The 72,089-nt window shown below is 39.0% G+C and overlaps 1 pseudogene across 1 annotated transcript; it reads left to right on the forward strand.

The window, feature by feature from the left end:
- Positions 1–2,661: 2,661 nt before the first annotated feature.
- Positions 2,662–32,796, forward strand: LOC149243748 (lipase-like PAD4; annotated as a pseudogene). The gene is made up of 7 exons (XR_016246034.1): positions 2,662–2,835; positions 18,026–18,122; positions 18,334–18,571; positions 18,705–18,737; positions 29,959–30,229; positions 30,378–31,097; positions 31,621–32,796. The product of XR_016246034.1 is annotated as a lipase-like PAD4 (transcript).
- Positions 32,797–72,089: the final 39,293 nt, after the last annotated feature.

A 72,089-nucleotide genomic window follows, 5' to 3' on the forward strand; every position in this document is an offset into this window, starting at 1 on the left:
AATCATACATTCCCTCAAGCACTCCAAACAGGTAGGTATGATTCTCAAGCTTGACCTCTCAAAAGATTTTGATAAGCTAAGTTGGACATATATACAAAAAATGTTAACAGCTTTTGGATTCGCTCCAATGTGGGTTCGATGGATACTGAGTCTTATATATACAATTTTTTTATCCATCCTTGTAAATGGCATCCCATCCAGTCCCTTCAGTCCCTCTAGAGGAATTAGGCATGGAGACCCTCTCTCCTCATTCCTTTTCGTGCTAATGGCGGAAGGATTGGGCCGCCACATTAAACAAGCCCTCCTCTCCCAGCAGCTTAAAGGTTTATCCATTCACAACTCCTCAGCAATAACTCATCAGCAGTTTGTTGATGATAATATGCTTTTTGGTTACCCGTTGGTTCAGGAAGCCTCTCTATTCAAATCCCTACTGAATGACTTCTCTGAGTCTTCAGGATCTAGCATCAACAAGGCTAAATCGTAGATTTTCTTCTTCCACACTCCTCCTGTTACTCAGCACGCCATAGCTCGCATCCTAGGTTTCTCCATAGACTCACTCCCTTCTAAATACCTTGGAGCCCCCCTTATTGATTCTGCCATCAAGCATGCCTCCTAGCATATGCTCCTCGAGAAGCTTGAATCACGTCTCAATATGTGGACGCACAGAACTCTGAATATAGCTAGTAGATTGGTGCTAATAAAAGTTGTTCTTCAGGCAATGCCGCTTTATCTATTCTCAATCCTTGCAGCGCCTAAATGGGTCATTAAAAGAATAAGGAATCTACAACGCAACTTTCTTTGGGGGGCTATAGGTACAAATCGCAAATGGGCCTTGGTTAAATGGACCACAGCTTGCAAGCCTAAAGAAAAAGGGGGTATTGGTCTAAGGGATCCAAGTCACAGCAATGCTATCATGTGCGCAAAAATCTGGCGGCAATGGCTCTCCACACCCAACAAGCCATGGGCAGCCATTTGGACTGCCAAATACACCAATCATAGGCCATAGGAGGAGCTCATAAGATTCACTCCCACGGAAAAAATTTCACTCATATGGAACGCTGCTAGACAACACTTCTTGTTGATCCAGCAACACAGTTTTTGGGAAGTAAGAAATGGCAGAACAACTCGGTTTTGGATGGACGCTTGGAACCAATTGCCAAAGCTCAACGACATTCATAGCCAGCCTCCAGGCCACTTTGGGGAGGAGCAGCAATAGGAAGAGGTCTGGCAATATTGGACTCAGGAGATAGAACAAGGGTACAGACAATGGAAGCAAAGGGACAGGATAATCAGGAACGCGGATCACCAAACTATGAGGGACCTGGAAAGGGAGCTCCAAAATCGACGAATCAGATACTCTGAAGGCAGGGACATTCTACGCTGGGGCTACACGCCTAGAGGAACCTTCTCCACCACAGAGGCTTATAAAATAATTTGCACAGATTCTTCGCCCCTAGATCCCATCTAGGGTAGAATATGGTCACCAGGCACCTGGCCCAAAGTCTCACTCTTCCTATAGCTAGTTGGGCATCGGAAAATACTCACTTGGGATAAAATCAGGCAAAGAAACTATCATGGATCCTCAATCTGTGTCAATTGTAACTCTCAGAAGGAAACACTCCAGCGCCTTCTAGACTCTTGCACCATTGCCAACCAACTGTGGGAGAAGGCTAGCTTCCGATGTCAAAGAAAATGCAGAGTCTCTGACGATATCACCAACTCCATACGCCATTGGCAACAAAACCCCTACAAAAGTGAAGTTCTCAACCAATTATGGAGAATGATTCCTGGGCTCCTCCTTTGGTGCATCTGGAAAGAAAGGAACAAGCGCATATTCAAAGATCAAAGTACTCCGTTAGAGATCATCTGGAGCAATTTCTGTCTGAATCTCAAAGAGACTTTGGCGCTTCGCACTTGGCTTCCGGACGACTTTCCCACACTTGCAAATGAGAAAGCCATTTGGGCTAACTGGAACATGCAACTCCCACAGGGAACTCATAATCAAGCCCCCTTAGAGAGCATCAACATAAAAAAGGACTCATGGACTTCCCCTCCAAAGCACACTTTCAAGCTCAATTTTGATGGTGCTTCAAAGGGCAACCCTGGAAAAGTAGGATTCGGTGGAATATTTAGAAATCATGAAGGCTCGCCTCTCCTTATTTACTTTGGAAACATAGGTTGGGACACCAACAACTCGGCTGAATTGGAGGGTCTTTGGCAAGGACTTCTCCTTTCCTGGAAACACAACTTCCATCCCCTGGAAATCGAAGGTGATTCCCTAATCCTAATCAACATGGCCAAACAACTCCTAAATGGGACTCATGCGAGGAAAATTGCCAATAGTTGGAGACTCGAAGCAAGATTGGATGCCATAGAACAATCACTTCACAACAATCGAGCCATCATCTTCAATCATGTTAAGAGGGAAGGCAACAAGGTCGCTGACCTTCTGGCCAATTTGGGTGTGGAAACTGAGCACACTCTAATTACAGGGACTCTAGACATAATTCTGAAACATGATCAAAAACAGGAATGCCAACTTCTGGTCCAAAAGGATGCTGCCCTCCCGGATGCGGGTGTTTGAGGTGGCCATAAATTCGACGGGACAAGGGTGGGGCGAGGCAGATCGCCACCTGCCCACCCAGTACAAAGTGTTAAAGAATGGTAAGGCAGTTGGCACATGGCATGCGTGCAAAGCTTGGTTTATCGGCTCTCATTACAGAGGAAACAGTTCTCACATCATGTCCAAAGCTATGGTTCCTCCCTCCGCACACTTCGACCTACATCAGAAGACGAGGTTCATCAATGCGCAAGTTATGGAAGGAGCCTCCCGAGGTGTGCCAAAGAAGGATAAGGCCAGGAGATGTCTCGGGGAAGTGGCAAATTCGACATTGCTGTCTCATTTGATCTACCCTCCTGCCTCTAGTCTCATTTCTTATTTCCGGGCGCCTGAGGGGAACCTGGTCATTCCTAAGGTCTCCCGGAACTTGTGGGGGAAGGCTCCTCTGTCGCCTGGTGTTACAGGGAAAAGTGTCTATGCAGAACTGCTAATCCCACTAAGGGTGGTAGCTACCTTAGAAACAAACAAAGTAAAACTACTTTCGTTATCCTTTATGAAAGATAGATGAGAGAAGAATAAAGGAGACCAACCTCTGTCTTGCGCTTGGTTCCTTGCTCGATTCCTATCTCTTCTGATAGTCCTTTGCTACTTGCTTTCTTGTATACCCAGCTTCACAGAGTACCTGTAGAATCAAAGCAACATAACACCATACGAGAACATGGATCTATTATCATAAACAATCTAGGATCAGATGTAAATTGACCATACAAGTGCATAAAACATAAATCACACAAGAGTATGGAGGAAAACTTGAATAGCTTTATTGATAATCAAGAAAGAGCCAAGAGAGTTACAACCAATTGTTCTGACCCAGCATCATCCTCTCAACAAGTGAGCCCCTCTTCACCTCATGAAAATCTTAGATCACCCAACACTATGATGTTGCCTCAAGAAACCAACAGCAATTCCTTACAAGATGCAAAATTCCAGCCTCTGGATCTCTGGGATGAGGGATCCATATATAGATGTCTGTAAGGGAGATGAGTCAGCTTGTGATTTTATTAGTGTCTTCCCTCTGATAATTCTTTCTTCCACTTGGAGATTGATGATCTCTTACTCATCCCTAGTCGAATTCAGAGAGGCAAGTGTCACAGGAGAAGTTTCTGGAAGATTCCATGCTTCTCCACCTCGCGGATTGACACTGCCATTTGTCCCTTCTCACCCATCGCACCCCATAGAAGGGCTTTTTGAAATGCAATGCACATACTGTGTGTATTCCGGTGAGATTCAACGCACTTTGCCTATGGAGCAGGTGAAATGGTCTAGTTTTGACCAGTTTTGAGTAGCTTTTCATGGAGAACTTCTGGGAGAAGTTGTAATCAGTTGACCTTGTTCTTTTAGGGGTTGGTACAACACTTTTAGGGAATTAGGAGCCCTTGGTTTATGGACATTTTATGCTTGGGGTTGCAGTGCCCAAAAATGTCTATAACAGTTTCCCCCTAAAGCATGAGGTCGTTAATCTTTTTTTTTTTGATGTCGGGTGAAATGCTTTATCATGAGGATCCGAAGTTCTTTCAAGCTGGAAGGAGACCTGTAATAAGATACAATACAATACATTATCTTCATAATATTTTCATGATCTAGCTAAGTCGGGCATTCCCATGCTCATCTTTATAAATTCACTTTCATGTACATGAGACAGACAATCGTCTGAGTGTAGACTGATGATTCTGGTAGAGCCGTCATCCCATAGATTGGATGATTATCTGTGCAACAATGATGTGCATTTGATGTCTTTATTTTCCTGAATATATATCGTAGCCCGGATGGATGAAACTAGATCTGGGGTCTTCAATCTCGTTCGATCTTCACTCAAAGTACAAGTTGATCCATGTGAGAGATGTTTTAGAGTCGAACATGGAAAGACATCGCCTGATTACCAGCCAATGATGTAAGCTGTTAACAGGCGCGAGAGGAATCACCGATAATGATAATGATCCTCAAGGTACTGCAGTACAATTCACGTGGTGTGAATAAAGGAATTGGCGTCGAACACCAAGCAAAATCTTTCAGTCGAAGATCATTGATGTAAACCTGTCGCCGGAAGTGAGAAACTTGCCATTGAGGCATGCAAGCTTCAAAGTACTGAAAGGGGTGTTCCTAGATCGACTTCTTGGATAATGAACTGATGTTGACAAGAAGCGATCCGTCATAGGAGGGCCTTAATGAATCCCACATCAATGACATGGAACGGAGCAAATGATTTTAATGGAGGTGAAAACTATCTGGTGATATAAGGTTCAGGGTGGCGGTCATGAAAGAATGGAGCGTAAATGTATTGCAACAGGTGAGACACAGGTGAATTCTCTGAGTGACTTCTCTTGAACATATTGGCGACATTGACATGATGGATTGGTAGCATTAACCCCAAATATGGATGGTGTGATGTGACCATGGTGATGTGACCGGTGAATGAAACAACCCAACCCGACTTGGATGTGGAGTGAAAGTGTCATGTTCAAGAGCAACTTGCTACCAACAAAGTTTTTCAAGTTTTCTTCCCAATTTTTCCCCGATCATTGCTGACCAATACCTCTTAGTTTTTGTCAAGCTTGAGGAGGATAACATATGCTTTTTCTATAATTTGCCCTTCGGGCAAACCCATCGCTATGTTTTAACGAGCCTAGCGATAGTGAAACTCGTTCTTGTCTGTTATGGACAAGTTTGTCGCTATTAGGTTTTAACGAGTTTAACGAAAAAGATAACTCGATCCTTTTCAATTTTAGAGAGTCTGAAAAGGGACGTAAAGGAAACTCCAAAAATCATTTTTCGTCATCTAGTCCCTTAAGTCCGAAAAAGTATAAAACAATACAGAAGGGATGAATTTTCGGTACTTTTAACGAGCCGAACAAAACAAGCGCTCGATCTTTTTGTGTAATAATCCCTCTGGTCCAAAAAGATTAAAATCTAAAGGAGTGATAGCACTTCCGGTCACTTTAACGAGCTGGAGAGGCCAATGGCTCGGAAATCTTTTCATATTTTACGAGTCAGTTGAAAAGAGCTTAAAGGAGACTCGTCTTTGAGGAACGAGTGATAAATTTGGGTAGCAGCTGATTCCAGGTAAGGTTTGGAATTTCCCAATCACGGCAATGTTACAAGGATGGCTAACAGGATCACTCTTCGCAGCTGTTCCTCAAAAGGGGTAAACAATCAAATGGAGGTGAATGATCGGCCAATACAGAGTGAAGGTGATAATGAGAACACGACCAAGGCTTCAAAGGCTGAAGTACTACATTCACGACAGTCATTTACCGGAAATTGGTTCATTTTTTATTGAGCTTAAACGCTGGGGGAAACATTTTCTCATTGCTTATGTTTATTTTTTAACGAGCATGAAGTCCGCGTTAAAACTGCTCGATATAATGGTCATTTCTTGACTTTACCATTAATAGCTTTGTTCTTTCAAAGATTGTACTGCATGCTCAATTGCTTCATCAAACTAGTTAGAAATGAACAATATATGTTTGAAAAATGAGTTAGGACACTAATATTTTACTCGAATTACGTAAAAGTAATTTAAAAGTGCTTTTACCTCTCATTTTACCATTTCATTTGAACTTTGGCTTGTTGGAGCTTTGGAGGTGCTTTCCCCCTTTGATTTTTCACCAGCTGATTCCGAGAGATTCTGTGGACGATTTTCAGCGCCGTCTGGACCAGGTAGGAGCTAAACCTGAGCTCTTTCATTTCATCCTTTCCATTTTGCATTCTAAGCCTGATTTCTGGTTTTTCTGAGCCTCTAGGGTTTGAAAAACTCGCCCTGGCTCCATCGCACCCTTTATGCATCGAAAGGTGCGTTGTATGTTAGCCTGTCCATTGGCCAATTGACATGCAACGCACCCAGAACACTACTGAAGGTGCGATGAGTGCAAGGAAGGAAATTTATGCACAGTTTTCAATGGAAATTTTTGCTTGTTTCTCACCAAATTAGGATCTAACTCTTCTCTTGTTTGTTTTCAGGGATTTATTCGAGCAAAATGACCATTACATGGCGAGAACGTGAGCATGAAGAAGATGACATGCTTGCTTTACATGATTCAGTTACAGTAAATGCATTACGGAATTGTGGCCTGTTGAAGTTTTTCCGCATTTCTAGCATGGGACAACAAATCAACTTGCTGCAGTATTTGCTTGATGCTTGGGATCCTACCAGCCAGGTGTTCCAGATTAGGGGCAAATCCATCCCCTTGACTGTAGTGGACATCTATTTTTTTACCAGCATATCGAGGCGGGGTGCCCCTATCTCTTTATCAGGTTCGGCTCGTGGAGGTGAATCTGTGAGAGATTATGTTCGCAGGTATTGCAGAGAGGGATCTCAGTTGAGTAAAGACGGCAAGATCATCATCCGAGATGTCACTGACAGGTCTTTGAGGACCATTCTGTTCACTTTTGGTAGGATGGCTGGTGGTGCGGCTCTTCATGTGGCCAACCGATCTTATATGTAGTACGCCTTGGAATGTCTCGAACCGAAGGTGTTCAACTGGTGTGACGCAATACTCCTTGTGATGAAAGAACAGTTGACCAAGGTGAAAAGCGCGAGATTGAAGAACTTTGGATACAGTTCTATTTTCACCACCTTCGCCTTGGAAAAGATACCACTGATGTAGCCGCAGTATATTGCACTTGGTTTACCTCCACCGACTAAACCACGTATGCAGAGATGGGTTAACCATATGTCTAGGCATGCTGGTCAGTCTCAGATTTCTTTTTCTGATACCTTCTTCGGGTGGTTTGATCGTCAGGAGATGGTTTATTCCGAGTATCCACATGCTGGTATGGACTTTCGGGGTGACCCAGATTTGGTACTGCCGGCTGGTGAACAGTGGGGTGCCATTGGTAAATTCTTGACCATATTTCTGTTTATCGTTTTTCTTTTTATAATGTCCTTGTGCTTTATTCTGTCAAAACTAATTAGAACTCATGTGCTCATGTAGATGTTGGTCCCGTTCGGCCAGTAGTACGCCTGAGAGTGCCAGCTGCCGCTCCAGCAGGAAAGGCTGTGGGAAGGGCTATCCTTTGTGACCTTGATGTGGCCAAGACTCTTTCAGCATTACAGGATCAGGTTGAGGGCCTCACTCTCGGTATTCCAGACGTGAGGACTGACGAGCTACCTTTGAGGTTGCAGCGACATACTACTGGCGTGCCAAGTTGATGGACTAGGCTTTTGCGCATGATTGCACAGGCGGTGACTTGTTATCACCAGCATCATTAGACTAGGGTGCCCCCTAGCATTTTGAGTTTTGGGTCATTTGACCAATTTTGGCTTGGTTACAGAACATATGTGTAGACCATAAACAGTTATATATATATTTTTTATTTTCGGAGTTTTATTTTGGTTAAGTTACATGATCCTGATGCAAATATTGATGAGATGCTTATTTTTATAAATGTTGCAAATGTTTATCTAGCATTTAATTTGCCAATGAGTCAGTTAATGTGTTTAAGTTTCTGGAAATATGTTGATATTGAATAAAATCAAATTGCCTTTCCAAAATCTTTACCCTTAGGAACATGCGATAGATAGCTGGATTTCGGACAGAGTAGATACCAGTGCGCTATAGTATGATGAGCTGTGAGTCTAGCCTGACGACCAGTCGGCGTATGCCACGTGTGATGGCATGAGAGAGAAGTTCTATCAACGCGCTATATTCAGCGATGTTATTCGTTGATCGACCAATACATACCCCTCTGAAACTTACTAACTCGCTGCTTGGATCAAAAATGGCCAAGGCCGCAGAAGATAGGTTCTGCGAACTACGACTTGCTCCGTCGGCATATCCAACAAAAGATTCCAATAGGTTCGACATCTGCGACAAATGTAAAAAGCGGATTTACTTGACCAAAACAAATACTTTAGCGAAAACAAAAATGTAACAAAAGCATGTAGGTTACCACACTGCATTATGCATAGTAACGCTTAAGGTACAACCCGTTACGAGGTTGTGCCAGTGGAATCTCGTCATAATCCATTAACTCGTAGGCCCCTTTTGCTAACACTCGCTTAAAAATATAGGGGACCATCCATAAAGACTTGAATTTACCTGCTCCCAATTTATCGGATTCTTGGTCATAAAGCAAGACCAAGTCACCTTCTGAGAAGACACGGGGTTTGACATTCTTGTCGAACTGCGCCTTGACTCGTTTCTTATGGGCTTCGTTAGCCAAAGTGGCATCACGACGGGTTTCATCCAATTGGATTAGTTCCAAGAAACGATCCTCCTCTTCTGAATTTTCGGGGAGAAGGTCGATTGCGAGTTTGAGGGACAAGATTTCACACTGAATTGGTAAGATTGCTTCTAGGCCATACACCAGTTGGAAAGGTGTAAACCCAGTCGCATTCCTTACCGATGTTTGGTATGCCCACAAGGCTGAGTACAGGATCAGGTCCCAACTCCTTTTATGGACTCCAATCATCCTTTGCAGCATGCGCTTTAGGACCTTGTTGATTGCTTCAACTTGTCCATTGGCCTGCGGGTAGTATGGAGTAGAGTTGTCGTGGGACAACCCTAATTTGGCAGCTAATTCGACCATCATGTGATTGCGAAAATGCGATCCATGATCTGTGACTATAGCCTGTGGAACGCCAAATCTGGTGACTACATGATTAAAAAAGAAAAGGGCAGTTGTTTCACCAGTGTTATCTAATGTAGGCATCGCCTCGGCCCATTTGGTAAAATAGTCCACTACGACTATGATATACCCATGCCCCCCGGTCGAGGTGGGGTTACATGTCATGAAATCGATGCCCCATTTGGCAAATGGTCCAACAACAACTATTGACTGCAGAGGTGCGGGTGGTCTTCTGGTTTTGCTATCGAAAATTTGACAGGCATGGCAACTTCTGACTGTGGTTATGCAATCTTTGAACATTTTTGGTTAGAAGTATCCTGCTCGTAAAAATTTTTGCGCCGTAGCGTAACCGGATTGATGCCCCCCACACGCGCCTGAATGGCAATCATTCAGGACTTTTTCGGCCTCCTCATGGGTGAGCCACCTCCTCAGAACTGTATCGACACCACGACGGTAAAGTGTATCACCGACAATCATGTAGTCTTTTGATTGGTATCGAATACGTTTTTGTTTGGAGCGGGAGGTATTAGGCCTATATTTTTGGGTTTGGAGATAAATGATTATATCTCCATACAATGGATTGCTTGAAGATATCATAAACAAAGATTCATCCACGATTGTTTCTTCGGATGTTTCATCGTTGGATGACGATGGGAGATCGCATAATAATTCTGCGAAAACTAGGGCTTTCTTTGACTTGGATTTTACAAATTCCAGATCAAACTCTTGTAGAATTGCTATACATTTTGAATATTTGCCCCCCAGCAACTGTCGCGACAATATATAAGTCATGGGGTTGCAATCTGACAGAATGGTAGTTTTTCGAAAGAGGACATAGTGTCGAAATATCTGTATCATTTGAACAGCTGCAAGCGCTAGCTTTTCAACATAAGAATATTTGCTTTCTGTATCATTTAAGTTCTTACTTAAATAATATATAGGATGTTCAATTCCGCTGTCTTCTTGAACTAAAACCATTGCGATGGTTGTATCCGCTGCAGCCAGATACAGGTTAAAGTCTTTTTGATAACCAGGAATGTACATTAATGATGCTTTCATTAGGGATTCTTTTAAAGCATCAAAGGAATCTTGCGCAACCTGATCCCAGATGAAGGGCACTTCCTTTTTCAATAGACGTGTATAACCTTTAGCAAGTTCAGCGTAATTTGGAATGAATCTCCTCAGAAAGTTTGCTTTCCCTTGGAGTTTCTGAATCTGAAGCAAATTTGAAGGTGGAGGCAAATTTATGATTGCCTGAACCTTACATGGGTCGAGACGAATCTCGTCCTTGGAGACTACAAAGCCAAGTAAACGACCTGAACTGACACAGAACAAACATTTGTGTGGATTGAGTCGTATCTTGTAGTGTTGGCAACATAGAAATATCGCTCTTAAATGCTGCGGATGATCAGTCTGCTTTCGCGAATGAGCCGGAAGGTCGTCGAGATATTGTTGAACGATGTTTTTGATGTCATCGAAGGCATAATTCATTTCCCTCTGAAATGTTGCCCCTGCGTTCTTTAAACCAAAGGGTAATTTGCGATATGCGAATGTGCCCCATGGACAAATAAATGCAGTCTTTGACTGGTCCTGTGGGCGTATATTTATTTGATTATACCCGAAGAATACATCCATAAATGAAAATATTTCACATCCGGCGCATTCATCAATTATCTGGTCAATGAAGGGTGTAGGGTAGTTGTCTTTTGGACAAGCTTGATTTACATCCCTATAATCGACGCACACTCTAATCGTTCCTTGTTTTTTCATAACAGGAACAATGTTCGATACCCAATCGGTTAGAGGAACCGGGTAAATGAAACCAGCATGGAGAAGTTTTTCAACTTCTGCCTTGATGGCAACGACTTTCTTGGGGTGCACCTGCCGTAGCCGTTGTCGTACTGGTTTGACATCTGGATACATCTTAATTTCGTGTTCAACGATACTCGAGTCAATGCCTGGCATTTCATTATATGACCTAGCAAAGACATCTCTGAATTCACGAAAAAGAGCGTTATATATTTCTAGTTTTGAAGGAGAACAACATTTGCCAACATAAATATTCTCTACAACCTCTGTTTTGGTCGAGATATTTATGGCTATAGTCTCTTCAATGTTGGACAAGTTTCACTCGGAATCCACCGTGTTTACAGTATTTGATAGGAAATCAAAAACTGAAGGATGATGAAGGTCATCAGGAGTACCTTCTTCACAATCCGGAAGAAGGGAACAATGGTGGTAATCTTCCCATGGTGCCCCTTCAATTACCATTGATTGAACAATTCCTTCGTCGGTGTAATGCACTCTCGACCAAGGATATTAAGGGGTGCCATATTCCTTAGACCTATCTATCCAAACGCTTGATGAGCATTGGTTTGGGTTTGCCTCCCACGCTAGGAACATTGATTGCTACAATATTTCCACTGGGCTTGGAGGCAATACCTGCTTATGATACATGTTTATATCGTTTTCTGAGATCTTTCCAATCGAAGATATCATATTGCAGGTTCCTACCGATGCTACTTCCGCCAGATTTATTGGAGGTGGAAGGGAAAAAATCCCCATTAATATAGGGTCTTTTAGTAGGCCTACTGTGATATTTTGAAGCGAATGGGGGCTTCCATGGATCATTGGGATGCTTCCCATAACTTGAGAACCATTGGGGATGAAGGTTTTTTGATCGACGATTGTAATCCCTCCTTGAAAGGGAACTGCAATCTTCCTAAAATAGGTCGACACAACAGCATCCATAGCATATATCCATGGTCTTCCTAGTAGGATGTTGTAATCGAGGTTTTCGTCGATTACTTCGACATCTATTTCTACTGTTTTCCCCCCTAGTTCAACTTGCAAGTTACTTAGAATACCATATGGGGTGTATGTTCGTCGATCCTAAAGTTTTCCAGCAACTCATCGACATAATACATGTAGATACCCCCTCATCAATAATTGTTCGATGAACAATTTTTTTGAGGGCTTTCACTTGAATGAGGAAAGCTAGTTGAGCTGGTAACTGAGGATCGTATCCTTTATGATTAAAGGACACAAGATTAGAATCCTTTGGGTCTATCCCACCAATTGCTGATAATAAAGCCTGCTTTTGGGATGGGAAAATTTGCAGTATCTCAAGTGTCGACATAGCGGATGGTGATTGGGCCAGATCTTCCACTATATTATAATGTTGTGCTGCTCTAGCATGAGGATTAAATGTCGACTTGTGTACTACTCCCTTTGGCGGTTTTATTGTTAGCTCAGGAATGATGGGCGGCGCAACTTCTGTTGAAGTTGTTGTTGAACTACTAGGTTGATCTTTATCCTTGTTGTTCGACAGCTGTGGATTCCTATAATCTTTGTTCCTTGTCGATATCAAAGCATCATTTTGCTGTTTCGAAACCGACAACATTAGCACTTTAGATGGGGAAGCATTTCCACTGTCAACCAGATTTGTTCCTGGATTTGGAAACATATCAGTTAATACTGCCGAGGTTTTTGAATTCTTGAAGAATTTTTTAAGCTCAGCTCTATACGGACAATCTGACGTCCAATGATCCTCATCGCATATAAAGCATGGATGATTTGGTTTCCTATTTCCAAAAGGGTTTGCAGAAGAATTTTCAGGTGATGATTCCTCCTGTTTCTTCTTCTTCCCTTTATTCTTCTTCTTGCCTCCTGGTTGCTTGGTTTCTTTGCCTTTATCTATCGAGACGACATTTACTTCCGAGGCAAGAAGTTCTTCTTTTGCATTTTGACCGGAAATCTTACGGGCCTTTTTAGATGTAGCCTTTGTCGATTTAGTCTGTCGTGCCAATCATGCCATCGCCGGCTTGAGAGTCATTGTTTGATTTAGGAGGAGGAGGGACCGAGAATTCCGGTCTGGGAGCGTCAGGTATTTTATTGTAGAGCGTGCCAGACTGAGTGTAAAGCAAGTCTAAATATTGCGCACGAGCAATAACTTGCTCTTCGGTGACGAATCCCCCTTTTGCCACATCTTCTGTAATGGAAGGTAACAAAGACTTAATAAACCATTTAGCTAAAAGTTGATCAAGAACATACGTTTTTACCATTTTACGATGACGTCGCCACTCATGAATATGATCAGATATGTGAGTTGCCGTTGTTTGTTTAAAATTGGTAAGAAGTTCTGTTCCCGTTTCGTACCTTATCGGTAACTGAAAATGGGTTAAAAAGGTTGTGGCTAGGGTACTGAAGTTGTCAAATGAAGCTCTGGGCAATTCGATATACCATTTTGCTGTCGAACCAGTTAACGTCCTATGAAAAAGGTGAAGCCTAATCGAATCATCGTTTAGGGTGTTTGATGAACACCACAGATGAAAGGTCATCACACGATTCGAAGGATCTTCACCTGGATTTCCATTAAATTTAGGAATATTTGACGGAAGTTTATGCGGAATCACTAGCCACCAAGGGGCGTAAGCGATTGGATCGTTTATTAGCCGATTTAGATCTGGTAACTCTAAAGTCACCACGAAGGGTAACTGTTGATTCAGGGTAGGTGAAGCATACCCAGGATAGGATGGAATCTCTTGAGCAGTCGGTCTTTGCATACCAGCATAATGCATTTGATGTTGGTAACTTTGGTAAGGTTGGTGGGCATAACCATTGTAGAATGGTTGATTTTGACAGTTTTGAATATACGGCTGCCCACTATTTGCAAAGATTTGTTGCCAGATCCTTGGTATACTTGTTGGAATTGCCATTGTTGGTATTGCACCAACCAAGGTTGTGAAGCCATGTGTTGTTGCCCGATACTAACTGTTTGACCAAGAGGAGGGGTAATTGTACCCGTTTGGGCTTATGTCATTCCACCAGTCGACGATTGTGGTTGAGTCGCAGGGTCAAGAGGCTGTTGCATTACAACCTGAGAAACATGAGTTTGGCATACAACAGGCAACGCTTGTACTTGCGACACTGTCACAATAGCTGGCGTAGTTGGTATATTTGACATAGGTAAACATTGTTGCATTGAATACACAACTCTTGGCTGTTGAGGCAGTATCGGCACCCAACTGCTAGATGTAATTCCAGCATAACCCGAATTTTGTTGTGAACTCCCATATGGTTGTCCTCCTGGAGGAGACAACGGAAGGGTATACTGCCCCCCATACGACGGTAATCCGGTACTTAAAGGAATTGTTTGCCCTTGAGGACTGGACTACCCAAATTGACATCCTGAAGGATCAATTTGTTGATACTCAACATAAGAGTTTTCGGATACTATTCCGGATGAACAAACAGGAACGAACCATACTATCGAAATAGCCCCTAAGTGGGCCCCATCTAGCGATTGAGAGCTAGTTGGGACAGATGGTATACTGGCGAACATTGTTGGAGTGATAGCAGGAAGTTCTGTTGTCGCTGTGTCGGACGAAACAGTCCTAGATGTCGACGGTTGTTCAGACATTTCTAGTCTATCCAAAAGATTACCTTGCAATTCTACAGGAGCTTCCGCTGGCGGTAGACTAATTTCTGATGAAGAAGGATACAGAGTGATCCCGACTCCAAATTGCGATGGAGTACTAGATGGAGGATCCTCCGCAATCTCTTCTATAGCAATCATACCAGGTGGAAGAGGTAGACCGTCAGGTTCGTAAAATATTTCTGGTGTCGAAGAAGGTATGGAATCTACAGCAACAGATGTTTGGGGAATAACACTCTCTGAACCGGTTGTAGATGAAACTGGTTTAGTAACACAAGTGTTTACCTTCAAACTAGGATCAGAGCTACTGTCCCTCGGTGGCTGCTGAACTTCTTCTGTAAAGGCAGGGATACCAAAAATGTTTGGAGTAACCGGAGCCTCTAATGGTGTTGGAACACGTGTTCTAACTTTACCAGGAGATTTCGAACCGGTTAAATGAGTTCGCTTTGTCCGTAATAGTTTCGATTCCGAAGACAAAGACAGTTGACTCGTAAGCCTCCGCGAATGACGGGGTTTCAATTGACTTTCTTCCACGATTACAGATTACTCGATCAACCAAAAATAAAGGGGAAGTATGTTTCCGAATTAGATGAATTTTAGATGCTTTGACACAACTTGTTTTTTCAATTTTTAAGAGTCGAGAAAAAACAAAAGATGACTCTAGTCGCCTTCGATTTTTAATGAGCCTGAAGTGACAAGTGCTCAGATGGACCTTTTCCGTTAAGGAGTTTGAAAAGGAACGAAAGGGACTGCTCTGGAAATCTAGACAGAGGGATTACCAACCAATCGCAAAACTGCAGAATACTTTTTACGGTACAGCAGTCAATCTTCCCAAATGTTGTGTTCAGTGCATTGCGATTGATAGGGTGGCAGACACGGCTTCCTATGGATAAAGGATTAAGCCTATTGTGGTCTCCCAAAATATAATTGATGGTACATGGGAGCACAAGTCCGTACTGGCACTTATCGTCTCAAAGTGGAGGAATCACCCAACCAACAGTGAGAACAACAGTTACTAGGCTTTACGACGCCGGAATACGTCTCTAGCCTAGACTTCTAGATGTTGTGTGTTAGGTTCCAAAGCGTTGTTAGATTCATTACATTTATTTTATAGTTGATCTTGCTTAAGAAATTTTCTTTTTAGGTTCACCGCATGATGTAGATGTATGATTCCTAAAATGCAATCTAAGATGATAAACAGTCGTTTTATCTTCTTTGTGCATTGAAAATCCTAGCTAAAAGAGAGACAATATTCTTTCAACAAAGAGCAAAGAGCACACACTATATGCACCATCCTAAATCAAACCAATCAAACAGTCTAAATGCAAATGCACATGCATGTATTTGTTTTCAGCCTTCTTAATATGTGAATGATAAAAAGAAAGCTAATGCACAAATCTAAATTATTTTTCAAAGCAACAATTACTAACAAGTTTCTTTTCAAAATCAAAATGAAGACATTGATGACACTTTGCGATTTGGAAATGAAAACTTGCTTTCGACACTAGAAAAAATACTAATTCAAATCAAATACAATAGTAACAGGGTAATCGACTATCAAGAACAATCAGGTACTCTTCTATGATTGAAAACGACACTTGCGACACTTTCAAATCAAGAAACGATAGTACAATTACGTTACTTCTTTGTAAAGGAGAACTGAAAATGACTCAACAAATACATAAAAACATTTACAGTTCTTTGCACAATGGAGGCAGAATAACAGCAAGGAAAGGGGTTTCAAACAAAGGTGTACTGACTACAGGCAACAAAACTCTTGAATAGATTTGAAAAGAGTGAACACAGAAACCAAAATTTAGGAACAATGTCTAGTCTGATCAGCGCACCTGTAACACAGTGAATTTGAAATGCATCGCACCTACTACACTCGGGAAGTGCGCTGAATTTGAGATTCACATAACAGACAGTGCACTGGACTAGGGACGAGACTTTGATTGGGTTCCGGGTCACAGTTTGCAGTTCAGTTTAGGGATTTTGGCCGAGCAAGTGGTAATCAGTAAATCAATGACAGGGGTAGATCTAAGGAGGTTACTAGAGCCACAACAAGGGCAATTAGAAAGCTTGTAAATCAGTTGTTTAATTCATAAACAAAACCAGAGATTGACTGAAGCAACGTTGATGCAGTTCGAAGGCTAGCTGGCTTGACTTCAGGCTCTGTCTGTAAGTTTATAAAGTGAACAAATGTAGTTAAATAATCAATCTATTCGCTCCCCAGCGAAGTCACCATTTTGTTACAGGGAAAAGTGTCTATGCAGAACTGCTAATCCCACTAAGGGTGGTAGCTACCTTAGAAACAAACAAAGTAAAACTACTTTCGTTTTCCTTTATGAAAGATAGATGAGAGAAGAATAAAGGAGACCAACCTCTGTCTTGCACTTGGTTCCTTGCTTGATTCCTCTCTCTTCTAATAGTCCTTTGCTACTTGCTTTCTTGTATACCCAGCTTCAAAGAGTACCTGTAGAATCAAAGCAGCATAACACTATACGAGAACATGGATCTATTATCATAAACAATCTAGGATCAGATGTAAATTGACCATACAAGTGCATAAAACATAAATCACACAAGATTATGGAGGAAAACTTGAATAGCTTTATTGATAATCAAGAAAGAGCCAAGAGAGTTACAACCAATTGTTCTGACCCAGCATCATCCTCTCAGCAAGTGAGCCCCTCTTCACCTCATGAAAAGCTTAGATCACCCAACACTATGATGTTGCCTCAAGAAACCAACAGCAATTCCTTACAAGATGCAAAATTCCAGCCTCTGGATCTCTGGGATGAGGGATCCATATATAGATGTCTGTAAGGGAAATGAGTAAGCTTGTGATTTGATTAGTGTCTTCCCTCTGATAGTTCTTTCTTCCACTTGGATATTGATGATCTCTTACTCATCCCTGGTCGAATTCAGAGAGGCAAGTGTCACAGGAGAAGTTTTTGGAAGATTCCATGCTTCTCCACCTCACGGATTTACACTGCCATTTGTCCCTTCTCGCCCATCGCACCCCATAGAAGGGATTTTTGAAATGCAATGCACCTACTGTGTGTATTTAGGTGAGATGCAACGCACTTTGCCTATGGAGCAGGTGAAATGGTCCAGTTTTGACCAGTTCTTAGTAGTTTTTCATGGAGAACTTCTGGGAGAAGCTGTAATCAGTTGACCTTGTTCTTTTAGGGGTTGGAACAACACTTTTAGGGACTTAAGAGCCCTTGGTTTATGGACATTTTATGCTTGGGGTTGCAGTGCCCAAAAATGTCTATAACCCCTGGCTCGGTCCTCTTGGCGGAGCAGACTCTGTTCCTCCTCTCGTTCCTTCAGCTTTACCGTTCGCTCCCCTCCTGGATTTTGGGTTTCTATTGTAAAGTTTGTCTGTTCTGTAGGCAAAGCTACTGCCACACTCCAGTTCTTGCTGTTGCTCTACCCCTGATGCCTCGTTTACGCCAAAGAATGGGATGCCGACGAGGCTAGCCGAGGCGTGTGCCTACCAGCTCGTCATCTGACTCGCCTTCCCTTTCCAGTGAGTTGCTTGTAGGCCGCTACCCCAGCACCCGTAGTGGGAGAGGGAGGTTCCACTCAACCAACTACCGCCATGGGTCTCCTTCTACTTCTGGCTTTTCTATCTTTACCTTTAATATCACACTGAATCGACCCAGGATAACTACTCATTTCTCGGTGGTTTTCCATGAAGACAACCAAACAGAAGACTCTGGTACCCATTCGGGGGGCTCGGAGGCAATCTCTGCTCCATCTTCATCTCTCCAGCTGGCTGTTGGAAATGCGCCTCGGCAGGATTTAAATGTACAGGTTCGCAGCGCTCAGGATGTGGTGATGGCTGATCCTGGTCCCTCTGCTCTGAATGCGGCTCAAGCAGGGGATTTGCCAGATTATGGTTGGTGTCGTATCGAGGAAGAGCCTCCTGATGACTAGTTCGTTCTCCCAAGACTCTTCTTTTTGCAGTGCGACTTTCACCTCTGGGCAAGTCTGTAAGGCAAACAGTTTAGTGGTTTTCTGGTGTCTTCTGGCTTTTTTGTTAATTTTGTATTATCATGTGAATCTCAGTCTGGTCCCCTGTGTGGGTACTACCAACAGACAGTATCCTCATCTGCTTTTTTTGACAGTTCTGCCTCTCATTAGTGCAGAGTTTTGACTTCGGTCACGTTGTATTTGTACCTCCTTACTTTGTTAATAGAATTAGTATTATTTAGAAAAAAAAAAAAACGATGAATCTCGTATACTCATCCAAAATAGCATGTTTTAATTAGAGCAGAAATAATCAATTCGTTCAAATTAAATACGAACATAGTTAATAAATTTTGCACAACAATTATCCAAATTGCATATAATTAAACCAAATAAATATTATAAGCATAAAAATTGAGCAAAAATTAGACATATTTCCAAATAAATGCCTTAATTTAGAAAATTCTCAAAATATGACATTTAGCAAAACATGTCTATAAACACCAAGGTAGAGATAAAAATTTCTCTGATACCAAATGATAGCATAATAACGATTCTATAATGCCGAACAAACACTTAAAAGAATCGAAATAAAAAACTTTAATGCCCAATAAATCATACCTCCGGCCATTGATGCTACTCGCACTCCGATGTGTTTCGTACACCACTACCTAGATCTTTTACACCACCTCAACAATTTCTCTTTGCTCTATTTGATGAGCGGGAGCCCTTTCTAGAATGTCTAGAATGCCAGAGAGATGAGCCACCTGCTGCTTGAATATGGAAAATCAAGACCTAGTAGTTCGGTAACGACTCGAACACCAAAGCCAAAGCATATGCATGACAGTGGAAATAGAAAACCAAACGAGGTTATTGAAAAGAGAATAACAAAGGGATTGCTCGAAAAGGCAACACCCACAAAGGCGGTGCATGAAAAATGAACTGCAAGCAAGATGCCTGCAAGTGGAACAGCATCAAAGATCACGCCTAAGAAAAATACGCCAAGCACGCTGTAGCAAGAATCGAACAATGAGGAGCAGCAACAACATAGATAAAAATTCACCGAAAATCTCTCATCCATGTGGCACTTCCAAGCTCTCCTCACTCTAACTTGATGGTGTAAGGTTGAAGGGGATTGAGTTGGTGAGCTTGGGGACCAAACAAAAGTATTTATAGCCAAGCTTCCATCAAGCTTCTATTGGCTATGTGTCAAGTGTTCCACAAAACATGGTAGAGAACTGCAGAAAGAGTAATGGACCACTCCAGGAGCTCCGAACAAGAAATTAATTAACTGCAGTTGGTTTCTGTAATTGAAGGCAATGACTGCATTTGTTTTCCAAATTATCGGCGGCCAGTGGGAGCCGTAAAGGGAGCTTAACATTACATCCTATCAAAACTTCTAAATAGATGCCAAAACGAATGAATTTAAGCCAAATTTGTCTTTCACAACCCTATTTTTCCTTTCCTTTGTCCAACTTTTGTTGTGGATTGATTCCTTTCAATTTCTTTTGGTACATAAAAAAGATTTGCATCTGCGTGCACCTACTCAGGCGGAAACAATTAGTTGAGCAGAAGAATTCATTCAGATCATCGTAGTTCCTCCACTGTGAGTGTTTGGCTATCCCACTTCTATTTCTCACGGCTTCCTCTTTAATAATATAATAAATAGGAGTCACAACTTTTCTAAGAAATGACTTTTCGTAACCACCCTATGTTGGCTTTATATTTTTCCCTGTTACAATACCAGCCAACTCCCCATCGAGTTCATACGCATTATGATGGTAAATATAACAGAGGCTTTCTGGCATAAATCATAGATTTGCAACTTCTCCCCAAATAAGAAGATAAAGTCCCATATATAAAAGTTTACGATGTTGCACTTCCTGCTATATAGTGGGAAATCAGAGATTGCTTTTGCCACCAAAATATTTACACCAATGTTTTTCATTTTTGAAAAACTTTTTCATGAGAAAATTCAGTGCATTGTCATCCAACTTTGATATTCGCAGCATAAGGGCTTAAATTTCATTCATGAACCATGACAATCATTTCCTTATTAAAATTTTCAAAGAAGCGTGATAGGCGTGCGAGATATTTTTTGGTTGAATTAAAGTTATCTTTCCATGGTTTTCAACATTCTGGAAAGCTCACTGACCTTTTTTCTATAGAGGAGGAAACATATGTGGTATGAAGAGGATGAATAGTTGGTGCATCTAATGTAGGGAAATACTATGTCAGGTGGACAATAATATTTTCAAAGTAATAATCGGTTGGTTAAGGCGGTGCAGTGAGCTTCCAACGTTTCAAAAAGTGTAATGTGTTTGTTTTTTTCATATTTAAAAATTGTATATTTTTTTTGTAATCTTGGTAGGATTACATCTTCACTATGCCCAATATATCACCCTGATCTTTGTAGGGAATTGAACCTATGACTTCACATCAAGAGTGCCTTAGCAAAGCATCCAATCACCATCTATTCAAGACCCTAAGGACAAAATTTTATTTATTTTTATTTAGTGTTAAGTGTGATAATTATTGTCTTTTTCAATTAAGATGATGAATAGTATTTCTAATAAGTGTACTAATTATTTGATGTTTTTTAATTTTTTAATATATTTTTTATTGGATTTTATTTAAATTTTAATGAATATTTTTTAAAATAGGAAATGTGAGTTCTATATTGAATATTTTTAAATATACTATATTTTAAATACTAAAAAATCACAATTGAAAAATTATGAATGAAAAAATGGATTTCGTCTGTATTAGCGTTTCAATACTTTGCTTTGTGGAGCTTTGCACAACTATCACGAACAAATCACCAACTCGTCCCCATGGCGAATTTGGGCATGAGTTTTATGGTTTCTGTCATCTAACTTTGGTATTGGCTCTGACTTGGGTATTTTCCTTATGTGCACATTTGTAAACAAAAGAACTAAGTGCTCCCTTTGATTGGCCACATTTCCTTCCTAAAATCAAAACATAGCTTGGAGTTAATCAACAGATCTTTCTTTGCAACTATTTTCCGATGATGTTCAGGCCATGGAAGGCTACAAATGTTACATATAGCTACTACTGTAGCTTTAATCTTAGGAAGCTGCATGATGGCTTGATGTGCATCAACAAGATCAAGAGGAAGAATATTATAGAGCACATACAACTCTAATTTTTTCTCAACATCTTTATTAGTGCCCATAATCTCTGGAGCAACTTAAGTAGACTTTGTTTGGGTGACCGCCTTCAATACTTCTAACAGTACTGCAACAATTTGGTATGTTTTTGCTAGTTGAGTTTGATTAACCTGATGAGCCACATTATCAAGTGCCTTAACATAGTTCTCATGACATTGTCGATAAAAAGTTCTACATTTCTCTTGCATCACTTTTATTCTTCCTTCTTGAAAAGTTGGTTCAACATCCCTTTTGAGTATTTACAAGAGAGTTGTCTTGAACTAGTGAACACCTTTGCAGTTGGATGTAGGGTCCAGTCTATGAGATTTTTTGAATACATGGAATCGACAAAGATATGTGGTGCGAGGGCTGTCATGCTCAATGTCATTAGTCACACAAAGAATCCTGACGATCTTAACATAGATCCATCCTCCCCATAGTCGTGTAATCGACAAAGCGCGAACCCCAATCCGAAACATGAAATTCATTTTCATATGGAATTCGACAAAGCGCGAACCCCAATCCGATACATGAAGTTCATTTTCATATGGAATTTGTTTTTGCGATTTTCAGGTGTTGAATATTTGAATTCATCTTGAATTTGGTTGTTTATTTGAATATCATTAACTTTATCATTCTATATATAATTAGTTAATTAATTAAAAAATATAACTCAAAGGTACAATTATTACTATAATCAAAATCATATATAATGTTGTTGTGAATAAAGCGCATAGGTTTGATTTAATAATCCACTAGAATTTCAATCATATCTAATGTTGTTGTGAATACAACTCATTTCTTTGATATAATAATCCACATATTCCAATGGAAGCGAATGTCATTATTATTTCAAATTCCAATTGATGAGAATATTTTAACTAACCTACTTTGTATGATATCATAAGCTAATTTTATTTTTTATTTTTTATATATACTAATGTTGAAAAATGCAAGAAGAAAATCCTAATTTAATTTTGTCCTTGAATTAAATTAGGAATAAAATTGTAATTCCACATCACAAGACAACTTGTACGAGTTAACTAAGTTAAATTGACTTAGTTGGCATTGTTAATTTAAGTTGAGGGTCTAACTTGAGTCATGTAGAGTGACTCCTACATTATAAGAGCCCTAGTTGAGTTTATTTTGAGTTGTAATTAATTAATTTAGTTTAACTGAGTTAAAGTGAGTTGAACTAGTTCCAATTGATGGAGGAACTAGTAAGAGGGCAAACAGCAAGGTGTTTCTTCAAGTGTTCAACCAGTTAACTGATGATTCACTCATAGATTACTCATACATGTTAGATCTGAGAGTTACCTAGTTGAGATTGGAGTTAAGGGACAATGTACTATCAGTTGTATAATCATATGAACTGTAGAGGTGGTGCATGCAGTCAGAGGAAGGCCTATGAGGATGGCACAATCATATTGAGGAATTTCCCTAATTAATAGTGGACTAATTCCCAAGGAAACAATGCAAGGAAATAGGGACTTAGTAAAGAAAAAAAATGGTTAAGTATTGGCCTAGGCTTGTCTAGGAAGCTTTGAGGCAATTAGAGATAGTGGAGAGGTTGTTCGGACTTGAGACAAGCATTGTAATCTTCTCATATTTTTTTACTAATGCAATATATAGATAAAAAAGGTTTTTAGTTGTGGCTTTCCCCAGGAAATCATTGTGTAATGAGTTGATTGAATTATTTCTCTTGTATGCTTCATGATTTCACAGTCATTTAATTGTTTCAACTGATAAGTAGAGTAGATTCAAGTCTACTTTTTTAGTAAATTACAATTAGCAGTTTGAATCTACAAGGAATTTCTACATGGTATTATAGCAGAAATCACTTTAGAATAAGAGAATACGAGTTTGTCTTTTGTAGGTGAAATCGAAGTTGTAGTATCATTATTCAGAGCTAGTAGGATGTCGTTCTACAAATTGAGACCTAAATATTCCCTTGAGGTTAGTTCAAACTATATTGCTTGGAAGGACACGATGGAGGCAATTTTTAAATACAACAGGCTGAAGGAATTCATAGACAAAGATATTCCTAAGCCTCCAACAACTGATGCTCAAGATATGGCAGAGTGGAGGAAATGTGTTGCAAAGGAAAGAAGGATCATACTAGAAGGAGTTCGAGATCATATTGTCTCGAACCTCCATGGGAAGGAGATTCCATATGCAATGTGGAAGGCCTTGACAGACTTGTTTTAGAACAACAATGACCAAAAAAGCTGGCACTGAAGAACAAGCTCAGGAAAATTCAAGATCGAGAAGGGCGACACAATACCAAATTACTTGATTTAGTTCACCCAATGTCGAGATGAGCTTGGAAGTGTTGGTGTTACAGTTGTTGAAGATGATATGGTCATCCTAGCACTTCTACGACTTCCCAAGAGATGGCACAACTACCAGAATTCAGTAAATGGGAGGGAGAAGCTACCATAATGGGAGCGTTTGTGGTAAAACTTGGTGCAAGAAGAGATTCAATGGAACACTAGATATGGATCCTCATCCAAGCATGATGAGGAGGAGAATTGTGCCTTGGATGGAAAGGAAAAGAAAGGGAAAGGGAAGTCATCCCATTAAAAATCAGATTCTAGTTAGGCAAGCAAGAAGAAGGACTTGTTGAAGATTAAATGTTTTCATTGTCGCAAGCTACGACACTATGCCACGAAGTGTCCACACAAGAAGGCCAACAAGAAGCCCTCAGAAGAAGCAACAGGTGAAGCTCTTGATTCATAATTCGAGTTGGATTTCACCTTCATTTATTTCATGGTGACATCGGTGATGGGTAGTGTGTGGTATCTGGATAGTGGAGCCTCATTCCATATGACTGGCAACAAAGAATTATTCAGTGACTTGGAGGAGAAGGACCTCCAAATGCACATCAAAATGGGAGATGATGGAAGGTATAGAGCGAACATCATCGGTACTATTACTTTTCAGAGGGAGTCTGGTTCTCCTCTCACATTAAAAGATGTCATGTATGTTCCGGGTTTGAAGAAGAATTTAGTTTCAGTTGCTATGTTGAAGGACCATGGCTACGATGTGATATTTCACAAAGGAAAGAATTTTCTTCGTCACATAGCCTGAAGACAAGTGAAGCGGATTAGAGTTCGAGTGAAGAACCTCTACAAATTGGATATAGTTGATTGTGTTGCCTTGAGCACAAAAATAGAGAAGGTGAAGAGTCGAGACATCGGTGAATTGTGGCATAGAAGATTGGGCCACTTGCACCACAGAGCTTTGAAGATCATCTAAAATATTTCTACAGGACTTCCCAAATGTACACTAAAGCAACGAGATACATGCAAAGGTTGTACATTGGGGAAGTACACCAAATCCACCTTTCATGATACAGATAGTTGTAACAACCCTCATGAAAATTCCATGTAATAAAAGTTGATAAATGCAAAATAATAAACATAGTTGATGGGACACTTATTCCAAGATGAATGTTGGGTAAGACATCCTAGTGTGGGTGTTCATTGGTTTATTATGGCTAAGGAAATTGGAAAAGGAAATGGTTAATACTTAAAAAGGAAAAATGGAATTTTTGGCATATTTATTTATGAAAATAATGGAAATTAGGAGAAAATGAAGGTGAAACGTCACAACTTGCTTGTGAGGAGGAAATGAAGGAAAATAATGAAAAAATGAAGAAACTAGAGGTCACATTGATAAAAAGGCTTCTAAGGACTAGTTGGCACATTTTTTCAATTCAATTTTGGATCTCTATCATTATTTTCTCTCTCTCTCTCTCTCACTCTTGGACACTTGGAGTTATATTGGAGCACTTTGGGATTGGATCAAGCAAGGTAAAGAAGGCAAGAGGAAGGAAGAAGAAATCAAGGAAGAGCAGGATCAAGCAGCTACAACAAGATTCTTTGGAAGTATAGATTTACATGTGTGATTTCCTTGCTAGATTCAACATGCATGGTATTGCATGTGGTTCTTTGCTGTCATGGCATGGGTTTTTCTAGGTGTGACAATGTTTGCAGCCTAGCCTTTCCATTTCTGGATAGCCATAGAGTGATGGGATTCTCTTGTTTTGGTTGATATGGATTGTTGGATGGATTTGAAGCTGAGTGAGGTGGATCTCCGAAAGAAAGAACACATGACATAGTGATCCCTGAATTGAAATCTGGATTGCGGTAAATCCAGTGGCCTAGTGACCCTTGAACCAGACTGTGGGTTGTAGTAAAGTCAAGTATTGTGTTCCTCAATGGGCCTAGGAATCCTCGATCGATTAATTCTAGGATATACGGTAAATCCTAGAGGTGGTTTTCCTTAATTATGCCTAGGAATCCTTTACAGTGAATGGCGGGATATACGGTAAATCCTAGAAGGTGGAGCCTTGGTTTAGGGCTTAGTGATCCCTAGATCATATTAGGGATTGCGGTAAAGCCCGAGAGACTAAGAGACAAGAAAATTCCTCACAGTATAGGTGGAGAAATCCGGTTGCATCGATGCTTGTTTTTTCCTAGTAATCTAGTGGAGATCATGGTAAAGACTGTTATTACATGTTCATTTTGTTGGCCTAGTGATCAAGTGTGGATTGCGGTAAAGCCAGGCTTTTATCGATGAGGGTGAGGTGGATTAGCCTCGGGATGCCTTGGTTGGTTCTTTTGGTTTGAGTTCCACATTCATGCTTGGAATATGGCACAGGGGTGATTGGATGAAGAGAGACTTAGATCAACCAATATATGGTCGGGTGGAACGTGGTAGTCCCATCCTGGGTTGGCTTTTGAATTCATTAATAAGAGGTTATTTCCTTTGCATCTTATGTATAAATGTATTGGTTTATATGTGGATTCTATGGATGATGTATCCTTGATATTTCTGTTGTTATTATGTTGGTTATAACTATGTATTATGATAATGATGATGTCTAGCTCTCCTTATGTTTTGATTTGTAAATGAATGAAAAATGTAACTATAACCTAATAGATGATAATTCAGTTAATGATATAAGGGAACAATGCTTCTTAGCGATTATAAGATAAGTATGAGATTCCTATGCTCAGATATGTTGTTTAAACCTGTAGATTACATATTTGTGACATGTTTGACGAAATTCCTCTCATGGCTAGTAGGGGTTCAATCAAGTCCTTGTTCAAGAAATTGCATTTGTATCACTATTCTATTGTTATCTTTCAATTCTGAGAGTGTCATTGAGTTCTGAGCTGTGACTTGAGCTCTAGGCCTGGAAAAGTGACTCAAATCCCAGAGTCATAGGCACAGGTATGAGGAGAAAAGTCCCCATTTCCATGCATACCCATGCTGTGGGAGAGCCTGGAGCCTCCTGGACGCATGCTTATCCATATCAAGGGAGCGTCAGGGGTTAAATGGTCTAAAAATTTAGTTGGTCTCAGGGGCTGGTTACCTGAGTGGTTGGGATGGCTCATAGGAGTTTTGTTGCTGACGTGGGAGGTATGTGTGTTATGTTTCCATCGATTCCACTTGCTTAAGGTCACCTAAGAGGTTGAATCCCATTATTGTGGCCTCTCATCACATATTTACCCCGGTTGGTCGGTAACTTGGGTAGATGTGGGATGAGGGTGCTACAAAGTGGTATCAGAGCATGGTTTACCCCTTGACCTAGATGGGTGGCGTGTGTTGGTCATGAATTCATGTCGGTTGCACATATGTTAATCATCCTTGTGGTATATATGTTTGTTTCATATGCATGGTGTCGATCATGGTTTTGGTGATGTCTCCATGTGAAATAGGATGTTATTGTTGTGAAGTGTGTCATCATGAGTGTATGATTGGTTACATGTTGTTATTGTCATGCATGAGGTCATGAGCGTATTGTTAGTGTACATTGGTATGGTTGTTATTTTCATGCATGAGGTCATGGTATGTGTAGTTGATATGGTCATGCATTGATGACTGGACTCTAGCTAGAATGATGGTTATATGCTTATGTATTATATGTATATATGTTGACATAATTATGTTATACATGGATTACGCTGATTTGTTGATCCTATAGATGAGATATCTTCCCCTAATTTTGTTAAGGTATGTTGGTTTATTGTGATTTGGTTTAGCTGAGATAGTATGTCTTGCAGGAATGAGATCAAAATGAATAGCAAGATGGTAGAATACAGACATTCTCCCTATGAGTCAGATGAGCACCATGGTCAAAATAACCATCCATACATTCAACACGATATCAATGAAGCCCCCATGAATACACATATTAGAACCAAATCGCATCACAGAACTTAAAACCCCTGGGTAAGAAATTCCAGAACCAGCCAGCCTTCCTGTCTGCCCAACCAACCCCCCTCTGTTATAGTGTTGCTTCCCCCTATTTATAAAAGGAGGGGGAGAATTTATCAAACATGATTTAATACAAAATATCCCTGGGCCGAGTCTCAATAGTCAGATCAGCTGGCTGTCTCAGCGAAGGTGAAGCTTTATTTCCCAAACTGTGATTACAATAGGGTTTTCCTGCATTTCTTGGAATCTTACATAAATTAATGAACAGAGAATGAAGTTGGAAAGAGGAAGGAGGAGGTGTCCCTCTACTATTCTTGTGGAGGCCTCTGGTCGAGCCACATCCTTGCCGTGATGCATTTCTTTGCTATTGAAGCGGTTCGCTGTCTATTCTCCTTTAAATTCTTTCGACGTTGACTATGGAGGCATATTGCAGACTGATCCTTCCTTGAATGTGCCCATATCTGTTTTGAATGATCCATCCCACATGATTTACTGCTAAAGATGCTTTAGGGGCCAACTTTGGCGTTTCATCCTGAAACCTCCTGTTGAACGCAATCGACACCCTGATTTGCCTGGGATATGTATTACAGTGTAGCAAAGTAGTATTCTGGGTGCGGCTTTTATTGCGGAAACACACGAAACAGGTGAGTTTTGATTACTTTCTAATTTTTTCCTTAGCCCCTCACGCTTTCATCCCCTTTGTACTTCTTCCTTCATGTGATCAGGGGCTTGATCGAGCACTTAGCCCTCAGGCGTTAAGGCCTATGGAAACTTGTTTGGGGGCCCTTTTCCTTTATAACTCTAGGAGCCTTCATTAACTCTTTATACTACATCGGCCGATATCCCGGACGCGAAACCCTTATATAATACACCTTAATAAATTATCGCATCTGGGGGCCTTTTCCTTATCGCAATTGTAGCCGGGGAGGATATTGGCGAGAACTAAATTTTCACTATGTTCGATCGTCGATCTGCGGGTGATGTCATCATTTCCACATGTCACTGATCCAGGTGGATATTGGTGGCCACCTACCTATTCCACGTGGACCTGCACCATTGTTTCTTTCAGTTTTTTAGTTTCCTTAATTGTAGCACAATTTACTATTTTTGGCAGTTTTTTCATGTCATGAACTTTCGGAGCCGTTTTGAGGCCCTAAACGACGTTTTTTTCGCAATCTCACTTCAAGCAATTACATTGAAATTGTGTTTTTAGTTGTATTCCTCGAAGAGATCTTTCCAATGAGGTATCATGGGCATCAAACGAAGATAATATGACCAAGTTACGACCCCAGGAAGTTGGCTGCCCAACTAACCCCAATGGGACCCATAAACTATTGGTGTTACATCTCCTCGGGTTAGGGTTTTGGTTGTTTAGGGTTTTCTCTTATTGTTCAATAATAAAAATGTTGTTGAGCCTCATTGTAACTCAATTCAAAGGAATGTAGCTACCACATCTCTTTTCAGATATAAGCTAGCATTGCGCAAGCTAGTTTGTAAGCATATTTCATTATTTGATATTAATGAGAGATAGTATTATTTCTGCTGCATCTTTGTATTTATGGTTATATATGTAATTTGTTGTGTTCCTATTTAAATTCAGATCAGTGGTATCAGAGCGGTTTGCTCTTTCTCTATTTTTCTTTTCATGTCCCCAACGAGGTTGGGATATAAGGAGCTAGGGCTCGAACTGGTCGAACCTTTACAAGACCAGCCTCGGAAATCTCGATGGCCTACCATGGGGGAAGAAAAGAAAGACGGGTGAACAGGAGATCCTATCAAAATATTTCTCGAGGAGGCCTTCGAGAAACAAAGGAACGCGATGATGGATAACTTTGCTCAGATCCTTCAACGGTTGCCCACTGGCGACACATCCACATCCAGAAGCCACTCTGGAGGCTCCACACCTTTTAAGATACAAGTAAACTTTGACATTCCCATATTTGATGGCCAAATAGATGCGAAATACTGTTCAAGGCTTGGGAAGAGTCAGGTCGTGCAAGCAATTCAGAGAATTTTAGTCTGAAGGAGCATGGAGGCGTTGCATATGTTGCCTTCCCTTCATTTCTTAAAACAGAAAGTTTCCTCGATGGAGCGGGGAATATACAAACAAACAACCAGGCCTTCCTGGATTGCCTCAAGGGTTACGATGATAAACCAGCCCTCGTCCATCAGGGAGCTCTTAAGCTGTTCCTGGATATTATGGAGAAAACTGATTTCGAAGCAAAGGTAAATTCATTTATCTAAATACAACTCTCAAAAGTAACCTCAATTTCACATCAAGCGGGTTTACTTCTTCAATTATTATAGATAAAATATTGAAATTCAAAAGGAAAAGTAACATTGTGTCGATGTATTCCAAATCGATCAGTTACAGGTTTCTGCGGACTCCATACAAAGAAACCTCAAACCCATTATATTTGTGGGTCATTCCTTAGGAGGGGCAGTTGCAACCTTGGCTACACTATGGGTTCTGGGAAAGAGGTCAAGGAAAATCTCTCCTTTTTGTATTACATTTGGTTGCCCTCTGGTTGGGGATGAAAGACTTGTTGAGGCAGTTGGCCGTGAGAATTGGGGAGGCAACTTTTGCCATGCGGTTTCCAAACATGACATTGTTCCTCGGATGCTCCTTGCACCGCTTGAGGAAATTTCTGCGCCTTTGACTGCTATTTTTCCCTATTGGCATGGCAAAGTTCCATATTCTTCTACGCAAGAGGCTTGTAGGATTCTTCTCAGTAATGTCCTGCACTATACTTCCAACTATGTTTTTGATTCTCAAAAGTGGTCAGACAGGGCCACGAAGAGAAGCCCGTACAGACCTGTTGGCACTTACATGTTCTGCTCAAGCCATGGCGCAACATGTATTGACAATTCTGACACTGTTTTGAAGATGCTTCATTTGACGATGCAGAGGAATGAAAATCCTTCGAATATTACAGTAGAGGAATGTTTTTCAGAGCATATAGTGTATGCTTCGGTTTTGAAACATGTCATAGAAAACACTAAATGTGCGAGAAAATTTGCAAATCCTGATTCCAAAATTTCTTTCGCCATGGGAATTTCAGTGCAGTTAGAAGCGATTGGTATTGGAGCTCAGGTAATACTCAATTCTTTTCTGGATTAATATTCTTTCGAAAGAACAAAAGAATGTAATACGTTTTTTTATATGAGTAAATATGTCTAAAATGTAAGAGAAATATAGAATTACAGTTTGGGTGCTTTTAAGAAGTCATAGATTCAGATCAGGGGAGTAAAGTATGTATATCTCCATTAATTTTACCAGTCAAATCACTGCAAGGTACACACAGGGATTTCCCCACCTCTCTGCAAGGTCTGCCTAACATGCCCACAGAGGGATCTACTCCGTACCACGGCTGTAGAGCCCTTCTTGAGATGGAAAAACATTGCAATCTAATTAATTACCCGTCTTTACTGTGAATGCTGTGCTTCCTAGGCTGGCCTTTTCAGCTTTCTGCATGCTAGTTTATGTATTGTGTAAGACCCGATATAAGATTTTACTGGAGCGTTGTGTTATCTGCTCTTCTGCTCTTTTGAATTTTATCAGACACAATAATCGATGTTTGAAATGTTGTTGAATTGGTGATGATAACTTTGTGCAGAATGATCATGCACAGCTTGCCCTACGAAAAGCTGGAGAAACTGAAAAGAGGTATAACACAAATGTTGACAAGCTAGCTATTGAATTAAGCCTAAAACAAAGTAGCATGGCAGAGCTTGAATGGTATAAAGAGGGTTGTGAGAAGGATGGTGGCATCGGATATTATGATGCCTTCAAGAACCATAACATGAAGAGCGATATCGAAGCGAATTTGCGTAGGGTAAAGCTTGCAGAGTTTTGGGATGAGATTATTGAAAAGTGGGAAGGTCATGAGTTGCCAAGTGATTTCGAATCCCAAAATAAGTAGATAAATGCTGGCAATACATATAGAAAACTGGTAGAGCCTCTGGATATTGCATATTATTATCGCACAAACAGCAATGGCAACTATCTTTCAGATGGAAGACACAATCGCCATAAAGTTCTTGAGAAATGGATGGAAGAGAAGGAAAAAACTCGCAGTTCACGAGGTCAACGACGCCGCACAAAGCGTGCATCCCTCACTCCGGACTCGTGCCTTTGGGCACGTGTAGAAGAGGCTTTGAAAGAATTGAAAAATATGAAACAGGGCCAACACCAAAGCGTACAAAATCTTGAAAAGTTTGAAGATTATGTAACACAGATGGAAAACGATCTCAACATTTCTCGAGATGTTTTCTTCGAAGGAAGCAGCTTCATGATGTGGTGGGAAGAATGGAAAGAATATAAGAAAAACCAATCCCCTGATTGGAGCTCTCCTTTATGTCAGAAAATGGAAAAGTTGCAGGCTATTTGAATGGAAAAGCTGTTCAGAACATGATCTTCTCCTGAATGGAGCTTTCCTTTATGTCAGACAATGGGAAAGTTGCAGGTTATCTGAATGAAAATGATGTTTACAGCATGATCCTCCAGTTAGGTTGCTTGTAATGTTTTCGAGATTCAAGGAAGAGGGTTTTCTGCTAATTAGATTGCTGGTTTTGTTTTAGATATGCAATTTCTGTTCCTACCTCCAAGTAAAAGACCTTTTACAGTGAGGTCGCTTCTTCTGGAGCTTCTCCCAATAGGTTATTTTTCTGAATCGCTCAACATTTTGATTTTGTGTATTTTGCTGCGAATTTTCCAAGAAGAATTGAACTTTTTCCTATGTAGCAATTCTAATGTTTGATAAATGCGCCTCCCCATCTTTGAATAAACAAACCCTGGCCATTGGATATGCTTAGAGTTGCACTATAAAGTTTTATATATATATATAAAAGGAAAAATGAGATTGTTGAAGTTCGTCAATAAATTATTGATGAATATTTGATCAAACTAATTGTTATTTTGATTTTCTAATTTATTGTAATTTATGTATATATTTACCAGACAATGTGGGCATAGGCTTTCCTTTATATATATATTTACCAGACAATGTGGGCATAGGCTTTCCTTTATATTGTATTCGACAAGTTTGAAAAATATTATTAGAAATAATAACCATAATATTCTTTTAATTATTATTTTGTTTTTTTAATTTATTTTAATTTATGTATATATTTACAAGACAATGTGGGCATAGGCTTTCTTTTATGTTGTATTTGAGAAGTTGAAAAATATTATTGGAAATAATAACCATAATATTCTCATAATTATTAGAAATTATAGAATATTATGTCAATAAATTATATTTTATTTTTAGGTTGATAAGTATGTTTATCTTGGATTAGATTTTCGCAATTTTAAATCAATGAGCAATAATGATTAAATAGATGGTAGGAATTTAACCTTCACAAAATATTTTAGAATATGTTTAGGAGTGTACACAAATCCAAAGTTGAGATTTACATCCAATGTAGTCATGCTTTTTTTGCCAATGTACTTAAATTGGTTAATAAAAAACGCGTCATCTATTAACAAGTGTCATATAAAGTGAATTATGATTTTTTTTGGGTATGTGGTATTAATAAGCAAAGGTATTGACCATTAGTATTTTAAAAATTAAGAACCTCTATAATAAAGTAAGGTAAATATGTATGGTTAAGAATTTTGTTCCATGTTTGTTTTGTTTTTTTGTTAGTGACAAAAAATGACAATTAAGCTATCTAATTTTTTAAAATGTATATATATATTTAATTTATATATTTTTAAGAATAATAAAATTATAATTTCTTTTGTTTTTAATAATTTCTAAAATTTTAGCAACATATAAATGCTTATTATAAATTGATATCTCTTCCTATCTAAAAATCATTTAATTTAAATATAATCATTAAAACAATTTCAAATTTCATATAACGTATTATCTTATATTTTAAAAAATTAAAAAAATATTTTAGAAAAAGTACTCATACTCATTAAAAATCAATAAAATATTATATAAAAATACTTACCACAATTATTAAAAAATCTCATCTAACAGGTTATAACCTTTCTTCATATCTATTTCTAACCGTAAGAGTGGTGGTTTGGGATCCATACATAATGGAAAGTCCCTTCAACCACTTCCTAGACAGTATTAAACTAAGTTGTTTAGCTAAAACTAAATAATTCGTAAGTGTATTCATCATTTTTCCGAGGCTTAATTATTATTTTGTTTCTCACTTTACAAAGTGAGAGGGTCTCCTTTTATGCGGGAGCATAATATTCTCAAAATTGATTTTGTAACTTTGGTTCAACGGGATCATGGAAATTTTTTTAAAGGGGAGTATATTTTAAAAGTTATATAAATTAAAAATAGTGATTTTTTCATGTAAATATAAGTGTTTTAGTTTTAAAATGAATCGAGTTTTTTTGGGAATTTGATGAGCTAGTACTCTTGGTTTTGTGATAAATTGTAAAAAAACAAATTATAATATACTTTTAATGATGAGGACAAGTGTAATTAAATTAGTGAATTGTTAGAGGAGAAGTGTAGTTAAATTAGTGAGATGTTAGAAAGAGACTTTATCTTGTTTATTGTAATGGTTGATATTTTAATAAGAAATGGTTAGACAAGATAGCCAATAAAGGCCTATCAGAAAAGGCAATAGAAGGCAAAAAGAGTGAGTAATAGGCATAGGAAAGGCTAAGGCAGAGTACAATGTATGTGTTATAGAAATTGGTTATTAAAAGCATATTTACATGCTTTTGTGTTTATCTTTGTCTAGGGATTTACAATGAAGTGATTGCCTCGATTTGAATGTGAATAGCAATATGAATGAGTGTATGATTGTTTACTCAGGAATTTGTGTGTTTCCTATAATGACAAATGAGTGTACAAAATGTTTCTTAGGAAATTTAATAGAATATGTATGCATGGGTTTCAATGGCTAGTTGGTTTTCCAGAAGAACTTACAAGAAAATTGGAGGAGCAATCATTGTCCAAAGATTATTCACAAAACTATTCATATTCTTCACACCAAAACCAAATTACAAGCCATATAAATAGTGCACATGAGATCCAACATATTCCTAAGAAGGAATTGTTTGTTGAGAGAATCTCTCAACAAAACCAACAAAGTAATCTACCTATTTACTAATGTAAGCATTATTCCAAGTCCCCCCTTTAATGCTTACATTACATCATTACAAAGATTAATAAAAAAAATGACAAATTACAATTCACATGTCACAACTATCTCACTCCTCGACACTTATACCCACTCTGAAGTCTCCAGAAAAAGCTCTTTTCACCACCATAATCTTCGAGCTTCCCATTCAACTCATTTAAGACATAATTGCCTCTAACCATCGTTAATGAACTTTGTATGATCTCCCAAAGGATAATCTCAATATTGGATTGTCTCTCGTAGTCAATTATGCAACTGACCTTTCTACACACATGGATCTCATAACATAACCTGTAATGATGATCTTGAAACCCAAAGCACAGCAAGACCCATCAACTTATAACAAAATTACTTAATTAAATTAGCACATTCTCTTGACACCAAAAAAAAACCTCCAAAACCATTGCTCATTTAAATTAGGTTAATCTATTCATTAATCAGTTCTCCATTATATTACATCAGTGCACAAAATTCACGCAATATATTCATATCACTAAAATAAAGCAACCACCCAAGTTAAATTTTTTTGAAGTGCCTCCCAAGATCTCCACCAGATTGACTCCTTCTGGATTATGCAATAATGCAATAGTAGCTCGTGGACCCACCTTTGCCTTTCTACACCGAATCTATTTGAATCCAAGGTTCATTGATCACAGAGAAATAGCCCAGAATTGAATTCTGAGGACATTCTGTGGCATAGGTGACCACTGCTCACTGACACGCATCCATCCAGTGTCTGTCATCCATTCTTGTGAAACTGGACACGATGAGTCTCCATCGAAGTATCAATAATCATGAAATTCGAAATCACGAGATCAATGAAGCAATTAATAACAATGGCATCGTTGTCATAAATCCAGAGGCAGCGCAACAAGGTCCTTTGCTAGTGTCAATGTCCCATTCAAAGCACTGTCCTTAATAACTTTTCCACGAAACTCCTATTCATCATGCAAACCTCTCTTGGTGACAACAGTTGCGCATTTAGAAATTAGCTCCTTTGCGCTGATGTCCTTCCACTCGACTCACGAGCCACCTGGAGCAATTTCTACAACACCAAATGTAAAGCAAATGAAACCCTGGCTTCAAAGAAGCTGTCAAATTGCAGAATAGTCAACCTCATCCTCCTCTGAAGTTAGAATGCCAATGCCTCATTAATCAGCTAGAAATTTTGCAAGTACCCTGCGCGATCTGATCCCAAAAAAAGAGAATGTCAAAATGCCTAGTCCTCTAACTTCTGTTGTTCATCAAAAAAAGCAAACAAAATACATGATATTTATCAACAAATGAAATAACCCAACTCACTGCAGAGATTCAATAGTGTTAAGTGTGAAGCCAAATTCACGCAGGATTCTAGATCATTCTAGATCAGATCTTTCTAGATCTCCACGCCGCCATTAGTTTCTAAATCATTCCAGATCTCCATCTCAATCACATACAGGATTCTAGATCCTTCTTCTGCCTCTATAAATTTGTAATTTATTTGGCCAAGGAAAGCAAGAAAGCTAAGGCCCAAGCCTGTTATGTAATGCAAAGTGATTTCTGTTCTCCAATGATTGTTTTATCTATTTCGATGTTTCTGACTGAGTAATCTTGTTGTTTCTCCATTTTCCTGTCTCTGTGAATTATTCTTTGTTATTTTCATCTAAGTCTCTGAGTATAAATCCATTGTGAGTTATGTATGCTCTGATCTAACAACTGGTATAAGAGCTAGGGTCGAATATCCACTGTGTAAGCTACTTAGTGCCATCGCCTTACTCTGGCAGCGTTCATTAAAACGTTGGTTGTTATCCTTGGCGTTGTTGAAGGATCTGTCCAAGAAATCGCTGAGGAATGTTGGAACTAAAAGAAAATTGCTGCAAGAAAAACAAGGTCATGGATCTATGTTGAAACGTGTTGTTGGAGTTTGAAACATGGAGATCCGTGGAGTTTGGAGTTGAAACGTGGTGTTCATAAGTTTTTTTTTACATCAAGCTTCCACGTATACGTCAAGTTTTTTCTCAAATCAACATATGTATGTGTGAAATGTGAAAAGGTTAAAACATTATATATGTTTTATATATTTATTATGAAACATATATAATTATATGTTGGAATTTTGAAAAGTATATTTTAAAAAGGAGCAGGAATTTTGAAAAGGGTATTTTAAAAGGAGGAAGGTCATTATTACTAAATTTTAAAGAGTAATAATTAAAGTTTTATTTTTAAGTGGAGTTTTTGTGTTTTGGGACATGAATTTGATTGAAAATGGAGACAACAGTTACAGATATGGAAGAAGTTAAGCGGGGCTAATTTTTCCCTATGGAAATCACAGATGGAGGATACACTGATTTTAAAGGATCAGTATTTGCCGATTGAGGGCACAACAAAGAAACCCTCATCGATGACAAATGAAGATTGGAATAAGCTAGATAGAAAGGCGATTGCAACAATCCGCCAATATTTAGCAAAGAATGTTTATTTGAATGTGCCTGGAGAAAAGACGGTAGAAATATTATGGAAGAAGCTCCATGATCTATACGAGAAGAACACGGCATCAAACAAATTGTTCTTGATGAAGAAGTTTTATAATCTCAAAATGAAGGAGGGTGCTTCAGTTGCTAAGCACTTGAATGCATTTAATATTATTACTAATCAACTTTCCTCCATTAAAATCATTTTAGATGATGAAATTAGAGCTATTTTTCTAATGTGTTCTATGCCAGACAGCTGGGAAAATTTAATTGTAGCTATGAGCACTTCAACAACTACAGGGACGCTGAAGTTTGATGATGTCATCAGCAGTTTAATGAATGAGGAGCTGTGACGCAAGTCAATTGCGGAAAACCAGGGAGGAGAGGCTCTAGCTCTAGCTGATCGTGGTAGGAGAATGGATCGAGGCCAACAATGGCGATCAAGATCGAGAGGCCAATCAAAATCAAGGAGAGGCAGAATCATTTGCTTTCATTGTGGCAAACCCGGGCACATGAAGAAAGAATGTTGATTCTGGAAGAAAGGACAAAAGGATCAGAGGCTGTCTAGTACAAATCACAAGTCATCCAACACAAATGAAGGTGAGACTACTGCTGTAGCCACAGATGGTGATGTATTGTTTACTGTTTCAGTAGAGGATGCATGTGTATATACATCTAGCAATAGCTTTGATTGGATCCTTGACTCTGGGGCATATCACCATGTAACCCCATGCAAAGATAGTTTTGTTTCATATAATCCTGGTGATTATGGTAGAGTGCATTTGGGGAATAATCATTTTTGCAGTATCGTTGGAGTGGGAGATGTCCAGATCAAGATGACAGATGGACAAGATATATTGTTGAAACAGGTTAGGCATGTACCAGAAATGTGCATGAGTTTAATCTCTGTGGGACGACTGGATGATGAAGGCTATTTGACAGGCTTTGGAAAAGGAGGCTGGAAAATTAGCAAAGGTGCAGTGGTCGTGACCAAAGGACCAAAGACAAGAACATTATACACATTGAAGACACTGATAGGAAAATTAGATTTGGCTGCTGTCACAAAAGAAGGAAATTCAACAGATCTGTGGCATAAGCGTTTGGGTCACATGAGCGAGAAGGGCTTAAAAATCCTTGTTGGTAAAAATTTGTTGCCAGGTTTGAAATCCTACAATCTTGATCTTTGTGAGCATTGCATATATGGTAGACAAAGAAGGGTTTCATTCCTTAGAGGTGGTCATGACAGAAAGAAAAATGTGTTAGAATCAGTACACTCAGATGTGTTTGGGACCGTTAACATCAAATCATTAGGAGGAGCATCATATTTTGTAACATTTATAGATGATGCATCCAGGAAGGTTTGGGCATATCCTATGAAAAATAAAAGTGAAGTGTTTGGAAAATTTCAAAAATTACATGTTGTTGTTGAAAGAGAGCCTAACAAATTGCTGAAGTGTTTAAGAACAGATAATGGTGGAGAATATTGTTGAAATGCATTTAAGGGATATTGTAACAGGTTTGGCATAAAGCATGAGAAGACTGTGCCTAGTACTCCTCAACAGAATGGTGTCGTAGAAAGGATGAATTGCGCCATTATGGAAAAGGTACGAAGTATGTTGTCCAAATCCGGTTTGGAGAAGAATTTTTGGGCTAAAGTAGTCAAGACCGCTTGCTATCGCATAAATAGATCTCCAACTATAGCCTTGGATGGCCGTATCCTTGAAGAAGTTTGGACTCGTAAGAATTTTAATTATTCTCACTTGAAAATCATTGGATGTGAAGCATTCGTACATATTCCCAAAGAAAATAGAACTAAGCTAGATGATAAATCTATGAAATGCATTTTTTTGGGATATGCGGATGAAGATTTTGGTTATCGTCTATGGGATCTAGTGAAACATAAAATTCTTAGAATCGGGGATGTTATATTTAATCAGTCAGAAATATTCAAAAGGATTGTAGGTGAGTTGGAGGTCAAGAAGGTTATTAACAGGTTTGAAGAGTAGCAGGAAAACTTACCACCAATACAAGAAAATGAACAACAAATTCAAGAGCATGAAGAACAACAAGTGGAAAATGATGAACAACAAGAAGAAGGAATCTTGCAGGAACCTTTACAGGAGATTCAACCTGATAATGCACCACCACAGTTGGTTCACAGATCTTCTAGGCCTCATAAGCCTTCACAAAGGTATCCTCCAAACTATATTTTGTTGACTAATGAAGGTGAACCTAATTGTTTTCAAGAAGCTTGTAAAGTCAAGCACAGTAAAGAATGGAAGAAAGCAATGGAAGAATAAATGAACTCTTTTTAGGAAAATAACACTTGGGAGTTGGTAAACCTCCCAAAAGGTAGAAAGGCTCTACAAAACAAGTGGGTGTATATGATTAAGCATGAAGGTGATGAAAAGAAGGAGAGGTATAAAGCAAGGCTGGTGGTGAAAGGTTTTGCCCAAAAAAAAGGTATTGACTTCATTGAAATTTTCTCACCTGTTGTTAAAATGTCATCCATTAGAGTCATTCTTGGTCTAGTTGCTGCTTTAGACCTAGAATGTGAACAGTTAGATGTAAAAACTGCATTCCTTCATGGTGAATTGGAGGAAGAAATTTATATGGAGCAGCCAGAAGGCTTCATAGAAAAAGGCAAAGAAGGCCTTGTTTGTAGGTTGAAGAAGAGTCTCTATGGGTTGAAATAGGCACCTCGACAATGGTACAAGAAATTTGATTCATTCATGTTGGAACATGGTTTTCAGAGGTTGGAAGCTGACCATTGTGTCTATATCAAGAGGTATGATCAAGGAAAGTATATCATATTATTGTTATATGTGGATGACATGTTGATTGTTGGGCATGATAAGAATAAGATCAATAGGTTGAAGAAAGATTTGGGTAGAAAATTTGCAATGAAGGATTTGGGACCAGCACAACAGATATTGGGCATGCGGATTATGCGTGATAGGAAAAACAAAAGGTTGTGGCTGTCACAAGAAAAATATATCAAGAAGGTGCTTCACAGGTTTAATATGAAGGATGCCAAGCCAGTTGGTACACCCCTTGCAACCCACTTCAAGCTGAGTACTGAATTATGTCCTAGTGATGACAAGGAGAAAGAAGAGATGAGCAAGATTCCTTATGCTTCAGCAGTTGGTAGTTTGATGTATGCCATGGTATGCACACGACCAGAAATTGCATATTCAGTGGGAGTAGTGAGCAGGTTCCTTGCCAATCCAGGAAAACAACATTGGCAAGTATAAAATGGATTTTGAGGTATCTCAAGGGTACTAGCCATTATTTTTTATGTTTTGGTCATGATGAAACTGTGTTTGAAGGATTTACAGATGCGGATATGGCTGGAGATATGGATACCAGAAAGTCCACTATAGGTTATTTGTATACATTTACAGGAGCAACAGTATCTTGGGTGTCAAGGCTATAAAGAATAGTAGCCCTCTCTACAACAGAAGCAGAGTACATAGCTGCAATAGAAGCTTATAAAGAGATGTTGTGGATGCAACGATTCCTAGGAGAGATAGGATAAAGCAGGACAAGTATGTGTTATATTTTGATAGTCAGAGTGCCATTCACTTGGCGAAAAACCCAGCATTTTGTTCAAAAACCAAGCACATTTACTTAAGGTACCATTGAATCCAACATGTGTTGGAGGAAGAACAGTTATCCTTGGAAAAGATCCATACATATAGGAACCCTGCTGACATGCTCACTAAGATTCTACCACGAAATAAACATGAGTTATGTAGAGGCATGGTAGGACTCGGTGTGACTTGATGACTCTTATTTGGCTTCAAGTGGGAGAATGTTAACTGTGAATCCAAATTCACGTAGGATTCTAGATCCTTCTAGATCAGATCTTTCTAGATCTCCACACTGCCATTAGTTTCTAAATCATTCCAGATCTCCATCTCAATCACATAGAGGATTCTAGATCCTTCTTCTGCCTCTATAAATTTGTAATTTCTCTGGCCAAGGAAAGCAAGCAAGCCAAGGCCCAAGCTTGTTATGTAATGCAAAGTGATTTCTGTTCTCCAATGATTGTTTTATCTATTTCACTGTTTTTGACTGAGTAATCTTGTCGTTTCTCCATTTGTCTGTCTCTGTGAATTATTCTTTGTTATTGTCGTCTAAGTCTCTGAGTATAAATCCGTTGTGAGTTATGTATGCTCTGATCTAAAATGGCGTGGACTGGTTGAAATTTGAATTTCGACACAGTTTTCTTCCTTTGCAATTCCCGTTTGTAGCTCTTCCAGATTGAGGTGGGTTCTAGAGCTAGACAGGCCCTTAGAGTGCGAGCGAGAGAGTGGAGGCAGGCTCTGTGGATCTGCTAGTAGCAAAATTCGTTCTCTTCTTCCTCAGTTCCATAATGACACCAGTAACACCCTTCTCAATCACGCCATTTCCCATTCCATCATTAAACCAGTCGTTTGATTTCCTCCAACATTTTTTCCATTGGTAATTCCACATGACTTTGTACCAGCACAAACTCTGCAAAAACAAATAATTTCACAGCAATTTCACGTCCACTAATCTAACGAATAATTTCACAACGATTTCACATACACTAATCTAATCTAATTCTACTTATGTACATAGTATCTATCTGTATTCATATGTTTTTATTTTTCTGGGCTCTTCCATAAGGGAATTGAGCCCATATAGGCTTTGATACCAACAAGAAAATTGGAGGAGTAGTCATTGTACATATATTACTCACAAAATTATTTTTATTCTTCACACCAAAACCAAATTATAAGCCATATAAAAGTCAGAAAGTTAATTCCTACTTGCCTCAGTTGTGACTCTTTCTATGTAAAGGAGTCCGTTCCTATTAGTTGTTAAGATCTAGACGTGTCCTAGATTGGTGTGTGGTTGAGATATTCTCTCAACCAAGTGATTGTGTGTCCAAATTAGTTTACCTATTTTGAGACAACACTAGATATATTTATATGTAACATTAATTGATGTGAATACAATATAGTGTGCAATGTCAAAATTTAACTTGGTATCAGAGGGTCTGAGCCTGATTCCCTCACGGGAGGGCCTAAGTAAATCATGCTAAGAATAAAAGTATTTGTTCAACATTGGAGTTGTTGGATCTATTTGTTGCTGATTTGTGGAAAGAGTAGGGCCAAGTCCTCAAAGGCAAGCTGTGAGCTATGATTTGTTGACAACGGTGGTGTTGGAGCAATCTGAGGTTTCTTTGAGGGATTTGCATTTTTTTAGGCAAGAGTTGTGTGGGAGCTTGATCCCCAAAGTGCATCTAATATTGGGTACAAATATGTGTATCCAGTCATGGAGATTGTAGTGCTATGTCGTGTGGAGTTTCACCTCAGTGGAGAGCAGAGACTGTGAATATTGGTGTGGTTGTCGATTGGAGAGCCTTTGACTCGGTTTGCGAATTGGATCAGCCGTTGGTGGAGAGCCTATGACTAGTTTTGTGAATTAAATCGGTCAACGATGGAGAGCTAATTGTGGCGCGTTGAGTGCTTCTTTTGCATTGGAGAACCACCTATGTGGAGCCGACCAACCAGTTAAATTCCCATGGCTTTACTTTAATAGGCTCAAGAACGGTCTAGCCTATTAAAGTTAACTGGAAAAGCATGGTAAGCAATTAATTAGCTGCGCTAATTAGTGACGAAGGAGCCATCATTTTGCTTATGCGCGAGAGAGATGGCCCATACTCACGACTTCTATGTGTTGGCCTCACATACTTTGGTGTCATTGCTGGAGTTTCTACCTCTTGAATGTTGGGCCCTCGTCAATGCATCTGGTATCCGCCCACAAAGAAAAAGCTACAAACTATATAGGCTCTCTTCACTCCATCATGTCGTTGATCCAGAAGAAAGAAGTGATGGAGCTTCTGGAAATGTACTAAAAATGTGAATAACATTTCTTCTTGAGGTTGAAGCCGTTGTGGCCATTGAAGCTTACAACAATTTTACATCACTGGTGCATGTATAGGCTCGTCTGCAAATGAAGCTTCCAAGAAACACAATTATGAAAACTAGCAGGGAAATATGGTTATAGATTCAGTTTGTCATGCTCTAATCGATCTTGTTACGGTGCTCGACGTTAGTGGAAGCATGTCGGGAATGAAGTTGGTGCTCTTGAAATGGGCCATCACTTTTGTCATATCAAATATGATCCCAATGGACCGGTTATCCATCATTATATTCTCTTCGATGGCCAAGAGAGTTTTCCCTTGAAGCGCATTGTTATAGACATTTTTGTGCCTTACAGCTCTAAGCATGAAATGTCCATAAACCAAGGGCTCCTAAGTCCCTAAAAGTGTTGTTCTAACTCCTAAAGGAACAAGGTCAACAAATTACAGCTTCTCCCAGAAGTTCTCCACCAGAAACTGCTTAGAACTAGTCAAATCAGGATCATTTCAGCTGCTCCACTAGCTAGCTGCGTTGCAAAGCACCCAAATACACTAGCTAGGTGCGTTGCAACGCACCTAAATGCACTACCAGGGTGCGGTGAGCGGGAAATGACAAGTGGCAGAGTTATTCCACGAGGTGGAGAGACAATGGAAGCTTCCAAAATCTTCTCCAATGACACTTGCCTCACTGAATTCGACCAGGGATGAGTAAGAGGCTCTCAATCTCCAAGTGGAAGCAAGAACTGACAGAGAGAAGCCACTAATCAATTCATGAGCTGACTCATCCTCTTTTCATACATCTATATATGGATCCCTCACCAAGAGATCCGGAGGCTGGAATATTGTACATTGCAGAGAATTGTTGTTGGTTTTGAGATAGATATCGGAGTATTGGGTGATTTGTGCTTTGTTGGAGGTGAAGAAGGGGCTTCTCTGCTGGGAGGTTGATGCTGGATCAAGAATCATCGGTTGTAACTCCTCCTGGATCTTCTTGTTATATCAATAAAACTATTTGAGTTTCTCCTACATGCTTGTGTATCATTGATGTTTGTTACATTTGTATGTTTAGCTTAAATCTGATCCTAAGCTTTTTATGAGTATGAACCCATGTCTTTGTATAGTTTCCTTCTTCTGTGATCTTGCAGGTACTTGGTGAAGCTGGGCAAGTAAAGGAGCAGGTAGCTGGAAGCTGTCAAAGAGGAGAGAGATTGGATCAAAGGACTAGCGCAAGACATAGGTTGGTTCATCCTATTTCTCTTTGTTTATAATTCATAAAGGAGAATACAAAAGTAGTTTTCTCTATTTGTTTCTAAGGTCACTGTCACACCTTAGTGGGATAGGGTCATTCTGAATAGACACTTTTCCCATTAACAAAATGGTGAATCCACTGGGGACGATCATCTAGTTGGTTTGTTTGTGTTTCTCTTGTTGTTTGTTTCATAAACTTAGAAGTAGCGAATCGAACTGCATTTTCCATTAACAAATGCAAAGTAGACATCTGCTGCTTCAATCCATTCATTGGATCTGTTTATGATTTGAACAGCTGATTCACAAATGATCTGATTGCCCTTTGTGATAGCTCTTAGACCTTCATTAAATCTACCCTCTGATTGTGCATTACTGATTGCTTTTACTCGGCCAAAAACCATAGATTAAACTGCAAACCGTGACCCAGAACCCGGATAGAATTCTTGTTTCTGCCCCAGCGCAGGTACTGTGAAGAGTTCCTGCATTTCAGCGCAGTTCCCGAGAGGGCAACCTGCGTTGCAATCCAGTTTCTCTGTGTAACAGGTGCGTTGATCAGCCTAGCCTTGTGCAGCTGAGGTTCTTTGCTTCATTTTTTCAGTTTTGTCTCTGATTTTTGCAGCCTGTGATCAGTGTATGTGTCTGTTTAAAAACCCCTTTTCTTTGCTATAATTCCGCCTCAGTTGTATAAAAGAAACTGTAGATGTTTTTTGTGTGTTTGTTACGTCATTTACAGTTTTCCATTGCAAAAGTATAATAGTCGTACTGTCGTCCTTTGATTTAGATCTGTCGCAAGTGTCAATTTTGATCATAGGAGAAAGTTTATTTGCTGTTGATAGTCGATTATGCTTTTACTTTTGTCTTTGGCTTGAATTTGTCACTTTCTAGTGTCGAAACGAGTGTTTATTTCAAAATCTTAAAGTGTCGTAATCATCTCTACCTTTTGATTTCGAAAAGAAGCTTGTTTGTGTTTGTCACTTGAAAGCAAATTCAGATTTGTACAACAACTTTCTTTTTAGGCATCAATATTAAGAAAGTGAAAAACAAAACACATGCATGTGCATTTGCATATTGGCAGTCTGTTTGGCTTGATTTAGGAAAAGTGCATTTACAGTGTGCTCTTTGCTCTTTGCGAAAAGATTGTGTCTTTCTTTTCCCTTAGTAGCTAGGATTTTCATTGCTGAAAAGAGATAAAAGCTTGTTTATCATCTTTAGATTGCATTTTAGGAATTACATATACATCTCGTGGTGATCCCAAAAGGAAAACTTCATAAGAAAGATCAACCTAAAATAAATTCAATGAACTTAACAACGCTTTGTAACTTAACGCACAACATTTAGAGGTCTAGGCTAGAGACGTATTCCAGCGTCGTAAAGCCTGGTAACTGTTGTCCTCACTGATGGTTGGGTGATTCCTCCACTTTGAGACGATAAGTGCCAGTACGGACTTGTGCTCCCACGTACCGTCGAGTATATATTGGGAGACCCCTATAGGCATAAAACCTTTATCCATAGGAAGCCGTGTCGGCCGCCCTACTGATCACAATGCACCGAATACAGCATTCGGGAAGATCGACTGCCGTACCGTAAAAAGTATTCTGCAGTTTTGCGATTGGTTTGGTACTCCCTCTACCTAGACCTCCAGAGCAGTCCCTTTCGTTTCTTTTCAGACTCCTTAACGGAAAAGGTCCATCTGAGCACTTGTCACTTCAGGCTCATTAAAAATCGAAGGAGACTAGAGTCATCTTTTGTTTTTTTCTCGACTCCTTAAAACTGAAAAAAAACAAGTTGTGTCAAAGCGTGTTAAAATTTATTTTAAACGGAATATTCATACCCTTTTCCTACGTTGATCTTTGGGTTGAGAAAATGGAGCCTACCAACCAAGGAATTCCCCTTGGTGGAAATCCTAGTCCCTTCTCCTCTTGGGGAGATGTTGGTGCGCCCCATATGGCCACATTATCGCTTCCAAGACTGAAAATTGGCTTGCCAGTATGGCTCTTCTCAACCAATGTCGTTCAGAACACCACTATTCCTGAACAATCGAATCAGCAATTAGACGAGTCCAGAGTTACCCACCAACCTTCTACTTCCTCTAATTCTTCCTCTCCTCCTTCCTCTTCGCTTGACGGGACTGGTAAAGCTAAAAGCCAAGTTCCTAAGGAGAAGAAGGAAAAGAAGAAGAAAGAGAAAAAGAAGAAGGAGCCAAAGGCGAATGAGGGAAAACGAGTGTCGTCTAACGAAAATCCACACACAGCACCGACCAGGCCTAAATCGCCATGTGTCATTTGCAAGGGAGACCACTTTCACAGAGATTGTCCTTGCATCCCCCGAATACTAAGGGACTGGTCTCCTCATTTGCACAATCCGGTGTCATCAACCTCTGGAAATCATGTTGAAAGCACACCGTCAACTAGTGAAAGTGAAGCCACAAGACAAAAAGGGAAAGCTAGATTTCCTTGTAAACTGTGCGAAGGCGACCATGCCCTCCACCGTTGTCCCTTCTTAGACGAAGCTAAAAGAGTTTTGGATGATCGTTCGGTTTCACCGTTACGACTTCCTCCTGTATATAAAAAACTCTTGCCGAGTCCGTCACTAGTTGAGAATCCAACTGGCCCGCTCAGGTGGTCGACTGAAGCGCCTATCATTAAAGATAAACCAACTGAATCCATACCAGACGAAAGTCAAAGGGTCGAGGCGGCAGTTGACCCGGTCTTGCCTTCAGAGGTTTTATCTTCAGATGATACAGTCACTGAAGAGAACAAGGATGACACCATCCAAATTCTCTTCATCAACACAGACTCCGACGAACATGGGGGGAATCCACCCGTTCCTTTACCGCAGGAAGGAAGTTCGTCAGAGCCATACCCGACCGTCTACTCGGTCCCACCTCCAAGCAACCTAGTTGTCTCCTTCGATTGGAATTAACTAGGCAGACCTCGCTTACCAGCAAGTGTGCCATTCCGAATTATCGTTCAAATATATAGAATGGTCATGGCTGGTACCATCATAGATGAGGGGGCTTCTGTGAGTATCCTTTCCTCTATTGCTTGGAAAGCGCTTGGTTCGCCATCGCTTTTGCCTGAGATGAGAAATCTGACAGGCTTTGATAAAGGAACCAGTCGACCTTTAGGGATCCTTCCCGATGTGCCCATAACATTGAGAGGGAAGACAGTTCGCATGAACGTCATGGTCGTTCAAGGACCCTTGGATTATAACCTACTCCTTGGACGAGACTATATTTATTGCATGGGAGCGATCGTCTCCTCACTCTTTAGAGTAATGTGTTTTCCGCACGAAGGAAGAGTGGTCGAGCTCGTGGACCAGCTTTCATTTCCTGGATCACGCATAACAAATAGTCATATACCGTCCCTAAATGGTCTCGTCACGCAAGAAATGTCTCAATTCTCAGTCCGTCCTCCCGATGAGCGCGAGTAATTCGAAGGGATATGACTGAAACCCAGGGGGCATGTGTCCCGGTCTGCTTCGGCAGGAAAACTTCGTGTATAGGGTAGGTTTCCGCGGGAGAATATGACTAGTCTGTACCCCGTCCGTCGGTGGAAGAGGGGTTAGTCTAGAATACGATTCTCTTGTCAAATTTATGTGAGTTGGCAGACGTCGTCAGTCGGCCTTGTTTATCTCGGTAGACATCGCCGAAGAAGTGTTTTGTTTGCACCGCAAATAGAGCAATCTTTGGGTAACCTGTAAGAGGTAGGCCTCTCCTGATAGAAAAAATGTTTTGTCTGCAAATTGAGGGGTAACCTTGAAACCATATTTTATACCTGGGGGCATGCAAACCTTTTGGAGTGCAAGCGAAGGGCGACTATTTATTTTTTAAATTTTTAGGTCCTCCCTTTAAACTCGTAGGCTAACCCTTTAAACTCGTAGGATTAGTCGTCACCAAACTTGCATAAAGAAAGGATGAGGGGCAAAAATATAAAAGTTGCCGTTTTTATATGAGACATTCTTATCATATGACTGGATTAATCGAGTAGTTTTAGCACATAGTTCAAGCTCGTTAAAAAATAAACATAAGACCGAGCAAATGTTTCCACCCGCGTTTAAGCTCGTTAAAAAATGAACTATTCCCCGGTAAATAACCACCGTGAATGAAACATTTCAGCCATTAAAGCCTTGGTCGTGTTTGCACCGTCACCTCCACTTTTCCATTGGCCGATCATTCACCTCCATTTGATTGTTTACCCATTTTGAGGAACAACTGCGAAGAGTGATTTCACTAGCCATCCTTGTGACACTACCGTGATTGGAAAATTCCAAACCTTGCCTGGAATCAGCTGCTACCCATTTTATCACTCGTTCCTCAAAAGACGAGTCTTCTTTAAGCTCTTTTCAACTGACTTGTAAAATATGAAAAGATTGCCGAGTTTTGGCCTTCCAGCTCGTTAAAGCGACCGGAAGTGCTATCCCTCTAGATTTTAATCTTTTTGGACCTGAGGGATTATTGCACAAAAAGATCGAGCGCTTGTTTTGTTTGGCTCGTTAAAACGATCGAAAATGCATCCCTTCTGTATTGTTTTATACTTTTTTCAGACTTAAGGGATTAGATGATGAAAAAGGAATTTCGGAGTTACCTTTACGTACCTTTTCAAACTCTCTAAAAATGAAAAGGACCGAGTTATCTTTGTCGTTAGACTTGTTAAAAAGATCAATAGCGACAAACTTGTCTTTAGAAGAGAACGAGTTTCACTATTGCTAGGCTCGTTAAAACATAGCGATGGGTTTGCCCGAAGGGAAAATTATAGAACAAGCATATGTTATCCTCCTCAAGCTTGACAAAAATAAATAGGTACTGGTCAGCAATGACTGGGGAAAAATTGGGAAGAAAACTCAAAGAAACTTTATTGGTAGCAAGTCGCTCTTGAACATGACACTTCCACTCCGTGCCTGAGTCGGGTTGGGTTGTTTCATTCACCGATCACATTGCCATGGTCTCGCCATACCATCCACATTTGGGGTAAATGCTACCAATCCATCACATAAGTGTCACCGACATGTTCAAGAGAAGTCATCCAGAGAAGTCACCTGTGTCCCATCCACTACCATACATTATACTTCATTCTTTCATGACTGCCATCCTGAACCATATATCATCAGATCGTTTTCACCTCCATCAAAATCATTTGCTCCGTTCCGTGTCATAGATGTGGGATTCATTAAGGCCCTCCTTTGAAGGATCGCTTCTTGTCGACATCAGCTCATTATCCAAGAAGTTGATCTAGGAACACCCCATTCAGTACTTTGAAGCTTGCATGCCTCAATGGTAAGTTTCTCACTTCCGGTGACAGGTATACATCAATGACCTTCGACCGAAAGATTTTGCGTGGTGTTCGACGCCAAGTCCTTTATTCACACCACGTGAATTGTGCTGCAGTACCTTGAGGGTCATTATCATTATCGGTGATTCCTCTCGCGCTTGTTAACAGTTTACATCACTGACTGGTAATCAAGCAATGTCTTTCCATGTTCGAATTCAAAACATTTCTCACATGGATCGACTTGTACTTCGAGTGAAGATCGGACGAGATTGAAGACCCCGGATCTAGTTTCATCCATCCGGGCTGCGATATATATTCAGGAAAATAAAGACATTGAAATGTACAACATTGCAGCACAGATAATCATCCTACCAAAAGGATGATGGCTCTATCAGAACCATCAGTCTACCATCAGACGATTGTCTGTCCTATGTACATGAAAATGAATTTATAAAAGCTGAGCATGGGAATGCCCACCTCAGCTAGATCATGAAAACAGTATGAAGATAATGTATTGTATTGTATCTTATTACAGGTCTCCTCCCAACATTGAAAGAACTTCGGATCCTCCTAATAAAGAATTTCACCTGATAAACGGCCTCATACTTTAGGGGGCAACTGTTATAGAAATTTTTGTGCCTTACAGCTCTAAGCATGAAATTTCCATAAAACAAGGGCTCCTAAGTCCCTAAAAGTGTTGTTCTAACTCCTAAAGGAACAAGGTCAACAAATTATAGCTTCTCCCAGAAGTTCTCCACCAGAAACTGCTCTGAACTAGTCAAATTAGGATCATTTCAGCTGCTCCACTAGCTAGCTGCGTTGCAAAGCACCCAAATACACTAGCTAGGTGCGTTGCAACGCACCTAAATGCACTACCAGGGTGCGGTGAGCGGAAAATGACAAGTGGCAGAGTCATTCCACAAGGTGGAGAGACAATGGAAGCTTCCAGAATCTTCTCCAATGACACTTGCCTCACTGAATTCGATCAGGGATGAGTAAGAGGCTCTAAGTCTCCAAGTGGAAGCAAGAACTGACAGAGAGAAGCCACTAATCAATTCACGAGCTGACTCATCCTCTTTGCATACATCTATATATGGATCCCTCACCAAGAGATCCGGAGGCTGGAATATTGTACATTGCAGAGAATTCCTGTTGGTTTTGAGATAGATATCAGAGTATTGGGTGATTTGTGCTTTGTTGGAGGTGAAGAAGGGGCTTCTCTGCTGGGAGGTTGATGCTGGATCAGGAATCATCGGTTGTAACTCCTCTTGGATCTTCTTGTTATATCAATAAAACTATTTGAGTTTCTCCTACATGCTTGTGTATCATTGATGTTTGTTACATTTGTATGTTTATCTTAAATCTGATCCTAAGCTTTTTATGAGTATGAACCCATGTCTTTGTATAGTTTCCTTCTTCTGTGATCTTGTAGGTACTTGGTGAAGCTGGGCAAGTAAAGGAGCAGGTAGCTGGAAGCTGTCAAAGAGGAGAGAGATTGGATCAAAGGACTAGCGCAAGACACAGGTTGGTTCATCCTATTTCTCTTTGTTTATAGTTCATAAAGGAGAATACAAAATTAGTTTTCTCTGTTTGTTTCTAAGGTCACTGTCACACCTTAGTGGGATAGGGTCGTTCTAAATAGACACTTTTTCCGTTAACACGCATGTCTTCAATCGGTCAGCGAGAATTGAACCTCCTAGTCGAGCGGATCTTTTGCACGAGTGACGCAAATATGGCCGAGGGTTTGAAGAAATGCGCGAAGAAAATGTTGATTCACTCTGACTGTGGTGAGATTTATTTTTAAATAGTTGTCTAAATTCATGGGTAAAGATAGAGAAATTTGATATTTTTTCAATCTGAAAGTTTATTTTTTTATGTCTTGGAATATGGATAACATTATTGAGCTTTATTTAGCCTAGCTAACTCAATTAGGTAAAGTTTCTCTGTTAGAATTCAATACTCTAACAAATGACACATTAAGCATGGAGTTCCAAGATTTAATTGACAAAGACAAAAAGAGGAGGGAAAAGTGCAACTTAACGATTAAAGAATGATGGACAACTAAGTTAAAGTTTGTGTGAGTTTGTGGAATAGACTCATGATCATGGTGTAGTATTTGACGCATACATTTATTAGTATGCAAGTCTAGGATGTTTTGTAGTGGTCTTTGTAATGTATTTACCTAGTAACTCCAAGAGTTGGAACGTGTAATGTAAACCTGATGAGGCATGTGTACCCCCATGAAGTTCGTGGTAATCTTAAAACCACTTTGTGATTGCAGGTTTGTGGTAAGCCGGAAACCACTTTGTAGTGTTGGTTTGTGGTAAGCCAGAAACCACATGCGAGAGTGAAGTGGGCAGGGATTCCTGTAGGCATGGTTTAGGGTCAGTCGACAAAACCCTTGGCATGGTTAAGGGTGAGCCAAGAAAACCCTGACCCTGGTTGAGTTGGGTCTGTGGTGAGCCTTGGTGGCTGAGAGCCCTTGTGGGCATGGTTGAGGGTATTCTGATAAAAGCCAGAGCATGTTTATGGGTAATCCAATAAAACCCATGATGATGATGATGGAGGGGGATTCGCAGGTACAGGTACATGTATGTAGATAATGGTTGATATAACCATGTATACGAAAGACATCCTAGTAGACTGGTGGTTGCAGCAGTTGGCCACTCATGCATTCCAATGGATGGTTGTTCCTTTATATGGATGTTGACATATTATTTTGTCATGTTTGACCACAACTAGACTTTTCATATTGAGATTGAGACAAGTAGTCATTAAAGGGGCGGCTTGGAAATTTAATTCCTACTTGTCTCAGTTGTGAATCTTTCTCTGTTCCTATTAGTTTGGAGTTGTGAAGATCTAAATGTTTCCTAAATTGGCGTGTGGTTGAGATATTCTCTCAACCAAGTGATTATGTGTCCAAGTTAGTTTACCTATCTTGAGACAACTCCAGATGTATTTATATGTAACATTATTTGATGTGAATACAATATAGTGTGCATTGTCAAAAATTTAGTTTACCTATCTTGAGACAACACCAGATGTATTTATATGTAACATTATTTGATGTGAATACAATATAGTGTGCACTGTCAAAATTTAACTATAAATAGTGCTCATAAGATCCAATAAATTCCTAAGAAGGAATTGATTGTTGAGAGAATATCTCAACAAAACCAACAAACTAATCTACCTATTTACTAATGTAAGCATTATTCCAAGTGGCTACAGGGATATGGAATTCATGTAGAAAGGTTTAGAACGTTGTTTTAGGACTAAAAGCGATGTGATTATTTATGAATAAGTGTCTCTGTGTTGTAATATTCTAGCTGTAGAGATTAAACACTGTTTGAAGAGTGTTGTAATTGCATTGGCTCAATATTATTTTGCTTTGTGGAAATATTGCAGATCCAATGTTAAATTGAATCCTAGGTTTGCATGTAGTGGTCAAAATGATGATGAGAAATCACCATTGATGGGAATAGTAACCAAAAGTTTGCTAGTTGAGGATCCATGTGGATATTTGAATAAATTTGCATTGAAAGCTAAGGAGCGTGGTCATATTTGGGTAGAGAAGAAGGAAATCGCCTAGTGGAAACAAAGTCCTAGCAAGAAATACATTGCATAAGCTATGCTAGTTGAGCAAGTTTTTTGGGAAATCGCCATCAATGTATAAGTTAAACAAACCCTGTTGAGTGAAGACTCATAGATTTGGACACTGGTTCAAAGGTACGAGGGTTTTGAGTATGTCGTTTTATTTTATCATATCACTGAAAGTTAAATCCCGAGGATTGATATGAGGAGGCATTGCATAGGGGATTCGATTCCTTTGTGAAATGAATCTGTTTGGGCTTCAAAATGTCATACAAATATCACTCATTACCATACATTTTTCACCTATGCTTCCATTATATCACTCATTATTCACCACCATGTCACTTCATTTCCCTATTGCTCACCATTAATGGGTCTCATTTATATCTTCGAAATATTATTTATTTTTAAGCATTTTTAAGAGAAATTCTTGATTAAATATTAGAAAATAATATATTTTACTTCATATATGGAAAGTGGATTGTTTTTGTGACATGTGTAGGTGCGAAGGAAGCTTCCAGGATACCTTTATGTGGCCTTGAATGATCAAATTCGAATTTGATAAGATAAACCTCATGGAGAAGATCATAATCTCATGGAGAAGATTAAGGAAAAAAGGGGGTTATGTGTCTAGATGGTTGAGAGATGTATGGAACTAAAGAGAGATTAGTGGATCATCATTATGAGTTTGTTACTCATCCCATTGTATAAATAGGAGTACAATCTCCTCCATTTGTAATCTTGAAGTTTTTGTAATCTTAGAATTTTGGAGTATGTAATCTCAGAAGCTTAGAGTTGTAATCTTAGAGTTGGTTTGTAATGGAGATTTTGAAATGAAGGATCATACTTCAATTTTTCTTCTACATCTGAGTCTCCGTTGAAGTGGTGTGCTTGTGGAGTTATGGAGGGCCTCCATGGCCTCACTTGCATGCTTATTTGTTTATTTTAGGTATAATTTATTTTATGTTTTTGTTTGATTTCAGTTTTCAAGTTTTTGTTAAATGTTCTAATATTGGAAGAGTCTTATTTGAAAGTGTTCTTGTAAGAGAACCGTAAGATTTCAAACAATTATTAGATCTAGGCTTTTAAGTTCTTATTAGATGTTCTAATGTTGGAAGAGATCTTGTAGAATATGTTCTTGTAAGAGAACCATGGATCTCAAACAATTGTTAGATCTAGGTTTGATTAGTTATTGAAAGAGGTCTTAATGAATATGTTCTTGTAAGGGGACTTTAAGATCTTGGAAAAATTAGGAATCCTTCTAAATCTATATATTTTAGATAAGCGCTTCTAAGTTTACCTTCCCAGGTTGATATTAAATTAAACTCTAATTGACATCATCAATTGGAACCAAACAGAATCTATTTCCAAGTCCAACTGCAACTGCAACGTGTAAGACAATCCAACTGGAAACCAAATAAACTGTATATTAAATGATCTCAAAGAATTATGTACATGTTGTACATATAAATACATATAGGAAACAGTTGAATTAGTTCCCGAGAGTTCTTGGACTCCAATAACTACCCAAACTGACCCAAGGTTAATCCCGAGGATTAGCTATATAACAACCCCCCCTTAATCTGAAGGGATATACCAAATTCCAAGAAGAAGAGCTCAAAATGAAAAAATGCATCTCAGCCAAGAGCTGAATGTCTCTCAAAAATGGTTTTTAAGGATAACCACAAACCAATATGGGAGAACTCAAGGTCTCAACCAACACCAACTCTAGAACCTTCATAACAGTTCTCAGAACAACAAAAAATTTGGTTTTAAGATGACCACAAAATCTGGAACTATCATAGCAGTTCCTCGAACAATTCCAAACATGGAAGTGCTCAATCAACTCAAATCTGACTTAGGCTCACTTGACATCTCGAACTCAAACCTATAGCAGACCATCAACCATTCCCCCCTTGTCGGATACAAGGTGAGAAGTACTCTTCATTACTGCAAGGCTGTTCATCACTCTGGAACATATTCTTCGATATGCCCTGTAAATCTTCTTCGTTGTTTTGGTCTAATCCCAAGAAGAAATCCATCTGAAATTTACCTTCTCTCTTGCAGTAGACTTCTTTCTGGAACGTCTATTTGTATGACGATTTCACTTTCCGCAATGCTCACACGGGTGAAGATCTAAACATCGATCTTTCACATGTAAACTCTGTTACATTGTTGGCATCTATCAACTTCTTCTCAAACTACACCATCCAGAAAGCCAACGCTTCAGAATTGTATCAATTTAGCAAAATCTAGTATGTGAAAATATACATCCAGAATATCCTCTTTGTAACCCAAGCCAATTATGTGTTTATTGTGTCTAATCTCTTCCCATGGCCTTATGAAAGTTTTGGGAATATTAGGCTTCTCATAAGAACTTTCAGTTGCATTTCCTTTTGAGACCACTTCATTACTATGATTATTTTCTGAGTGATTTTCAGGCTCAAACACACTATTATTCTGAACAAGAACGGGTTCAAAATTCTTCTTTTGCAATTCTTCTCGTTGAAACGGGGATTCTAGTTCCAAAAATTCAATTTTGTTTTTCGCATTTTGCAAATATATTTGGATGTCAAAGAGCGTGTCCTTGCTGACTTGGACACTGCTATGAACACAAGATGACATTAAATTGTGTAATAATTGCAACAAATCATCGACTTTAGCCATGTTCTTCAGCAATGAACTTTGAAAAAGTGGTGTTGGCTACCACCAAAAATGCACCAAATACAAACAAATTTATGATAACTGGGTGTCGGGTTCAACTGATCATGCACCCATATACAACATAAATTTAACTTCGAATCTTCAATTAAGATCTTTACAACTTTAACAAATTTTGTGGTAAAAAACACAAAAAAAAAATATTCGACTTTGACTTTACTTTAAAAATTTTTGTGATAAAACACAAAAAATTATAAAATGATCTTGTCAAATATTTGAACCTATAACCTTCAATCCACCAAACAACTATATAAATTCTACCAGCCACAACACCTTCTCTCCAACATCAATTTCAATCCCAAATATCCATATCCAAAATATTCACCACATATTCCAAATATCCATAAACCTCATATTGAAAACATAATGCACATATCCCAAATATCCATAAACCTCATATCGAAAACATAATGACCATGCATAATAACCCTTATGCTTTAGATTCTTCGAATTTTCAAATTTATTTGAATTTTCTTAATCTCTTTGTCAGCATGTATCTGTGAGAAAGATTGGTCAGTGTGTATTTGTGAGAAAGATGAAGAGTTTGTCGTGCCTATTAAAGATTCAAAACATAAATCTCACGTTGATAACAGATCCAACAAAGCATGTGCACGCTCATTCTGATGATAATGTTTTAGTCAGAAATTATACCTCTTATGTCTCAAGAAAGTGTAGGTTGTGCCACCATCTCTGTCTCTCAACGTATTCATCAGCAACTAATTCACCCAGGTTCTCTCAACGTATTAATCAGCAACCAATTTACCCAGGTATTCTTCTTCAGTGCAATATTCGTTGTTATTTCTGCCCTATTTTATGCATTTCTAAAGACAAAAACTGGAAAATTTACTGTTACGCTATTCAGTAAAAAAATAGCGTAAAAAATCGACCTTTCTGCAAGTAAATTCAAAGTCACAACATTCCACTTATTTTTAATAGATATTGTGTTTGATCTGAGGGAGTTTTTGCAGTGCAAATATCTCAGATATATCAGCTGACGTGGAGAGCACTGGCCACGAGTTTCAAGAACGAATCTGTTTAGAAAACGGTGATCTCAAAGGAATCTGAGTTTCAAACATCCAACAATGTCCAATAGCGTCTTCAAAAAGCTTCAAATGTCCAATTTTTTTTTTCAAAATGCTTCATAATGTTTGGAGAACAGAGTACAACGGATGGAATATATAATTTCTGGCAGAATTTGACTTCAGCATTGTTTTTGTTCCTCGCTCAACAAAATTCGCCCAGATTGATGAAGAGCGTAGCGTTTACCATTGGATGATGACCCCTCTGTCACAACTTTGATCAGTAGCCCTGCATTCGATGGCTTCACCAATTAAGAAGCGGAGAACCTTAATATTTTTTGCACAGTGCTACTCCTCCGGCACACAACGTATCACCACCTAATCTTTCCTATTCAAAGACAGTTACCAAACTTCATAATCGCTTACCATCATAACAATCAAACTCGATTCTGTGCTTCTAATTCAACGCTGACAGGTTGGATAAAATGCTCAACCAGTTATCCCTTCCGCACATAAGTGTTAGGCTTGTGAATTACCAACGGGTTAATTAGAAACACAAACCGAAATGTCGTAGCAAGTGGTGGAGAAATCGACAACAACCATCAATTGAATAATCTTAGGGATCCATCTTAGTAACATATAATCTAGTACTTTGTCGATGCCTTCAAGATTCTTGCGGTCCTTATAACTTCAAAAACCAATATCTGCTCTTCATTCATTGCAGTGAACCAGAGCTACAGGCCACCTCGATCCCCTTCCTTCAAGGCATAGACTTCTTAAGACAGAAAAATCATGGAAATATCTCATCTCTTTGCCATCTATGCAAACTCCCTCTCGCTGGCCACAAAACTAGTGGCTCACCTCAATTAACAGGCAGATAAACTTCTCGCTCTGATACCACTATAAGATAATCCAACTGGAAACCAAATAAATTGTATATTAAATGATCTCAAAAAATTGTGTACATGTTGTAAATATAAATATATATAGGAAACATTTGAATTAGTTCCTGGGAGTTCATGGACTCCAATAACTACCCAAACTGACCCAAGGTTAATCCCGAGGATTAGCTATCTAACACAACGTGTGAGGGGAAAGGGTAACAAAATATTTGCTATGAGATTTAATTATGAATGCTTTTGATTATTTATTGATCTGGAATGTAGTTGTGTATATTTATGTGGAATACATAGTAAACATGGGCAGCTTGGGATTCATTAGGGGATTTTTGAGGTCTGAAATGAGCCTCCTAAGAAAAATGTACAACAAAAATAAACTTTATAAGGACCAATAGGATTCAAGATGATGATGTCAACCATGAGGGATGATTCACCATTTTTTGAGTAAAAAAGTACAAGGATAAAAAATAATAAAATATTAAAACTATTTTTTCAACTCGTATTTTCAACTTATCTCCCTAAGTTTTTACTCAAATTTCGATCGGGAGTACTTGTTGGATGCAAAATTTAATTCCTCATCCAAGGAGTACCCATGTTGCATACTTTTTATGGACTTTGCTACACGAAAAATGAGAAATACATGAAAAAATGTTAGTGCAATCACGTTTTTCATGTATTTCTCATTTTTCATGTGGCAGGGTCCATCAAAAGTATGCAACATGGACAATCCTTGGATGATGAATCAAATTTTGCATCCAAAAAGTGTTTCTGCTCGAAATTTGAGTAAACCAATAGGGAGATAAGTTGAAAATACGAGTTGAAAAAATAGTTTTGTCTTTTTTCCCTCTAAGATTTGATGATGTAATCTAATATTATTTTATAATTTCCTTAGGAGGCCCATTTTAGACCTCAAAATTCCCCTAATGAATGGCGAATGTGGACATAACATTCTAACTATAGGAACACCATGGAGTCTAATGCCAATTTGATGGTGAATGTCTAGTGAATGTACTCAATTAAAATATGAAGTTTCCCTCTTGCAAAGATTGGGTTTTTTCCGTACATGTCAACATATACATTTCGATTAGTCAGAACATATTCAACCTTGGATGGAGCCTTGCGATATCAATTAGAATGAGATCCTAAAGCAAGCATACTCCTGTAAAGCGTGGCTAAGAGATAACCTCAGTGAAATTTTGAGGAAAATCGGATGTGAATGTTTTGGTAGCCATTGTGATTCTTGTAGTGTTTATGATTTGAACAGGGTACTCTTGAAGAAAATAATTTTGGGATTATTACAAAAATTTAATCCTATAACTTTTCTTTTGATGAAGTAAAGGATCTGAGATAAAATGAGTCAAACATATATAACATCTTTAAGATCCCTACTGGCAACAATATTGTATCACCTTCTTTGTATCATCTGGATATAACCTTGCTATAATAGATCTTAGATCTTAAATTTTTGTGATGAATTATGATACTACAAACATTATTATTTTATTAGCACTAAGAAAAAACTATAGATTAAGTAAAAAATATCCAAATATTGTGGAATTCAATAATAAATTTAATAATAACAAGATCATAATATTAGTCAATATGATGCACAACATCACCTCTCAAGGGGATGGTGGCACAAATGTGAAAATGTGCATTTGTGGTAGCAATTTTAATTTCTATTTGAGATATCACTAAATTTTTATATTGTATTTTAATTATATCAAATACACTAAATTAATTCTTATATTATACTTCCCCTGTATATGTAAAAATATAATTTATTAATCTAAAATATTAGATAATGTGATGGTTTGAGAATTGGCATATGGACCAAAGTTGTATGATTTGATTAGGTAATGGTTAGCTATTTATAACAAGTGGATTAAGGTTGTCAAACAATTGGGTGAGACATCTATATCTACTTCTTTGTATTATTGTATATATATTTATACTTCTTCTTTCTTGATATGGGCTCTATTTTTAGATAAATAGTAACCATCATGCTTCCCTTACATACTTTGAAGACATAAAATCACATATTTCCTCCTTACAAAGATATATCATATAATATCCCTTATACTTATTTCTCAAACGCTAGGCATAATTATTAAAGACATTATATAAATCACAGTACATGTAGATGACATTATCCAAAGTATTGTGTATGCAGATGCAATGTTCTTAGTGAACATGTCTCCAATGCTATAATTCTTCATCTTATAAATACAATGAACCACTCTTTTTTTTACTTTTTTTGTTCATATATATATATATATATATATATAATAGAGAAAAAAACCAACAATTTTCATTTTACCGTGAATAAAAACAAGAATAAACAGGGAAAGTAATTCCACCAAAGAACCCCATAGGAAGCATTAGATATAGCCCAATAATGGGCAGTCAAACATTACTATGCCAGTCATCAAACCCCAAAAGGGTTGTAAGGGTCAAAAACTTGAGAAAAGCACACCACTCAAGGCCCTGAAACAAACAACAACCTTGTAGCAAGAATTGGTGTCTACCATGGTTGCATCAACAAAGGGAAAAAAGTGTCGAGCAATAAAAGTAATAGGGCCGAAAGGCCCAATAACAATCCACGTCAAACCATCACACAAGTGATGAACAATCACACCAACAAGAGGGGCAAACATGTAAGATTTAGCACACTATAGTGTTCTAATTAACATAAGCGTTCAACAAAAACGATAACACGTAAGGGATCTGGAACTACAACCACTTTATTTAATTAATTATTGCAAATGATACATGCCAGAATAATTAACATAGGAAACCCTCGCCAATGGAATGCAAGGATACTCATTAAATGAGAAATCACAACACTGAAGCATAATCGTAGACCCTGGATGGATCCACCAAACAAATTACTTCCACGAGGTTTTCGTCCCTGGGATCATACTAGAACTGGCCTTGCCAAGTTCTCAACATAGACAAAATAGACAGATAACTCAGGATGATCCAAATGCCTAACTCCTATCCCCTTAAATAGCTTGAGGGACTCTCTAGAAACCCTATTTTATTATTTTCCCTCGAAAAATGAAGGAAAATATTATGGGCAGATCCCATGGGAAAATACCATGGGTAGATTCAGTCCATTTTGGCCACATCAAGAAAAGGGAATATTACAAATCTTCCCTCCCAAAGATTTCTTGCCCTCAAGTGATCCACTTCCATCCACAACAAAAAAATTACCTGGATCCCAAATAATCCTCCGGCCAATCTTGCCCTCAATAGATTCACCTGGGTCCCATTGCCACCTAAGTCCTGGGACCTTTGGGTTATGATACCATCTCAACCCTCCATTATTTCTCATGCCTAAGGGTCCAAGCTGAAATATGCCCTTAGCTAAGGGTATCTTCTTAGGAATCATCCCATCGATAGAGTTCCAACTCATAATATCTCGCCAATCCATCCCGTGGGAAGGATCTAATGTAGGAATGCCTGAACATGGAATAAGTCTACTATGTTGATGTTGTCTGATGCTCAACTCATGTTGATCCACTTGGTCACCCAACATGATCAATTTGGAGAAATCTGCCCTTCTCTCCCCAATGTATACATGTGGGTTGGTAGTGTTGCAAGCCTTATCTATGTGCCCCTGGAGAGGGCTGCTCTAGAACTCCCAACTATACTCCTCTTGATGCCTTGTGAGGGACTTGAGTTGTTCCTCAACACTAGACAACTTGGTCGTTGATTTGAAACTTAACCCCGTGAGCTTCTCAATTTTCCTATTCTCCTGTAAGACAATGTCTCAAACTGTCTAGACTCTCTTCTTCAACATCATCAGATCTGTCTTGAAATGCATGATCTTTTCCCGAAAGTCTTGTACTGACAATTCTGGTGCCCAACTGAATGCCTCTGTATCTGTCTACACTGGATGCTCAACTATCATAGCTCCAACTTGAACCTTTGATTGACTCTCCATAAATGGCTTATGATCATGCTCATCATGTCAGTTTATTACTACTGGCTTCTCACTTGATTCTCCTTGAATGTCTTCTTCTTGGCCTTCTCCACATGTGGGGACAATCTGTTGTCCACCCTCTTTGGTTGTCAGACATGGATGTACTAATAGATTTTTATCTACTCCCGATTTCACATACTCTTTATGGATGTCCTCTTGGATATCTATGGACTCAACTATACAAGAGTCTACCACATCGTCAAGAGGAATTACCTCCTTCCTTTCCCCATGTACTTTGTCAAACTGTTTGCTTATCATCGGCTTGTCCTGCAAGCTTATTTGAAAAACATTGTGTTGTTGTTCACGTTTGTACTTGATTTCTTGGATCCTTCATGGGTGCTCTCGTGAAAACTGGTGAACCCAACTATGGATGAATCCCCATGATTAGAAGGACTCTATAATTGTTCTTCCCTTGTTGTCTCCTTATCACCTGGACATGAATGGTTAAGTGCCCAAGGTCCCTTGCAGATAAAACATAGTCCTCTCCTTAGTTCATTCTTGTTGCAGGCTTTACTACCTTTGTTCTTGCTTCCTCCATCAATCATTTTAAGCTCCTTCTTAGTCAACACCCTTATGAGAAATTTTATATTTTGCATGACCAACTTCTCCACTAGATGATAGGCAGACGGTGATACAATGAGTACCCTTACTCCAAATGGTTAATAGTTTGGATCTCAGTATCTTGCAAATGTCATCATTTCCTTCTAGGAGCAAGGACACAATCTTTTGCATGCTTGTTTTGACATGATTTGGATGAGATGATGTCATGCTAGTGTAAAACTTATGGAACATTTGAAAGATTAAGTCATCACATTCTAGATTCAACATGAATGTGCCAAAGCTAAACTCTGCCATGAGTTCTAAGATTTTGCGTTGCTTCTGAGAGGTAGGAAGCATGATGTTGTTCAAACCTTGAAGGGCTTCTACTATTAGCTGCAATATCTCTTTCATGATATCATTATTGTAAGGTAGTAGTGGCAAATTCAAAGTTATGATCATGCTGAGACAAGAAGCAACTGTAACCCTAACCTCTTCACAAGGATTCTCTAGAGGTTCGGTTTTATTAATGCAAGCATGGATGACTTGAGGGCCCAATTGAGTTTCTTCCGTTCTGGCTGCTCCACCCTGGAATAACATGTGTCTAATTCATCCAACTTATGAAGGTCTACATGTGACTTTGTTTTTTGTAATTCGGATCCAAGTGTGAAGAGCTTAACCCCTCTTCCCTATCCTTCCTTCATTTCCCATGAGTGCTTCTACTGCAAAATGACATGGGCCCTTTTTGAGAATGATAAACTACTTTTACCCTTTTTTGGGTCTAAGGAGGCACTAGTGCATAAACGACTATATATTCTCAGTAATTCATCAAGAAGTTTTTGAGCATTTTCCAAATTCTTTTCAAGACGGTCCATCTTCTCCCATACCAATGCACACTAATTCTTTATAAGAATATTATGTCAAATCCATATGGATTTAGCTTCAAATGCCCTCAACCTTCAGGATTTAGCTTATATCAAAGTGGTATTCCAAGGCTGTCGATCTTGGACTGCACCACTGTAAAATACCACCAACAATGAGTCATGAGTTTCCTGTATGGCTCCTTCACACTTGCGATCTAGAAGATCAGCCACACTCTGCTGGATGTGCCCATGACCTTATTGGCGGACAGTGTATAGTTTAAGGTCATTTTTCCCCTTTCACATATAGCTCACGACTTAATTCAACAGTGATGTCGTTGCTTCGGCCCTTCTCCCGAGCTCACGGTGCTGTCGCGACGACGTTAGGTCCTCACAATCCAATGCTTGTCACGCTGCCTCTCTGATCCTTGCAACCACAGAGTCGTTATGTTGGCAACTATGTCGCTCATTCGGTGGCGCAGATTGTGATGGAATATGGCATGTTGGCCTTTGTAATCTGACGAATGAACCAATCAAACTTTGCACAAGAATCTATCGGCGTATGGTGTCTGGTGTATAAGTGGCTTTGATCTTATGCCCTTTGGTTGTGGTGGGTTATAGACCCTCAGTACTATGAAGAGAGGCTTTACTACCGTCAATCCTAATGCAATGATGAATATTAGAACAACGAAAATAAGTTTTGGCCTTGTGCTCTTCACCCTTCCCTTTGAACTTCGTTATATGGATCCTTCACTCCGTCTGGACGATCGTATATTATTGGCGGACAACGTATAGCCTGCAACCTTAACAAAGAGATCTCAATCACTTCTTTAATTTGCACTCAACTTCCTCAAAACCCTCGGCCTTCGAACAACATACGTGTAGCCACAGATCTGCGTTAAATAAACTCGATCTTTGAGAAGATCAATTGATATCAGCATCTATAATTGCAGAAAAAACTCAATCTAAGAATAGAATGATAGATCTTCTGACAAAAACATGAATCTCTTGAACTGAAATACACCCATTCCCTGAGAAGATCAAATCTCGGCCTTCTGAACTGAGTTAGACTCGATTTCTAATAAAAAAAACTAGATCTTGGCCTCTAGAAAATATTACGGTAGCAAACCCAGGCCTCCTTAACTTACATTGATTGAATTGGAAGAAAGCAGCCTCAGCCTCCTACGGATCTAAGTTCATGGTCTTCTCTCCAAGACTTCTCCGGCAATGGATTTTATGATCTTGGCCGAAATTTATTCTTCGAAATATATCAAAAAATCTCGCACAGTAAATAGCTTCCTAAATGAGACCATTAGTCTCTAGATCGGACAGATCTTGAACTTCAAGAAAATATTCTTGCAATTGCAATAGATTTTTATTTAGCATGGGAAATCTTCATAATTATAATACAACTAGGGTGGTTAAATAGAACCAACGAAATTGACCAGATTTTAGGTAGGGTGATTATGGAGGATCACCTAAATTAGTTTCTCTAGAAGTTTTTGATCAATGTACAATAAATTCTCAGGTTGGTAGGATGCACAACTCTGATACCACTGTAAGATCCCGAATATTAAAAATTGTAACAGAGTTAGCACAATATAGCGTTCTAATTAACACAAGCTTTCAATAAAAACAAGAACACATAAGGGATGTGGTAGGATGCACAACTCTGATACCACAGTAAGATCCCAAACATTAAAAATTGTAACAGATTTAGCACACTATAGCGTTCTAATTAACACAAGATTTTAATAAAAACGAGAACACATATAGCGTTCTAATTAACACAAGCTTTCAATAAAAACGAGAACACATAAGAGATGTGGAACTGCAACCACTTTATTTAATTAATCACTGATTGATACATGCTAAATAATTAACATAAGAACCCTCGCCAATGGCATGCAAGGTTGCTCATAGAAATCACAACACTGAAGCACAATTGTAGACCCTGAATAGATCCACCATACAAATTACTTCCACGGGATTTTCGTCCTTGGGATCAAAGTAGAACTAGCTTTTCCAAGTTCTCAACAAAGACAAAATAGATAGATAACTCAGGACAATCCAAATGCCTAACTCATACCCCCTTGAATAGACTTGAGAAACTCTCTAAAAACCTTATTTTATTATTTCCCCTCAAAAAATGAATGCAAATACTATGCATAGATCCCATTTTTTGAATATAAATACTATACAAAGATCCCATGGATAGATTCCATCTATTTTGACCAAATCAAGAAAAGAAAATATTACTATACGAGTCAGAAAACCCCAAAAAAGTTGTATATTCCAGAGTCAAAAATCTGAGAAAAGCATAGTCATCAAAGCCCGAAACAAACAACCTCCTCGTAGCAGAACTGGCATCCAGAGTTGCATCAACAAAATGAAAAAAATGTCGAGCAATAAAAGTAATAGGGTCGAAAAGCCCAATAACAATCCACGTCAAACCATCACGATAGTGAAAAACAATCATGCCAACCAGAGGGGCCAACAAGCGACAACTAGATGAAAAACTAAGTGGCAACAAACCCCGAAAAACTGAGGAAGTCCAACCCAAACCACGTACTGCCAAAGGAAACGCACAAACCAACACTGACTATGTCACCAACAAAGAAAGGCCCTGGAAATGCCGAAAGATACTTTCAGAGGCAAGAATAATGCCAAAATATATTATGATAAGCCATAAATGATTGGAGATGCTCTGACAAGCCTCATCACATGCACATAGAAGACTAAGCACAACAACCTGCAGACAAACCCCGAAACTTGGGCACAGGTTGCCTAAGAAAGCCCAAACAAAACAACCCAAAATTATGTGATGAAACAAAAAATAAAGAGGGAATTAGAGCCCCGCGGTAAGGCCACTACAACCTCTCAGCGAAGCGACATGAACATCAGACGAGAAGGGTAGGAGCAAAAATGGAAAATAGTAGCACTGCAAAACATAACCGTGAGCAGCAGGGGAGCTCACACGAGGGCACCGTCAGGAATCCCGACGAGAAGAAAACCACAACAGAGCGAGTAGGTAGGAGGCCACAACAAACCCTGAACACCACAGGGAGCCACTAAATAAAGACATCGCACATGCATCAAAAGAAGAAAGCCTCGACCTCACTAATGAAAGGAAACCAGAGGGCCAGGGTGGCTACGGTTTGCCCCCCAGCCCTCCGCTCCAAAGGTTGTAAAATAGATACGATGAACCACTGTAAAGCATAACTCTTATCAAAAGAAAAAAGCCTCGACCACACTAATGAAAGGAAACCAGAGGGCCAGGGTTGTTGAAATATTAATTTCATCTTCGCGCATTTACTCCTACGAAAACAACTGAGGAAAACCACCCAAACTCCATCGGACCGCTTTTGCGGAATGAGTGGTATTCCTTCAGTCGCCCTCGTTGCAATAAAAATCTGCCACACGTCCACTGTACTCTCTGCAAAACCACTTTTTATCGACACGTATCGCTCGTTCAGTTTGGGCAAGCGATATTCATCTGATTGCGAGGATGACTGTCCGCTGTTGATTGAAAGTAAAGTTGTGAACAAGCCTGCAGGGAATGAATATTGATGTGAAGTGAAAGTTTTGTGTTTGACCGCAGTTTTGTCAGCGAGGTAATTTAATGAATTTAGAGCGGTTCGTAAATTGTTGGTGAGAATTTTAATTTATTATTTCCTATTAGCGAAAGGTATGGGTATATTTTTATTATTAAAAATATATGCAGTGAAATATAAAAAGTGTAATGTTTTTAGTTTAGGTTTTTTTTTTTTGTTGACTTCGTATTGTAATGAGAAACGCAAAGCAGTGCGAAATGAAACAAGAATAGAGCATGTAATCCTTTTTGTGCTGGAGGTTTTTGTAATACGCAAGAGGGTATGATGAATTGTTTTTTACTTTACAACAGTAAATCTATGTAAGAATTTTTTTTTTACAACAGTGAATGTAAAAGAGATTTTTACACACAACAGTGTAAAATCTCAGGAGGAGACAGAGTAATTTTTTTTGTTGAAATGTTCTTGGTGAATCCCTCTGAGAGAGAGGAAGAAATATGTAACAGGCAGTTTATTAATGAATAGAAAGTTTTATGTGTGTTGTTGAAACTCTGTTCTCTGGAGAATTTTTTTTTGCTTCCCTGTGTTAAGATCCTGGAGATAAATAGAGCATTGTCTCTGTTTTCAGTGTTTTGTTTTGCAATTTACCAGAAAATTCCCAACAGTAGTATCAGAGCTTGTCTAGGCTCTTTGAAGGTGTCAAAGAAGCTGAAGGAAGGTTCTTTTGCTGCAGCAACTTCTCCAGCAGAGTGAAGACTCAGTCAAAGAATCCAAGGTATTTCTCTATTAGCTTTTGTGTTGCTGTTGAAGAAACAATCGGTTATTTTAAATACACATTCAAGTATTTGAAGCATAGTTTAGAGTGCAAGAATGGCTGGCTCCAGCACCAGCACTAGCATGGGTATTTTTAATACTCAACTCCCACAGTTTAATGGGAAAAACTATGACTATTGGGCAATAACCATGAGAGCCTTGTTTGCCTCACAAGATTTATGGGAAATTGTTGAATATGGGTTTGAAGAACCAGGAGATGAAGATGAGTTTAATAGATTAACTTAGGCAGAGAAATATTTGTTGAAGACCAATAAGAAGAAGGACTCAAAAGCCCTCATATTTTTGTATCAAGCAGTGCATGAGAGTGTGTTTCCAAGGATAGCAGCAGCCAAGACATCCAAAGAAGCATGAAAAACTCTTAAGACAACCTATCATGGCATAGAGAAAGTGAAGACAACAAAACTACAGTTGCTGAGGAGAGATTTCGAGAATCTGTGCACGAAGGAGTCAGATAACATTGACTCATTCTTCACACATGTAATTGGTCTGGTCACATAGATAAGGTCTCATGAAGAAACTCTTGAAGAAAGGAGGATTGTGGAGAAACTGTTGAGGGTCCTACCCTCAAAGTTTGATGTGATTTTCACCACCATAGAAGAGACAAAGGATCTCTCAAACTTTTCAGTTGATGAACTACATGCATCACTCATAACACATGAGAAGAGGTTGAGTAGAAATGAAAACTCATCTCTAGAGCAAGCCTTCAAGACCTAGATGTCATTTGGAAGAGGAAGAGGTCAAGGCAGAGGAAGCAAGAGAGGAAGAGGCAGAAGCCAAAACAAAGGTGGAAGAAACAGTCCCGCAAATACTCAAGGAAGAGGCAACAATCCAAATCAGAACCAAGGCCAAGGTAGCAGCCATCAAAGTGGACAACATCATGCTCAAGGACAAAGGTATGAAAAATCCAATGTCCAATGTTATTATTGTAAAAAATATGGGCATTATGCAAATGAATGTAGGAAGTAGCAGCATGATATAAATAATAGATCTAGTGAAAATATCACTAGAGAAAATATCAACCAAGATAATGTGCTATTAGCTTGTAATATGGCTGAAACAAACAATGAAGATATATGGTTTCTAGACTCCGGTTGCAGTAACCATATGACAAGAAACATAGCCCTATTTTCCAATTTAGATCAGAATGTGAAGTCACAAGTCACACTTGGGACTGACAGTAAAATTTCTGTTATGGGAAAAGGAGAAGTTAAAATATTTACAAAGAACGGTGAAAAGAAAACCATAGCATATGTCTATTATGTTCCTGGAATGAAGAGTAACCTCTTAGGTATTGGACAGCTTGTTGAAAATGGTTATAATGTTTTCTTTGTGGATGATGTATGCACCATCATGGATAGAGCACCCAGCAAACGATGTATTGTTGAAGTGAAGATGACGAGGAACAGGATGTTCCCTCTCAGAATAAAGGGAGGTTTGAAAAACAAAGAAGTAATTGCAGCAGTTACCCAAGAGGCTTTCCAAAGCGAACCAAAGGATTAAAATTGGTTGTGGCACTTGAGATTTGGACATTTCAACTTTGGAGGTCATAATTTGTTGAGTAGAAAAGGAATGGTAAGAGGATTACCATTGATAGAAAAACCGAAGAGCCTTTGTGAAGGTTGTATCTTGGGGAAACAACACAGAGAAAGTTTTCCATTAGGGAAAAGCATAAGGGCAAAAGCACCCTTAGAGATTGTCCACTCAGACTTATGTGGACCAATGCAAACTCCATCACTAGCAGGCAGCCAATATTTTCTAACATTCATTGATGATTTCACCAGAAAGACTTGGGTTTATTTCCTGAAGAACAAAAGTGAAGTGTTTGAAAAAATTCGAAATTTCAAAGCACTTGTAGAAAACCAAAGCGGGCTGCATATCAAAGTTTTAAGGACTGATAGAGGAGGTGAGTATATCTCCAAAGAATTTCTACGGTTTTGTAGAGAAAATGGAATTCATAAGAAATTTACAGCTAGGTACACCCCGCAGCAAAATGGAGTAGCTGAAAGAAAGAATAGGACCATCATGGATATGGCGAGGAGTATGTTAAAGACAAAGCATTTGTCAAATGATTATTGGGCTGAAGTTGTACACTGCATAGTATATATTTTGAATAGGTGTCCCACAAAAGTAGTCATGAACAGAGTGCCGGAAGAAGCATGGAGTGGGAGAAAGCAAGGAGTCACCCACATGAAAGTTTTTGGTTGTGTAGCTTATGCACACATTCCAGATCAGCTAAGGAGGAAGTTGGACAGAAAAGGGGAGAAATGTATTTTCATTGGATACAGTGAGGAATCCAAAGCTTACAGGTTGTATATCCCATCTACCAAGAAGTTTTTTGTGAGTAGAGATGTTCAGTTCATTGAGGAGGAAGCTTGGGATGGAAGCATAGAGAAAACAGTGAATGTTAAAAACTGTTTGTCTCATAATGAAGATGATGAGGAGATGGCTGAAATACATCCCCAAACAGTAGTGCCAACACAAGGGCAACAAGAGACACCCTTGAGGAGAAATTAAAGTGCTTCTCCAAGCACACCACAAGGAGGAAATTCAAGTGCGTCTTCAAGCACTTGCACACCAAATGAAAGAGGTAAGAAATTCAGAAATTTAAGTGACATTTATGATGAAGGTATGAATCCTTTGTTTGCATTATATTTTCATGTTGATGACCCTATTCATTTCGAAGATGTAATTAAAGATAAGAAATGGATAGAAGCTATGGATGAGGAGATGAATGCCATAGAAAGAAACAAGACATGGGATTTAGTTGAGCTACCAAAAGGTAAAGAAGTCATTGGAGTTAAATGGGTCTACAAGACCAAAAGTAATGCTGAAGGCAAGATAGAAAGGCACAAGGCAAGACTTGTTGTCAAAGGATACAAGCAGCAGTATGGGAGAGACTATGAGGAAACTTTCACACCGGTTGCTAGAATGGAAACTGTGAGAGCAGTGTTGTCCATAGCAGCACAAAACAAGTGGAAAGTTTACCAAATGGATGTGAAGTCAGCATTCCTAAATGGAGTGTTAATGGAAGAGGTTTATATTGAGCAACCTCTAGGCTATGAAAAGAAAGGCCAAGAGCACAAAGTGTGCAAATTGAAGAAAGCTCTTTATGGGCTGAAGCAAGCACCAAGAGCATGGTACAGTAGGATAGATTCCTATCTACTGGAAAATGGATTTGAGAAGTGTGAGGGAGAACCCACCCTCTACATCAAAGAAAAGGATGGTAAAATTCTAATTGTTGTGTTATATGTTGATGATGTTATTTTTACAGGTAATGATGACTACCTCATTGAAAATTTCAAATCAGTCATGAAAGAAGAATTTGAAATGACTGACATGGGTTTGCTGAGATACTTCTTAGGAATAGAAGTAGATCAAAATGAAAATGGAATTTTTATTTCACAAGCAAAATATTTTAATGAAGTATTGGAGAGATTCAATATGCAAGACAACAAGGCAGCAATCACTCCCACAGTGATGGGATTAAAACTCAGCAAAGAGGATAGCAGCAAGGATTTTGATCCTAGTTTGTACAAGAGCATAGTTGGCAGCCTCATGTATTTAACTGCAACTAGGCCAGATATAATGTTTTCTGTTAGTTTAATTTCCAGATTCATGGAGAGGCCAAAAGAAGCACATTGGCAGGTAGCAGAAAGGATTCCGAGGTATGTTAAAGGCAGTAAAAGGTTTGGAAATTTATATACTACTTCAGAATGTTCAGATTTAATTGGATACACTGGTATTGATTGGGCTGGAAGTGTAGATGATCAGAGAAGCACATCCAGTTATGTCTTTCACATGGGTTCAGGAGCCATTTCATGGGCTTCTAAGAAACAGCCTATTGTAGCATTGTCTACAACAGAGGCAGAACATGTGGCAGCTACAGCAGCAACATATCAAGCAGTTTGGATGAGAAGGATGTTAAGGAGCTTAGGCCAAGAGCAGGCAAAAGGAACGATATTTTTTTGTGAAAATAGCTCAGCTATTGCATTATCCAAGAATTCGGTGTTTCATAAGAGAACAAAACACATTGACACAAGGTTTCACTACATCAGGGAATTGGTGAACAATGGAGAAATTGTTTTAAAACATTGCAG

This window comes from Pinus tabuliformis, chromosome 8, assembly GCF_031772625.1.
Source record: "Pinus tabuliformis cultivar Carrire ecotype Pingquan chromosome 8, CPIR1, whole genome shotgun sequence".
Lineage (NCBI taxonomy): Eukaryota > Viridiplantae > Streptophyta > Pinopsida > Pinales > Pinaceae > Pinus > Pinus tabuliformis.